Source organism: Pinus tabuliformis, chromosome 2_1 (genome assembly GCF_031772625.1).
Source record: "Pinus tabuliformis cultivar Carrire ecotype Pingquan chromosome 2_1, CPIR1, whole genome shotgun sequence".
NCBI lineage: Eukaryota > Viridiplantae > Streptophyta > Pinopsida > Pinales > Pinaceae > Pinus > Pinus tabuliformis.
In genome coordinates this window covers 566,599,862-566,671,950 of record NC_142299.1, presented here as the reverse complement: position 1 = coordinate 566,671,950, position 72,089 = coordinate 566,599,862, and the positions used below count along the sequence as shown (strand labels likewise).

The following is a 72,089-nucleotide window of genomic DNA, read 5'->3' as shown; positions in this document are numbered from 1 at the left end:
TGTATGTTTTCTTGGTAAAGAAAATAGGTAGTTCCTATTAGAAAGACTCCACGTGAGTCTTGTGTGTGAAATGCTTGTCTCTTGTCTACAAAATCCTTGCTAAATATAGCCAAAGTATCTTCTTGAGAAAGAGGATGAGGCATATAAATGTCCTGAGGACATAGCATGGAAGGTGGCCAAGTTTTCTTGAAGTAAAATATGTATCTTTATTTGATAAAAGCTTCTTGGAAAATATATATATATATATATATATATACTAATTGCATTATGATTCTAGTTAGTTTCTAAGTTCTAGTGAAATGATTATGCATTACATGCATGATAAAGATAGCTAAAGATGTGCTTCTAGGCACATAAATATTCACTTCTAACTTTTGAAGAAAGAGTATATTATATATATATACATAAATATAGTTTCATTCTAAGAGTGTGCATACTTCATGCCTGAAGATGAAGGATTTTGTGAGAGTTTTCTTGAAAATAAAATTAGAGGTTCTTTCCCTTAAAGACACATCAGAATAGTATTCATGCAAGAAACAAAATCCTTACTTGTTTCATGAAAAGAAAAAAATGTGCAATGAAGTAAAGTAATTGTGTCAGGAAAAGACATGTTGCATAATGGTAGCTATTGTGACTTTGGAATTATGACTCTGTGTGTACATAGAGGAAGTGATCATGTTAACTTTCTTGAAGACAGTAATCTTTGAAGAGATTGTCTTGCTAGATAAGTTGTGTTGATTTCTTGATTTTGGATGGATAAGTAAATCTTGTTCTGTATCTTGATTTTTATGCATAAAGATGAATATCTTTAATAATTCCCTGGAAGGGATGAGGTTAAAATGACTTCCTTTAAGGAAGAGGTATGTAGTTTGTTGTATGAAATGATGGTAGTGTTCTAGTGAAGGGAATATGTGTTGCATACATTAAAGAAGGGCTTATATGATAAGCAATGGTATGCACAAAGATTAGTCATTGTGACAAGTGGTATATTATATTAATGACGCATGGCCAATGTTGGCCATAGTAAACGTAAGATAATACTCCATTAATGACGATTTGAATTAAGACAACAGACTATGGAAAAATTGGAAATGTTTAGATTATTAACTCAACTGTTGTTGACATTCATACATTAATGAATATTTGCATATGCTTTTATACATGACAATATTATATGCATGAAAATGCTTGGAAATTGAATACGTGTTAACTGATGCATATTTATAACTAAAGTTGCTGATGGGATTAAGTAGTGGTAGCTTAATGGCAACAAGGAAACTCATCACGTAAATTTCTGCAATGTGAATTGCAATTATAGATGAGAAATTATGATGTTATATGATATGCATGAATTATGTCATTGGGAAATTTGCATGCATACAACATGTATGATAGATATGTTTCCGATCAATCTAGATGTTGTGGACCCATGATGAGGGATAAGTGTAAATGCATGGTGTACATGCATGTTTATTTTGTTAATGAATCTGATTATATGGTTCATTATGTAAATTACTTTGGGAAAGATTTGATAACAGAGAAATTTAACATGCCAGACAGTTGCAGATAGATGTGAAAGGATGGAATGCCTTGGGTTGATGGCAATTACCTGCCCGGAGGGGTTGATGGTACTTGTCTGCCCGAAGTTGGGATGATGGCAATTACCTGCCCGGAGGGGTTGATGGTACTTGTCTGCCCGTAGTTGGGTTGATGGCAGCTACCTGCCCGGAGGGGTTGATGGTACCTGTCTGCCCAGATTTACTCTCCCTGGAATTCTTGAGCTGGTTGGCCAGTGGAATTCCATGTTAGACCTGGTAAGGTCTCTATCAAAGAAACTGTCTGGATGTGAAAATGACTCGGTTTGTCTGTGGAAACCAGTTCCCATGGGTTGGGAATTCTTTAGTCTATTGTGATTTTCATGGCTAAAGAAATTAACGAATCAGTTGTATGTGATGTTAAAAATAAATTCTATATATAGTTGTGTGAAATGTGTTATGCACATTCAACAGGAAATGAGTTTAATGTTCAATAAGGAGTTATTGGGAATTTTAATTCCTTTATCATATTATTAATCTTGTAAACGTCTTAGTAGGGGCTAAGACCATTTTCAAATGATACAGTGATTGACTGTTTTGATGATGAGAGAGCTAGGTGCTCTTTTGGTACTTCTAGAAGTACATTGTGGATGTCTTTAGTGAAAATTCATTCAGTGTGCATGTAGAGCAGTGATTTATCATTTGATGATTAGTATTAGTGCTCTTTAGGTACTTGTAAGAGTACTGTGATTTAGAAATCATCTAACACTGCACAATTGATTGCTAGTCAAAAGTATTTCATTTGACTCAAAATATAGTGACTAATGTGATTGAATTTGTTAGTCATATATTACAGGAATTACTTACTGTGGAGGAATGAAGAGTTTTCCAACCACTATTAAAATGCCTACATGAAAGAATTCATGATTTTCAAGAATATATGGTAAGTAATGGTAAGTTGACACAGAGAATTGTTTATTATGAATGAATAAGGGCCAAGTGGTGGCGATTAGAAGTTGCATATTTTTGCAATTACAAACGTTTATGACTATTGATGTTTATAACTAATGATATTTCTTATGACTATATCATTACTATTTCGGTTTGTTGTCATTTCTTGGAATGACAACTTTGATTTTAAAGAGGTAGGATCACATTTTGTGTGGTTTAGATGGTAATACCATGAGTAAAGTCTAAAGTTCCAACGAAAGATGAACACCGAGGACGGTGTTCCTGTTAAGGGGGGGAGTATGTAACATCCCTATGGTAATAACTTGGCGTAAATTATTCAGTTATGAAATAGTAATTCTTTTAAAAAAAGATTACGAATTAGTTTCAAAAACTAATTCTTGTTATCCATAATGCTGTCAATTAAAGAATGGCAGAGGATGGCGCTAACGGCGGTTTGGATTTGGAACTGATTCTTGGTTTCAGAACTGCTTCTTGGATTCGAATTTTAACCTGGATCTCTGCAAAGGATCATGGGTGGTGTCTCGTTGCTCTTTCCTGGAGTTAGTTTATTCAGCTCCGTTTTGTCCGCTCCCTAAACTTGATCACTCGGCTCTAATGCCCTGTTTTGGATTTCGGATTTGGTTTTCATCCAGCTTGGGGGCCTTTCATATTTCTCAGATAGCAGCACTGTTTCTTTGATGTGGAGATATGTGGCTCTTCTTTTGTCAGCCCTTAGACCCGTTCTCCAATGGTAACCCGAACTCATTGATAGTTTCCTGTAAAAGTAAGGTCAAGCTGTAGCTCTCTGGACATCGAGAACTGATTCTTGGTATTCGGAGCAAGAGATGACGGAGGAATTCGATCCATTTGCCTCATAGCCATTTCCTCATTGTTCAAGGCAGATTTCAAAATAACAATCTCTCACAATTGTTTCAAGATGTGCCCAAATCGATTCACAATGTTGTCGCCTATGTATTGGAAGACTGGATCTATGAAGGTTACGTGTTTGATCCACGCTCCTCTGTTTCTTTTTCGGCAGAGCATCACGCTGAACATATGAAGGTCATGTGTTTGATATACAATGTTGTTGCTTCTGTATCCTGGAGCCTATTCGGTTCAACACATTCAATTTGTCGTTTCTGCAAAGGCGGCGTGTGGTTACTCCCGTAATCCCATGTCCGACAGATAAATTTGCAAGAGACCGCCTGTGTCTAAACATATATGCTGACGACGTAATCATGCGGATTGATTTTCTAATAAAAAGATTTCACAGGCTCTTGCATTTCTCTGAAGCAATTATTGAAGATTTGTATGAAGTTTGGGGAACATGAAGATCTCATGGAAGCTGTCAAATCGCTTCATGAATCCATATAGGACCTCAGCATGCGCTATGGCGACAAGAACGTGGAATAAACGTGTGGACATGAAAGCTAAGTATATGTAGTTTTTCTTTTAGAAAATTACATGTGAATCTTGTGTTAAATGCTTTAAGAATCTAGTTAACGTTCGATGTTTTGAATATGTATTACATGCATGAATAGCTTCATGTATATATGTTGTTATAGTTCTGTTTGCAAGACCATGGGAATACTCGTGTACGAGTATTAATTTCCGACTTGGTTTTAGAATGCAGTTTAATATACAAGAACGAGCATGTTTACTCACTCTTTTGCTGCTATTTACGAAGATTTATCTTGGAAAATAGGAATCTGGTTTTGATTCTTTTCTCGGTTTTACATGAGCTAATGAGTTAGAACTCGTAAAGAGAGTTATGCATTAGTAAACATTGTGGAGGTCAAGCAATATTTACTTGGGTGCATGTACTAGTTAAATAGTATGTCATGCGTGCTCATGCATATGAGTAGATGATAAAAGATCATTTTTAGAGGTTGTTTAATGAATTATTGATATTGTAACTAATCTTGTTGCCAAGATTGTTGTCAACAGCATTGACAGGAAACGATGGCGGATGGTGCCAAAGGAAAAGTGATGTTAACATTGTGGCAGAAAAATGATTAATGGTTCATGCAGATGAGTTCGAGTTGGAAGATCATACAATGCCAGAACAATCATGCCAAAAAGAATGTTGTATGTGGCGGTATGTAAATAAATGATTATATGAAAATTGTATCAGCTTTTAGCTAGTTATGTGACAGCTTAATGATAACTCATTGTAATGATTTTATGACAATGGTTAAGGGATGGAATCCCTTATAAGCCATTGAGTGAGGGGTGAAAACCCTCAAGAGCGTTTAATAATAAAATTAAACGTTTGCTGGTTTTCACCCTACGAGGTTTCCAGGGTATATCAGTGTTCAATGGTGTGATTGATGTGATTGCCTTTTTGTGTCAGTTGGATGATGTTGAATCCTTGATGTTGATGGTTCTTTATTTGATGGCATGATCATAATGTCCAAATTAATATGGTTATGGAAATCGTGAAATGGATGCAAGGAATTATGAAATAGTTTATGTTATTACACTACCATGGTTGGGGTTAATTGTTATGCAACTTACTGACTGTTATTGCAATCTACTTGATGCATTAATGAACACTATGTCTAATGGTTAACAATGAATGTGGAGTTGTGATTTGGATAATTACTTGTGGTAATTCGTATAAAAATCCTAACTCCCTACCTTTTACATGCGAGGTTACCGGGGTACATGACAAAGCGGCTGGAAATCAATTTTCGAGAGGTAATAGCATATTTTTGTAATTTTTTTTATTCTCCTATGAAATCTACTTTAACGCGGAAGTATGAGGTTGTTTGTTGAATTTAGAGTTAGTTATTTTTAGCCATTGTGTACATACAAGATTTTTCACCTTTTCTTCGTGATGGGTTGCTAAGTGAGATAGTGTAGTTGTAAATTTTTCTTAAAAGTTAATTAATTATTTTTAGCCATTGTGTATGTATAGGGTTAAATAGCTACATTCAACCATTGTGTATGTACATTGTCATTGATTTTAACTTGATTTGTATATATATATATATATATATATATATTTGAGAGTTGTTAAGTATTCAATGATTAAAGAAGGTTACAATCACTGAAAAGTGCCTCGTGGTTGCAAAGAAGCCAATCCACAAGTGCCTCGTGGTTAGAGAGGACCCAATCCACTCATCGATATGAATTCACTCTTTATCTACTGCATGATTTCATAAATACTGGAAATAAAGTTGGTACTCAAAACTTAGTCTCAAATTAATGAATTAAATTATAACCTGCCATATGACTATTCATGCTTATACATTGTCAGGGCAGTTGCAACAAATAAATTGACACTATTGAAATTTTCCTCTTTTAAGTTTCAATTCAAAGATACTTAATACAGAAATTGGAGGGAGTTTTATAAATTCAAAGTTCAACTTTAAAACTCTAACTAAGTTTATAGTGAAGGCAAAAAAATTATTTACTTAAAGATTTCTAGTGCCTCTAAATTTAAGTGTTAGAATTTTGAAGTTAATTTAGAATTTTGAAGTTTTTGAAATAATTAATAATGATTTTTTCAGGATAATGCACATTTGTTGTCAAATATAAATTTTATTTAATTTTCTTTTTTAAATATGTGTAAAGTAAAATTGAAATATTTAATATAGCAAAGTATTTTTTTTTACTAGGTTTAACTAAATGGGTGAAAACAAAAACAATTATGATTTAGTTTGAAATTAATTTGAATTAAATGAAAGAAATTTTAACAAAGATATATAGGGTATTTTATTTATTTATTTATTAAAATGAAAATGATTTATATTGATGAGATTTTTTTAGTTTGAAATTAATTTGAATTAAAAAAAGAATTATGATTTAGTTTGAAATTAATTTGAATTAAACGAAAGAAATTTTAACAAAGATATATAGGGTACTTTTATTTATTTATTTATTAAAATGAAAATTATTTATGTTGATGAGATTTTTTTAGTTTGAAATTAATTTGAATTAAATAAAGGAAATTTTAACAAAGATATATAGGGTACTTTTATTTATTTATTAAAATGAAAATTATTTATGTTTATGATTTAGTTTGAAATTAATTTCAATTAATAAAAGAAATTTTAACAAAGATATATAAGGTACTTTTATTTATTTATTTATTAAATGAAAATTATTTATGGTGATGAGACTTTTTTAGTTTGAAATTAATTTGAATTAAATAAAGGAAATTTTAACAAAGATATATAGGGTACTTTTATTTATTAAAATGAAAATTATTTATGTTGATGAGATTTTTTTTTGCAGATTTTCATAGCTTGTTTCAAGGTAGCTAAAAGTTAAAAAAAATATTTACTATTCATTATTTTAGTTATGTGTAAAATAAAATTGAAGTATTCAATATAAAACCAAAAAATATTAAAAATAGTGAATTTATTAACATTCTCTAATATAAAATATAATTTCTTGTTTGGGAAAGATACATTTATTTACTTTTTTCTTAATTTAGTCTTTTCAATACCCACATTATTGAGATACCCACATTATTGGGAGCAGAGATCAATTTATCTTCAATTTAGTCCCTTCAATACCCACATTATTGGGGGCAGAGTTTCCCTCAATTTAGTTCCTTCAATAGCCATATTGGGGGCAGAGATAAATGTATTTTCCCTCAATTTAGTTCCTTCAATAGCCATATTATTGGGGTTATAGATCAATTTACTTTCCATCAATTTAGTTGCTTCAATATCCACATTAGGGGGAGTATGTCATATACCTATGCTAATGTATTCATAGGGGCATTCACAATGACAAAAGATTTTTTTTACTACGTTTAACCAAATAGTTGAAAACAAAAGTAGTTATGATTTAGTTTGAAATTAATTTGAATTAAACAAAAGAAATATTAACTTACGGAGAAAGTTAGTTATGAAAACTAAAAACAAAAAACATGTAGTCCAAGAAGAACAACCCTTACCAAAGAAAGGGATTGTGGATTCACCTTACTTCACTGCAATCTTTTATTACCCTAATGCATAAAACAATAGGGTAGCAATGTAACGGGAGGTGTTTTTCCAAGCCCGAGGGAGCTGTGAGAATTGGGTTTCACTCCAAGCTCCATTCATGCAGAATTGACCAATGGACAAATGGTTGGAATCTTTGTTAGTTTCTTGTTGGTTTTAAGGAAAGTTGGTTGAATAAAAACCATGTAGTGGATGAATAGGCTCACTGTTTCTTCAATGGACGAACTCATGGATCAAAGACCTCTGGTTAGCGAAATTAGCGAGCAAGCGGTTGGAAATCAATCTTCGAGAGGTGATAGCGTATTTTTGTAACTTTTTTTTATTCTCCTATGAAATCTACTTTAACACCGCGGTATGAGGTTGTTTGTTGAATTTAGTTTAATGGTACATCAGAGTTAGTTAGCTACCTTTAGCCATTGTGTACATACAAGATTTTTCACCCTTTCTTCGTGATGGGTTGCTAGGTGAGTTAGTGTAGTTGTAAATCTCTCTTGAAATTTAATTAGCTATCTTTAGCCATTGTGTATGTATAGGGTTAAATAGCTACATTCAACCATTGTGTATGTACATTGTCATTGATTTTAACCTGGTTTGTATATATAATATATATACTCTTTTTGTGAGAGCTGTTAAGTATTCAATGATTAAAGAGGGTTACAATCACTGGAAGGTGCCTCGTGGTTATAGAGGACCCAATCCACTCATCGATATGAATTCACTCTTTATCTGCTGGATGATTTCATAAATATTGGAAATAAGGTTGGTACTCAAAACTTGGTCTCAATTTAATGAATTAAATTATAAGCTGCCATCTGACTATTCATGCTTATAAATTCGTCAGGGCAGTTGCAACAGATATATCCAGGGCTTGAAAGGCCTATAAAATATTAAACTAAATTAATATCTATAATGAAAATACATTGCAGGCGACAAAGGAAAAGTGTCTCGATGCAATGGAAGGCCACATATTGGGAGTTGTTGAGCTGGTATGACATTACATCAAGGAAAAATTTACAACAGGTCGTGACTCTTATATGCCCATGGGTTCACCTGATCACCCCTAGCTTTCCAGATGTTACCAAGTTTCCTAGGCGAGGAAACAAGACACACCCTATTTACAAGATGCAGTAACGATGATACAAATTTTATACAACTATTTTTCTAAATTGCATGTGTTAGGAAGAAGTCATCTCTAAAAATATGTAGAAATAAGAAAGAAAAAAGCCTTTATTGTACTTTGGAAGGACATTTAATATTATTAATCATATAATCACTGAATTTCTGTAATCACTATCCATGTCACTCTGTGGTAATATTACTTGACATGACCTTTAAATAGGTGTGAACTTATATTTATTCGTAAATAAATTTTCGTCTTTCATTGGTGTTATATCCTTCTAAAAAATATAAGCAGTTATAACCTTGTAAATCATATAAATAGAAAATAAAAGGGACTACTTAAAGGAAAGAAAATTATGTACAATAAGGATAAATGTAGCCCGTTATAACCTGCTTAAATAATATAGATAGAAAATAAAAGGAACTTCTTAAAAGGAAAGAAAATTATGTACAATGATTGTTTATTTGTGAGACATTACAATTTTACAATTCTTAATGTTTGCCTCTAATATTATTAATCATATAATCATTGAATTTTTGTAATCATTATTCATGTCACTCTAGGGTAACGATACTTGACATATCTTTAAATAGGTAAGTACTTACTTTTGTTTGTTGAACATTTACCTTCTTTCATTGGTATTATATCGGTCTAATTCATGTAGGCAGTTATAACCTTATAAACCTTATCAATCGTACAGATAGAAAAAAAAGGAGTACTCAAAAGGAAAGCAAATTATGTACAATGAATGTTTATTTGTGGGATGTTACAAGTTTTAATATTTTCCCATTATTTTCTCAATGAAATATTTACACTTTCTATTTTTCTTCTCTTGTGGCCATAAAAAATCATTGGAGTATTTATGATAAAAAAATTGTTGGCAACTCTCATTGGAGTATTTATGATGGAAAATTGTTGGCCCAATTTGCTTCTGCCATACATATACATTGTTATAAACATCTTTTAATTTTTTGAATTGAAATGATAACTGCAATGATGGTCAGGGCACGGGTATTATAACCATTTGAGATGCTCTATTCTCCAAAAGAAATATTGAAAGAACTGAATATTGAATCTTGGATTTATCCTAATGTTTAACCTCTTTAGTGACACAAAAAGAACTGAATATTGAATCTTGGATTTATCCTAATGGTTGAACAACCTCTTTATTAACGCACAAAGTTAAATACAGAATCTTGGATTTATCCTAGTGGTTGGCCAACCTCTTTAGTAACACAAGTTGAATAGAGAATCTTGGATTTATCCTAAATGTTGGCTAACCTCTTGAGTGACAAAAAAAGTTTTGAATATTGACTCTTGGATTTATCCTAATGGATAACCAACCTCTTTAGTGACACAAAATCTCTCTAATAACGCACTGTTGGCTAGCATGTTGATTTTGGTCCTCTTAGCATTTCGCTCTAATTGTCATAATGGGAATGTGTTTGCTTTAGTTCCATGGATATTGCTTCAACTATTTAATGAGCATTTCTTCTCAATCTCATACCCTATAGTTCTCCTTTCTATTCCCCATCCTTCTCTTTCCTATTCCATGTTACTCATCTTACCATGTGCCTTCGTTCTTCTGAGAATGTAAATTTCCATACCATGTGTTTCCTCCATTCCTATGATAATGTAAATTATTACTCTTTAGGATCATAGCATCTATATTGATGGTCAACCAACCTCGATGACACATTCTTTAGTGACAAGCTATCTGTCATGTCGATGATCGGCTTATTTTTTCCTTCGAACTCTAATCATCTCAAAAAACCTTTTTTAGTGACAGATAGTTTGCTACCCGTGTCACCCAAAATGTTGGTTTTCCTCCTGTTTTGAGCCTCTTTGATGACATATACATGGTTTATTGCCCACCATGTAGATTTTCCTCCTCTTCCTAGATTTATCTCTAGTCATCATAACAGTTAACCGTCTTGTGCTTACTACTTTATTCAAACAACTAATAAATGGGCCCATAAGATTTGAAGTCCATGGTATTACTTTGTCCAACATTTGTTCTCCATCTCATATTCTATTCTTCTCTATTCAATGTTTTTCCATTGTTCAACAGTGAGAGAAATGGATATACACACGTTTAAAACTCAAGGTATTACAACATTTTTTATTTTCTTCCAAGTCTCTATAGTAAAGATAATTTAAAACTATAAATTTAAATTATTATATTATACCATTTTATATTTAGAGGTATTATGGTATTTCAACATTTTTGTTTTCCTATTAGTGATATAAGGGGCTACAAAATAGAATAACATAAAAGTGAAATAATATGTGCCAATACTCAAATGTCTTGGTGAAACGACACTTTATTTCCATGGGTTCCTTTTTCTAGAAAATTATATTTTAGTAGATTCTTTTCCTTATTGTTATTTCCACATCTCTAACATGATCGTTAAGAAGCTACAAATATCATTATTGTTAACCTCTACATTCTTGGCCATCGTTATGCGGGTGCCATCCAGCTAGATGATTATCTTAGCTTCTGGTTTGTACTAAGTTCTTTTAAAGCCTCACTATTCATGGAATGAAGATAGAGGAATTGAAGAGGAAAATAGGCTTATCTATTGAGAAGATTCTCCCAAATTTCCACTCTCTGTAATATTTGTATTTTCACTTAGAATTGCATTTTCCCCTATTCGGGAAACACTACAACTAACATTATTCAACTTGGAATCCTGAATTGAATTCTTGGTGTATGTACGTGGGGTATATATTTCTTTAAATACACCAAGGACTTTCACCTAGCCCCATTCAGAATGATGGGCCATTGCTGAAGAGAGAACTGCAGAGGTGAGTGCTTACATTCAGGAAAATCGACCTTCAGAAGAGAGGAGGAATGTTGTAGTGTAATACATGCAGGGTCTTATTCACAACTGCTTCAATTACAAGGTGAGAGCTATTTGAGAGGATTATTGGGAAAATTGTTGCTTCTTAAAGTCATTCAATATCATATCATGGTTTCAATGGAAAATTTAATGATTGCAGTGACTCTATAATTTATTTGATGAATGAATTCGTTGAATCAAATTTGGAGTTCAATTTAAAAAATGAAAAAACTTCTCTATTGCAAGGGTATGATATGGATATTGTGGAAAAATTGCCCTATTTGGATCCTAGTCAAATATATTGTCACTTTCGTTTACCTACTCATTCTTTTTCTAAATCATCAATAAACACACCATTACTACTTTTGTTGAATATCATTGCATATTTGATGGTATCTTTTCCATTTTTCACAATGAAGAAGTTTTAATTCAAGCATGAAGAAATGTTTGTGGACTATGATTATTTTATTTTGTCTTTATTCTGGTTTATGAAAGGTGCATCCATGGAACTTTTGACCATATGTTTTTTCTATGTTTTTTTACCCTCAAAAATCATTGTTTGGTGATGGAATGTTCTGACTGGTCTTCTAATTCATAGAGAATAAGTGCAAAGGATCTACTTGATGCTAAATAATTTTGGATAGATCTTGTCCCTTCTACACCTAGCAGGTTGGTTTTATTTAAGTATATATGAATTAATTGTTGTTATGTTAGAATTAAATTTCCATTCAAGTTTAATTATTTTTTTTGAGGGCTAAGTATTTTGTCCCATAATATAGAAAGTAAATACTGATTTTTTGATGCCTTCTTTCTGATGTTGCAACTCACCGAGGTATGAACCATCACATGATTTTCAAACAAAGAGGAAACGAAAACAACTGAGGTGCCATGATGAAATTACCAAGAGACAGAAAATTCACAACATCCTCCACAATAAGATGTTAGACTACCTCCTATATAAACTGGTAGACAATGTCATCTTCCACTGAGGCCAGATCCAAATCGACCTCCTCAGTATCTAGTCATACCTAGTCATTATGTGGGAGGACATGGGGGAGCGAATAGAATCCTACTGACCTCATATTTTTGCCAAGATTTTAGGAAAGAGAAACATTGAATATGTCCTTATGAGTGTGGGCTTTGGTATGCCTATCTCTACATCAATTCCCGCTATAATTGAGTGCACAGTTTGATGCATGTATGGATGTACATTAAGTTGGTAGTTTATTTTAGTAAACATCAATTTTGATGGTTATGATGCAGGAGGTGGTGGTGCTTATACATTTGTTGTAGTTGCTCCTTCTAGTGGTGGTGGTACTCCTACCACTACCCCTGCTTCCCTTGCAGTTGAAGAGAAAGAGGTCAGTCTTTTGTTATAAAATACATAATTATAATTTTCCTTGAGACTTGGCCTTGGCACTGCTTTGACTACTTTGAACTTTCGATTTACTCTTGCTTAAAAAATTTGGGTAGTGTTGTTGGTAGTTTATTAGGTTAATGTGTTTTTGATACCATTTGTTTGTTCAATAGGAGGAACCCAAAGAGGAGAGTGAAGATGACATGGGATTCAGTTATAAATTATATGACATGGGATATAGCTTATTTTATTAAGCAGTAGTCTATATTGGAAAGATCAATTTTGTAGTTGTAGTCCAAATGAGTATATTTCCTCTCTTTTCAGTGTCACAATGTGAAGAGGTGAATTATATCAAGTGCAAACTGCTGTGTTGAGTAGGTTTTTGTTTTTTTTTTTTTTTTAGATGGAGGATTTATTTTATTACAAACTTCATATCTTAATGACCGACATTTTAATATGATCTGATTCTTGGAGGTTCAAACTCATCATTAAATTTAATGGAATTGTTTTACTTCATTCTTCATTGTGATTAACAATGTCTCTTGAGTTCTTATAATTTCTTTGTCATATCCGTCTTCTGCACATTGCAATAGTACTATATTGATAATGTTTATCAACAATTTAATTGTATTTATTTTTACATAGTGTTGCTTCTTAGTGATGCAGTTTTGAAAGCGATTAAATTTTGTGATATGGTTTACAATTATTTTCCAGTGGAGTGTATAACAGTGTGTATGGGAGACTTTCCCTTGTAAATCTAATGGAATTCTACGTTGACTATGTGCTTTGATCTATTTTCTGCTACAATAAGCTTTAGAAAACATCTGTTTCATAGCAATGTTACTAGTCACTAGACTTGGAATTAGCAAAAAATCGGCTAGGAAAAACAACAAAGTATTTGAATTGGATGAGGAATAAATCAGGAAAAACTTGGCAAGTACAAAAGGTAAACATATACGCATAGATTTCCAACAACATCTGTGGATGGTCTTGCTTCATTCTCCTGTATCTCTATTTGTTACTTCCAATCAATAGGTAGAGAAGAAAGGATAAACAAGACTAAATATGAGAAGAAAGAAAAAAAGGTTGAGACTATTGCAAAGGGACAAAAATCACAAACAAAGGATAACATACCAAAGGCTAACATTATGAAAGGTCCCAAACTTTGGGGTGTAGGTGGAAAACAATGAAGAGGGAGACCTGGTTTCTTGTTTTAGTATACCTACGGTGGGAGTTGTTATGGCCACAAGGGTTTGACATTTGTTATAGACTCGTGGTTTTAATGATGTTGACGAATTTCTTCGAGAACCCTTTTCTTCATATTTTTTCGAAGAATCCTTTTACTTTGTAAAATGATATTTTTGGCTAAGCTTTCTATTAAATTTGTCTCTTTGATGCAGTATTATACCAGTCTCATTGATTTTTATGTTTTTGTTCTCCATTGATTCATATAGTAAGTGAAAATTTAACTCTTCAAATATGCTTTTGTTTTTCTTTAAAACAAATATGCATTTAATGATTCACATCTAGAGCAATGATCACTTTTCAAATACCAATATTGAAATGATATTTCATATGTCCTATTATAATGTTGTTTCGAGATTCTCGTTATCTTACATGGAGATATGACATCTTCTTTCTTCTATGCTACTTTTTCTTATGATATCGCCTTACAGTGTTTCCTTTGCAACATGTGGTGCAATTGCTAATTTAGTTGTTAGGGAAGAGATAAATATGGAAGGAAGAGATTCCTCTGCAACATGTGGTGCAATTGCTAGTTTAGTTATTAGGGAAGAGATAAATATGGAAGGAAGAGATAGTGTGCAAATCAAAAAGTAACAAAGAGATATTTGCGAAATTGTGTGGAATATTAATTATTCTTAGAATGAATAAATGTTAAAGGAAGAGATGATGCAGGAAAAAAAAGCCTTTGTGATGAGATACTTGCAAATTGAAGTGACACACAACTATTTGCTGGAATAATTGATAGTATAAATTGTTTCTAGATTTAAGATTTTGTCGTTATGGCGTGGAATACTAATTAATTCTTTGAAATAGTGAATTGAAGATTTTGTCACCATTTTACAATAATAATTTTGACATGAATGCATTTACAAAGCCAAAAGTTGTAAATCGAAGACCAAAATGAAGAGACCGATGACCTAAGGGTTTGCAAAGCGGGTTAGTGAAAACAGCTATTAAGTCTTGGAGGGATGCAGTAAATACAGACTCGTTTTTCACAACTTGATTGTAATGACTGATATGAAAACCAGAATAATGTTGGGGCTCAGCTTCTCTCCCATTATATTTAGGATTCCATATATTCTACAATACTAGTGTGTTTTGCTTCTGTCTTTTCTGAATATTAAATGTTCAACCTATTGGCCGGTATGAAAGCAAAATTGAAAACAAAATTTTATTGGGTTAACTTGTTGAAGACGGAACTTGAATTACACTTTTTAATGCTTGAGACTCAAACTAAACCATAGGTACACCAAACGCTCAGAATCATTCCGTCCACCATAGAAGAAACCATCAGACACTAGATCCTTAAATAACCTTTTTATTGACTACTACAACAGGGCACATGGCGTTCCGAGTGCAGTAATCACTCACACTTCCCCTTATTGCTCTGCAAATTGTCAATCGCACCGCCATCATGTTAGTTAAGCGTCATTTCCAAATTCATCATCAAAATAGAATGAAGAGCACATATAGTAAATACAAGAATGCGAAAATACCTGATGAAAGTGCCATGTCCATGGCTACCCACAACCAGAAAATGTGCTCCCAACTCAGCTGCAGCTTCACAGATCCTCTCGTTAGCCTTGCCAATCACAACATGGGTCTCTGCCTTCACGTAATATCGATTGCATATATTGAGAGCCCGCTTCAATATCCTCTGGGTGGTCCTCTTTGTCTGCAATTCAAAGAGCTCGAACACTTTATCACTAGGAATATAGGCTGCACAATTAACACACATATACACAGAGGTCAGCGTAGACAGATAGTTCAATCTGTTGAACCCTTGGTTTAAAACATGATGGTGATCAGGAAAAGGTTACAGGTCATAAACTGAACCAAAGGAAGCGAGATAATTACCAGGACCCGTAGAAACACAAGAAGTTGGCTGGACATGGAGGAGTATGAAGTTATATGACTGCTGGATCTCTGTTTGAGTAGACAAGAGATGTTTGCACGCCCATTCACAGGCACGCATGCTCTCCTCGCTCTCCTCCACTGCAACCATTATATTCACCATTTTCTCTCCACTCCACCTATTTTCTCTCCTTGTAATCAGATTCTGAGTACTGCTAGCTATGGCTGTTCCAATGGATGATTACAGATTACAGAAAAGCGTATAAATAGAGGACTGTCATCAGCCCATTGGATTACGGAGCAAAACAATCTAGGGAAGGCGGCTGATTCTCTGTTAATTTTGAAAGTAACAACTGCTTTACGCGTTATTGCATACATCATGCATCGCCATGTCATTGTTTCAATCTGATATATCGGTGGCCCTTCTCGACGAAACACGGGGACATGTGGACACTGAGCTGGCTGACCTACATGGTTTATTATTTCAAATTCCATTGCAAAATACATGCCTATTTTCTTATTTCAAAATCCAGTAAGATAAGCTACCCCGGCCTGGATAACGTGACTCAAATATATGGTGATCTCATGCATGGCGTAGGCAAGTATTGTCCTATGGAAAAGGTCGGTGTACTGGCTAATCGCTGAATTCCTACGGACTTTTCACCACCATCATCATATGTTTGTGGCCCAGAAATAATTATGTCTTGTGTGGTTGTTACATGAGTTGTAATTGGGTTGCTATCTTAACCAATTTGGTTGAGTTGTAATTGGGTTGCTATCTTAACCATTTTGGATGAGTTGTATTTGAGTTCTCATCCCATTCAAGTGGATGAGTGGATGAGTTGTGATTGGATTGCAACATTATATAGGCTGGTTCAATATTGGTTTTTTTTAAGTGTGACAAACAATTCTTATTTGTTTTGTAATGGTTCATGAATTTCTATTGGGCTATGATATTATTTAAGTTTTATATATCTTTTATATTGATTTATTTGATTTGTGTGTGGTTGTTTAGAAAATTAATAAGAAAAAGTTTGAGAAGTGAAGGATGTAATTGTAATAATTATATTTTTATTATTTTTATTTATTAGTATAAAAATTATTTGAGAAGATAATCAATGTAATTTTATTTTAATTTTAAATTTATCATTATTTGAGAATCAAATAAAAATGAAATATTTAATTTACAAATGTTTTTATTTTGAGGGGTTTGATTTTTCTTGGTGCATTATAGATTAAGAGTTAAGACAAATCTATGATAGTTTTTCTCTTATTTTTCTCTCACATATGTCATGTGTCAACTTCACGGTGAACACCAAAAGAATTAAACATCTCCCATGTAGAGAACAACACATCATTGAATGGGTTAACCACATTTTGTGCCTACAACAACTCTCTCTTCATTTTTGAAAAAAAAAAAAAAACTTCCCATTTAAACTTTGAAACTACTACATATAATGTTTAGATATTTTTGGAGCTTGTATGGAGAGGGATTTTTCATAGGCTTACATTGCTTGCAATGAATAATCTATTTCATTGGCAAGTGGAATTCACATAGCATTGGATCCAATAAATAAAGCGATTGTAGCTATACACATATGGAAATTTTACTATATTGTGGAAGTTATTCACAATAAAAGTGCAAAAAATCCCTTCCCTAAGTCTAAAGATACAAAAATTGATTATTACAACAACTGTAATGATTTATTTCAAGAAAAATAATGGAAAAAAACTTGAGCATGCAAATCAACCTCTTCTACTATTGAAGCAAACCGTCTTCACAATCTCCTTAACAATCACTCAGAAGAATTAAAAGTACTAAGACAAGGTTCACACATTGATGAAGTTAACTAAGTGTAATTTCTTCCAAATTTTTGCTTGGATTTAGGGGTTCTCGTCTAGATATGAAAAGATATTTGAATTTAATTCCCTTTGTGATGCACCATTTAAACTCTTTAGTACTAGATGGTCAACTTCACAAAGTTATTAGATAAGAACATCCTAAACATTGTCTCATACTCGGTGTGGTGATGATGAAAGCACTCCTTACAATGAGATGCTTAGAGTGTTTCTCATATGAATGGTTGAAATTATTGAGGGATTCATTTTGTAATATGCCATTAGTGATAATCTATTCTTAAAATACAATAAAACACATGAAGATTAACTCTTATCACCTCGAGCTCGAGAGATTCCAGATTCAACACTTCATCATTTAGCAATGACACTTAATTTGTTGGAATATATTCATGAAGAACCATTTGACACACATCGATGGGGAATCTCCTATCATTTTTAGCAAAAGGGTCATTCCTTATTGTTGCAATCTTGAAAATCTTGATGACTATATAAAGCTCATGATAAGGTGGTTAAAATTTCGAAAGATTATTGTAAGGGGAGTTTTGTGGAACAACTCAACATTCACTTTCATGGCATACATGATGCTCATTTTGATTTCACTTTCATCTAGTGTTGACTTGGGATTTGTCTTCTTTTTTTTATCTAATTCCCAAGGTTTGTATTCATGTTGGGTTATTACCAAGATGAAATATGTAGCAAAAATATTGCCCAAATATTTGGGCCCAATGACCAAATTTCTAGACCTGCACCACCCATCTTATTGGGTGACGCTAATTGCACTTTTACTAGAATGGTGCATGGATTATAGGAACCATTACTAAGAAGTATGTGGCACTAAACACAGTGGGATGCATTCTTAGTTTGGGATTGAAAGATAGAACACACACATGCCAATGAAGGAAATGAAAAAAACCATGGGGCATAGCTTGCCCTTCTCATCATTAAGCAACTTTTACAATGCATAGAGAAATTTCTAGAATTATCTAGCACTGGGGGATTCTAGAGATAACCACAATTAATTAGTTCTAAAAATAATAGTTATCCAAAATTAGATGGGAATCAAAACTAAGTATTCCTCTATAATTCACATGTGAAATGCTCACTCTAGCTAAGGAGAGATTACTATTCATTAACACTCCCCCTTAATCTCAATTGTTACATTTACTAAAATGCCTAAGTGTTATCTCTAAAATTCGAAAACATTTATGTCTAGTGGCTTGGTGAAGATATCTACTACTTGGTATTTAGATCCTCAAAATTGAAGAGGCATATTGATCGGAATTTGGATTAGGGGCAAAAATTAGCTCAAAAATAAAAGTGCTCGGAATCATTCGAAACTCGAATAAATGCATTTGTCTCGGAAAAAAGATCCCAATGCAACTCATTTTGTTCAAAACAGAGTTTGTATGAGGAAGATAGAGCTTGTTGACCTCTTTGCCAAATAAAAGAAATTTTGAAAAAAAAATGTACAGTCACTGCCTAGTCAGCAGTCCATACTGCTAACGTGTTAGGTGAGTAGGTAGAGTCAACGAAGGTCAACAGTTCAATTTGATTACACCAAGTGTCAGGTTATGGTTGGTCTATAGGTGTGGTAACGGATTAGGCAGAGTCAACAGAGGTCAACGGTTCAATCAGATTACACCAAGTGTCAGGTTATGGTTGGTCCGTAGGTGTGGTAACGTGGTTTGTTTTGATTGGTTGGAGGTTGGACCAATGAGGAGGGGACAAGTGGCAAGCCAAGAGGCAACCACATGCCCCTCCCTAAAGGACCAGGTAATTGGCGCACAGTGTAAACAGTGTAAATTTTTTATGGAGGCACGAGGGTTCCACCCCACGACTTCCTTTGCATAGTCCAAGCACTTTATCGTTGCACCCACACCATGAGTCTTAATAATGTATGGACTTCGCTTGTATTTGGAATGTATTATGATAATGGTTAGGGGTTAGGAGGGCCAACCCCCTCCCATGTGAACGCATCGTCGAAGACTAGCAGTTATAGTTTGTTGTTACCCAAAAAAGTCGCCAGCACAAAACTGTTAACATTTAACACTCCCATGTGAACACAATGTTAATTGCTAGAAAACAGTCAGTACAATCACGCCAACCAAACCGCCAGCATAAACCGTGACATTATATGCTGACATGTGTTCGCTATTTATTAACCGCCAGGTAAACGGTTAATATAAATGCGGATTTGTGCTAATCACGTTTAGTGATTAGGGCTCGAATTGGTATGGATCCATGGATTGGAGGGTGTGGGAGGTGTTATCTCCCACACGAGCTCGTTCAAATACTTGAGCAGCAGAATACTAGAGTTATAGCCCACATAGCGGATCAGGAGAACACTTCAATATTTTCGCAGGCATGGAAAACAGCAACACAACTAAACTTGCCTCCGGAAGGGCATCAAATCTGGGAGGACTACACAAATGCACTAATTGAGTCCCATATTCGTATCAAAGAAGGACCAGACGAACTCATGTGGGATAAGGCAGAACACGGTTTTTACTCCCTAAAGGATGGATACCTGGTCTTTATTGGGAACAAAAAGCCGGAAATAGTGCAAAGTTGGTGGAAGATCATCTGGAAATTAAAATCCCCTCCGAGAACTAAACTCTTTTTTTGGTGCTTACTCCGGAACAAGATCCCCACTGGGGAAGTGCTCATGCACAGATCTGTACATGGCCCCACTTGGTGCATCCTATGTAAACAACAATCGGAATCGACTTCTCATCTCTTCCTTGCATGTGAAGTTACCAAACAGATATGGAAGACGGTAACAGAGGAGCTCGATATTGTGAGTAAGTGGGAAAATGAAACCATCTCTATAGCATGGGAGAATTGGTAACAGGCATACTCCTGAACAAATCATGCGTGTCTTCCCCTTATCATTAGCTGGGTAATCTGGCTGGCGAGAAACAAAATGATTTTGGAGAGCGGATCGGTTCGCTGGCAATCTGTCACCACCAAAATTATCACAACATACCATGAACTGTTGGCAATTACCACTCCTCGCACCCACAGACCAGCCGACCTGGACCCAATTGATCAATCTATACCATGGGCCTTTTTCGATGGAGCCGCTCAGTAGCATGGATGTGGTGAGGGGTTCATTCTTAATATAACAGTGAATCATCATTACAAAGTGAAGATGGGATTAGGCATGGGAACAAACAATTTTGCTGAACTCATAACCATCAAACACCTTATGCATTTTTCATTAAACCATGAGTGCAAAGAGTTATAGATATTTGGGGATTCAAACATTATCATTAATCAGATCAATCTGAAATCTAGATGCCACGCACACACACTCTTAAATATATTGGATGAAGTGATGCACCTCAAATCACATTTTAACTCCATTATTGTTCGTCATATTTACAGGGAACACAATCACTGTGCCGACGGATTATCCAAGGAAGCCACACACATTCCAGTAGGACAGTGGATAATCAGCGAACAGAGGGGCAACGCACAGTATCAATACTTCCACAGGCCCTACATAGATCAAGTCTACCCTCGGGTGGACGACCATTGATTTTTGTTAATGTATATATGTTGTTAAATAGAAATATAGGGACTTATGAGCAGCATCCTGCAAGATGCAAGTATACATTTTTGCCTACTATACATACATCCTGCGTGGTGTTTTTTGACATTTAGATACAGTATCATCCTGGGTGATGATTTTTTGATTATGACACAGACATGTACAAGAAAGACCATAGACTTTTAAAAGTCACGAAGAAATTCGCATATGCTGAATAGCATTTACTATATGTAATTTTTCACCATATAATGAAATATTACGATTTTTTCTTGGGGAAAAAAATATAAGTTAATTATATTTTAAATAAAATATCAGTTAAAGGGAGATTTAAATCCTGAAAATAAATTAATTATAAATCAACGAGGTTATATAAATATTAGTTGGTTGTATAAGTTAGAAATAGAATATTCTATAAATAGTTAATTCTATTTTAACATATAAGCTAAAAAGACATATAAATAAATAAATAAGCTTCATATTCATAGTAAAAAAATAAATAAATAATTTTTTTAGAGAATTACAATATTACTTAATAGTTTATTAAGGGTAAAAATTAGTATATTAATTTTAAATTAAAAATAATAATAATAATAATAATAATAATAATAAATAAATAAATAAAATAAATAAAAAATAAAAAATAAAAATTTTAATATTAATTTAAGAATCAAAGAGAGTGAATATAAAAATAAATAAATAAATAAATAAAATAAAATAAAATAAAATAAATAAATAATAAAATATAAATATAAATATAAATAAATAAATAAATAAAAATATTAATTTTAATTTAAGAATGAAAGAGCTGGAAAAAAAAGAAAAAGAAGTAATTTTAATTAAAGAATCAAAGAGCTTGAATAAATAAATATTCCAAAATAAATAAACAAATAAAAATATTAATTTTATTTTAAGAATCAAAGAGCTTGAATATAAAATTAAAACAACAACAACAAGAAGAAGAAGAAGAAGGAAGAAAATGATTAGGAGGAGAGGGCTGGGACCCAACAACTACCGATCTTCCAACCATCCTCTCTATTGAAATTGTCCGGCCTTCTCTCAATCTCAAGGGCTTCCCTAAATTTTCGGTGATGGAATTGCGACACTCTAGCAATCACACTAGCTTCTTCGATGCAGACATGGTGATTGGTTTTCTCCACATGCTCTGCTAAAGTGGAAGACTTGGCTCTCATATGCTTGAGGTCCGCTGCATGCTCTCTAATCCTTTGGTTAATGGAGCGACCAATCTCACCGATATAGGGGGTCCCACATGAACAAGGCACAACCTTTTGAGTGCTTAACACCATTCGTAAGTCCCTCAGATTTGTGAAGGATCCTATCGACCCCAAGGACATGAAAGGTGTTTATATTATTCCTTGTTCATGTGGGACCCCCTATATCGGTGAGACTGGTCGCTCCATTAACCAAAGGATTAGTGAGCACGCAACGGACCTCAAGCATATGAGAACCAAGTCTTCTGCTTTAGCAGAGCATGTGGAGAAAACCAATCACCATGTCTGCATCAAAGAAGCTAGTGTGATTGCTAGAGTGTCGCAATTCCATCACCGGAAATTTAGGGAAGCCCTTGAGATTGAGAAAATGCTGAACAATCTCAATAGAGAGGATGGCTGGAAGATCAGTAGTTGCTGGGTCCCAGCCCTCTCCTCCTAATCATTTTCTTTCTTGAGTTGTTGGTTTTTTTTTTTGGAATATTTATTTATTCAAGCTCTTTGATTCTTAAATTAAAATTACTTCTTTTTTCTTCTTTTTTTCAAGCTCTTTGATTCTTAAATTTAAATTACTTTTTTTCCAAGCTCTTTGATTCTTAAATTAAAATTAATATTTTTATCTATTTATTTATTTATTTTATTTATTATTTTTTTTAAATTAATATTTTTGTCTATTTATTTATTATTTTATTTTATTTATTTATTTATTATTATTTTTTATATTCAAGCTCTTTGATTCTTAAATTAAATTTATTTATTTATGTATATTATTATTATTATTATTATTATTAAATTTAAAATTAATATACTAATTTGTACCCTTAATAAACTATTAAGTAATATTGTAATTCTCTAAAAATATTTATTTACTTACTTACTATGAATATGAAGCTTATTTATTTATTTATTTATATGTTCTTTAGCTTATATGTTAAAATAGAATTAACTATTTATAGAATATTCTATTTCTAACTTATACAACCAACTAATATTTATATATTCTCATTGATTTATAATTAATTTATTTTCAGGATTTAAATCTCCCTTTAACTGATATTTTATTTAATATATATATATATAGAGAGAGAGAGTTAACTATTATCTATTTTTAATTACTGGATTATTTTATGATTATAGTATATTAACTCACTTATTTTAATATATATTTATAAAATTGTTAATTATGTTTATTTTAATAAGAGAATTAATAACCGAATTAATTGATTTGAATAAAAATTTTGGTTTAATTAGCCGTTTTCCGGTCAAATCGAGCTGTCATTATTCTAGCTCTCCCTGATCTATTTATAATGCATAGCAACATCTGCTCATTCAACTTGTCCTGACCATGAACCACACTGGTTGGTTCAAAATGGGAGGACAAAATTATCTCTATGTGATTTTTGCCATATGGATCACAGACGCCTAAATTCAATAATTAATTTAGTTGTTAGGGAAGAGATGAATAGGCAAATAAAAGTCTTTGTTACGAAATATTTGCAAATTGAAGTGACACGCGACCATTTAATGGAATAATTGGTAGTATAAATTGTTTCGTAGATTTAAGATTTTGTCGTTATGGCGTGGAATACTAATTAATTCTTTGAAATAGTGAATTGAAGATTTTGTCACCATTTTACAATAATAATTTTGACATGAATGCATTTACAAAGCCAAAAGTCGTAAACCGAAGACCAAAATGAAGAGACCGATGATCTAAGGGTTTGCAAAGCGGGTTAGTGAAAAAAGCTAGAAGTGAGTAAATACAGATTCGTTTTTCACAACTTGATTGTAATGACTGATATGCAAGCCAGAATAATGTTGGGGCTCAGCTTTTCTCCCATTATATTTAGGATTCCATATATTCTACAATACTAGTGTGTTTTGCTTCCGTCTTTTCTGAATATGAAATGTTCAACCTATTGGCGAGTATGAAAGCAAAATTGAAAACAAAATTTTATTAGGTTAACTTGTTGAACACGGAACTTGAATTACACTTTTTCATTCTTGAGACTCACACTAAACCATATGTACGCCAAACGGTCAGAATCATTCCGTCCACCATAGAAGAAACGGCAACGCCTAACCAGCCATACAATATATAGGGTATTTAATGTTCGGGAATATGCAGGTAGTTTAGCCCGATAACACTTAAAAGTTCAAAAATTATTTAATGTCGAAACTTCCAGCTCCGGTGTTATAGCGTTAACCAGGTTGCATATCCCTGAACATTAAATACCCTATGTATGGCTGGTTAGGCTTTGCCTAGAAGAAACCATCAGACACTAGATCCTTAAAAAACCTTTTTATTGACTACTACAACAGGGCACATGGCGTTCCGAGCGCAGTAATCACTCACACTTCCCCTTATTGCTCTGCAAATTGTCAATCGCACCACCATCATGTTAGTTAAGCATCGTTTCCAAATTCATCAACAAAATAGAATGAAGAGCACAGATAGTAAATACAAGAATGAGAAAATACCTGATGAAAGTGCCATGTCCATGGCTACCCACAACCAGAAAATGTGCTCCCAACTCAGCTGCAGCTTCACAGATCCTCTCGTTAGCCTTGCCAATCACAACATGGGTCTCTGCCTTCACGTAATATCGATCGCATATATTGAGAGCCCGCTTCAATATCCTCTGGGTGGTCCTCTTTGTCTGCAATTCAAAGAGCTCGAACACTTTATCGCTAGGAATATAGGCTGCACAATTAACACACATATAGGTTACAGAGGTCAGCGTAACCAGATAGTTCAATCTGTTGAACCCTTGGTTTAAAACAAGATGGTGAGGAAAAGGTTACAGGTCATAAACTGAAGCAAAGGAAGCGAAATAATTACCAGGACCCGTAGAAACACAAGAAGTTGGCTGGACATGGAGGAGTATGAAGTTATATGACTGCTGGATCTCTGTTTGAGACAATATATGTTTGCAGGCCCATTCGCAGGCGCGCATACTCTCCTCGCTCTCATCCAGTGCAACCACTATATTCACCATTTTCTTTCCACTTATTTTTTCTCGTTGTAATCAGATTCTGAGTACTGCTACCTATGGCTGTTGCAATGGATGATTACAGATTACAGATTACAGAAAAGCGTATAAATAGAGGACCATCGTCAGCCCATTGGATTACGGGGCAAAACAATCAAAGGAAGCGGCTGACTCCTTTTAATTTTGAAAGTAACAACTGCTTAACGCGTTATTGCATACATCATGCATCGCCACGTCATTGTATCTGTCATTTTCAATATATCGGTGACCTTTATCGAGAGAACACGTGGACATGTGGACACTGAGCTGGCTGACCTAGATGGATGTATTCCAATTCGATAATGCATCCGAAAATATATATTGGTTTATTATTTCAAATTCCATTGCAAAAGACATACCTATTTTCTTATTTCTTATTTCAGATTCCATTAAGATAAGCTACCTCGCCTGTACAACGTGAGTCGAATATATGATGATCTCATGCATGGCATAGGCAAGTATTGTCCTACGTGAGAGGTCGGTGTACTGGCTTATCGTTGAATTGTGAATGTAAGCTACGGACATTTCACCACCACCACCATATGTTTGTGGCCCAGAAATAATTATTTCTTGTGTGGTTGTTACATAAGTTGCAATTGGGTTGCTATCTTACGCAATTTGGATGAGTTGTAATTGAGTTGTCATCTCATGCAAGTTGATGAGTTGTGATTGGATTGCAATATTATATAAGCTTGTTCAATATTGGATTCTTTTTAGTGTGACAAATAATTCTTATTTGTTTGGTAATGGTTAATGAATTGCTCTGGGTTATTGAGAAGTGAAGGATGTAATTTAAGAAATAATTTTTTTTAGTGCAATAATTATATTTTTAATTATTTTTGTTTATTATTATAAAAAGTATTTGAGAAGATAATCAAGGTAATTTTATTTTAATTTTAAATTTATTATTATTTGAGAATCAAATAAAAATAAAATATTTAATTTACAAATATTTTTATTTTCAGCGATTTGATTTTTCTTGATGTATTATAGATTAAGAGTTAAGAGTTAAGACAAATCTATGATAGTTTTTTTTCTCTCACACACACATGGCATGTGTCAACTTCATGTTGAGCACCAAAAGAATTACACATCTCCCATGTAGAGAACAACACATCATTGAATAGGTTAACCACATGTGCCTACAACAACTCTCCCTTCATTTTTGAGAAAAATAAAAGAAACTTCCCATTTAAACTTTGAAACTACTACATATAATGTTTAGATATTTTTGGAGCTTGTATGGAGAAGGATTTTTCATAGGCTTACATTGCTTGCAATGAATAAACTATTACATTGGCAAGTGGAATTCACAAAGCTTTGGATCCAATAAATAAAGCGACTATAGTTATACACACATGGAAAGTTTACTCTATTGTGGAAGTTATTCACAATAAAACTGCAAAAAATCCCTTCCCTAAGTCTAAAGATAAAAAAGTTGATTATTACATCAACTATAATGATTATTTCAAGAACAATAATGGAAAGAAACTCAACCATGCAAATCAACCTCTTCTACTATTGAAACAAACCATCTTCACAATCTCCTTAACAATCACTCAGAAGAATTAAAAGTACTAAGACAAGGTTCACACATTGATGAAGCTAATTATGTGTAATTTCTTCCAAATTTTTGCTTTGATTTAGGGGTTCTGGTCTCTATGAATAGATCTTTATATTTAATTCCCTTTGTGATGCACAATTTAAAATCTTTAGTGCTAGTTGGTCAACTTTGCAAAGTTATTAGGGAATATCATCCTAAACATTATCTCATACCCAGTGTAGTGATGATGGAAGCACTCCTTACAATGAGATTATTAGAGTGTTTCTCATATGAATGGTTGGAATTATTGAGGGATTCGTTTTTTAATATGCCATTAATGATCATCTATTCTTAAAATACAATCAAAACCATGAATATTAACTCTTAACACTTCGATCTCGAGAGATTGCAAATTCAACACTTCATCATTTAGCAATAACACTAAATTTGTAAGAATATATTCATGAAGAACCATTTGACACACATCGATGGGGAATCCCCTATAATTTCTAGCAAAACGATCATTCCTTATTATGCAATCTTGAAAATATTGATGACTATGTAAAGCTTATGATAAGGAGGTTAGAATTGGGAAAGCTTATGGTAAGGAGAGTTTTGTGGAATATCTCAACATTGACTTTCATGGCATACATGATGCTCATATTGACTTCACTTTCATATAGTGTCGACTTGGGATTTGTCTTCTTATTTTTATCTAATTCTCAAGATCTGTATTCGTGTTGGGTTATTACCAAGTTGAATTATGTAGCACAAATATTGCCCAAATCTTTGGGCCCAATGACCAAATTTCTAGACTTGCACCACCCTTCTTACTAGGTAACCCTAATTACATGTTTTTAGATTATTCCATGGATTATAAAATTTATAGGGACCATTATTTAGAATTATGCATCACTTAGTGCACTGGGATTCATTGTTAATTTGGTATGGATAGTTTAAGTGCTAAGAAATATAGTGAATGCTATGCTCTTGAGGTTCATGGCATTATTATAGTTAGGGAGGTTTCACTTAGATGTCTATATATCATTGCAAAGAACTACAACCAACCTCTTTGGGAAGCATCGATATGGGTTCATTCTTGATTCCCATCTTCAAATCTATGTGAGTATTAGCATGGGCATTGAATTTAGCAAGACATGATAAATTAATGTTCTCCTATGTTCACCTTTGTCTCGGACTAATGGAAGATCTTTTACCATTTGGGAATAATTACGATGTTGTTCAAGCTGCAACATATCACAAAGGATTTGTGAAAGCATGCTAAGACACCTAGGATTTATCCCAAAAAAATGAACTAGAATTTAGTATGAACTAGGACTTCACAAGCCACATTTTCTTTCTTATAGGGGTTGCAAGTGGATCATTATGTTTTATATTATGTGGATTGTGGACATTTGTGACCCAAAAAAGCTTGACTGGTACAATATCCTTACTATCCTCTCTAATTGGCTATTTCAAGGTACTTATTGTATGTTTATTAAATTTACTGAACTTTGAAACTAAGTTAGTTGATGTGGCATTTCAATATTCTTTTATTCATCCTTATATTACCTAAGCATAACTTGATTTAAGATTCCATAATAGTCTACAATTATGATGGAAAAAAGTGAAGTCAAATAGTTGACTTTGTTGCTCTTATGGAATCTATAATCACGATAACGATGGCCCTTTCTATTTTAATAGACACAATTTTAGGTGGCCTAGAATCATTGTTGGGATGTAATTTCAAGTAGAAGGTTCTTTTAGAGGAAGTTATCACATATGCATCATAAAAATACCCTGAAGGAAGCTATTGTTATTAACACTTAAAATATCTCAAGGACTCTGGGTTGGATTTTCTTATCACACAACATCTCTATTCAATATAAGACTCTCTCTTGAATATTTAATAGATTTTGTCTTAGCAACTGTAAAAATGAGATTTTTTTCCATGGTTCATGTGCTCTCTTGGACCAAATATCAAACTTTGTGGAGGTTGTTGGGAAAACTACTTGGGTGGAATTTCTTTATAAGAATTAATTTTAGAAGTGACAATAAGTGAAATATATATTGATTCCCTTGATTGTAGGACCACAATATTTCCTTTGTTAATGTCTTTAGACACATTTTTCCATATTTTTATTAGTATATTTGATGATCCTTTCATTTTTGTACCTAGTATAAAAGGTTTCTTTAGTGGGTCTTTTTTATAGGCCATTTTGTCATATTTGATAAGTGAACCTCCTAACGGGATCAATAAACATCTTATTCCCCCTTGTGACCATCTTTCACAAAGACCTAATCTTGTTTCCTTCATCCCCTAGAGTTTCAACCGTAAACTACTTCATCTGAGGCAATTTGAGGACCAACACTTCCTGTAAACCTACTGGGGTGCGTTCACCAGTAGGTTGCTCCACTATGTCCTGTGTTGGTCACCAACAGGTTTCTCCCCTTTGCACCTGTGTTCTATAAATCCGAGAGAATCATCAAGATTCTGAAAGCTTCCCCTTCTAGGAGTTTCCAGAAGTTGTTTCAACTACTTAGCTTGGATAAAACATTCAGATCCTATCCTTCCCTACATTGGAGTTTTCACCACTTATCCTTTGATCCTATCCCTCCATCAAATGTGGATATCTTACCCTATATTGGTAATTGGATACGAACTCCTAACTTACCATACTTGTCTATATATTCCCAGCCTTCTACGTTGTTGGGGGTTGGATTTTGGAGAGTGATTCTACCCTTATGCTACTATAGTGAGTGGTCATCATCTAATGCATTTAGGTTGATTGGAGGTGCATATTGTGAAAAGGAAAGGACAAGTCAACAACTTGGAGGAGCTCCTCTACAATATCAACTGCTACTTATGGTTGTAATCTCCTTTCATTTATATTAATGCAAAGAATCCATTGTTTTCCTATATGTGATGTTGTTATTTCACTTATTTCAATACCATGCTTATCTATTGAATGAAGTATAGATATTGCATAGATCTCGTAGTTTCTTGGTTTGTGTTATTTAACTGGGAAAGTTCTAATTTTTGCAATCAAATATGGAATTGGAGCTTCCAAGCTAAAGGAGGAGTGAAGTGTGCGAATGATTCCAGGTAGGACACACTCTGTCATTTATTTATTTTAAGGAAAAACATTGTGTTCCTTGCCTCTTTGTTGTTCTAGGTTAGCCACCGATCTAGGGGAGATACTTTTATCCGCAATTGTAAATCTCGTATAATAAATTGGTGACCATACTGGGGAATGGAGTATTCCCTTGGTGGTTTCCTTATCCATTGTGTTTGATTACCTCCTTGACAGACCTTTGTTGTATCATCCAACCAAGAACAAACCTAGGAAGTGATTTCATTGAGCCTTTTTTGAAATTTTGGTGTTGGAATCCTCTTTCCTAGACCCAACGCACCCTTTGTTCCTTTGACAGAGCAATGCACCTCACCCTGGCCCACTCTAGACTAGAGTTTCAAGGCACTGGTGCCTCTTCTACACCAACGTTGGCCCCTATTTTTGCATAACTTTTGCCCCGGTTCTTAAGCCTCTCTTTAGTCAGCCTGCTTCCAGTTGAACTTCCCTGAGTCTTGAGTGTCTTGTGGTCTCTCTAAAGCCTCCATTTGGTTTTCATTTGTGTTTTTTTTCCTTTGGTAAGAATTGGTTTTGATTTTACTTTGTCCTTATCATTTGGGTCACTTTCAAATTGATTTTGTTTGGTCATTGCTCACTTGGATGAATTGTTGTTTTAGTCCTCATTCTGAAAAGGGAATTTGAATCAATGATTAAAAATTTGTATCTTAGTTTTCCTCATTTCGAAAATTAAGTGTGTTGAAAAGAAAAATATTTGCATTTGCATCTAGGGTTTTGTGTGTGAAATTGGAATTCCCTAGTGTGAAATTGCATATTTTTTCTTTCATTTTTGCAAAAAATTCCCCCCCCCCCAATCATCCAGGGGGGGGGGGGGGGGGGGGGGGGGCGGCGCCGAGGGGCATTGAATTGTGTATGAGTATTAATCGCCTTTAAGTGACATCTCTTTTGATTTTTGGAAATTTTCACCAAATTTCAGTTTGAATCCTCTGTTCATGAAATTTCAGATTATGGTTGATTTCATTGGAATCCTCTTGTGTTTGTTTTGAATAATTATCTTGCATAGATCACATCTGCATAGTTAGAATTTTCATTTTCATAGATGGAAAGGAAATTGTGCATAGTTACATTTGCATAGTTTTCAAGGGAATCATACATAGATTACATTGCATGGTTTGACATCTTTTAATCCTTTGAATTGAATTGGAATAGTGAAATTGAAAGATCTAGTTAGGAAGCTCTTGTTGGCTGCATATTTGATTGTTGCATCATTGTTTTCACCTCTTCCCTACACTAGATAGATTTCATTACAATTGAAAAGAGTTACTTTTTTCATATTAGTTGCGTCATAGGTGTGTTCAGGTGACATCAATTTTTGAGCCTTAAAACTGAAACATAATTCAAGATAAACTTTAAAATTCATCTCAATTAACCTAAGGAGCATTTGAAACTTAACAACACACATAGAGGTCTAGGCTTTCGCCTTAACTACTTAAATTCTCCAGTCTTTAGAGATCGGAGCGATCAACTATCGGTTGCTTGTCACAGAGAAGAAACAAAGATCGACCTAGCAGTCCTTCATTTTCTGACTGTGTGGAGCTCCACACTGAGAAATTAATTCCCAGGTGACCTGCACACTACTCTCTGAGTCCCATACCTCCATTTATCTCATTGAAGACGTGTGTTAGAGCACAAAGATGGCTTTTATCACTTCAAGGGAGACCCAAAACTCTTTCGTTTAGATCGTGGTCCTTGTTGCCTTAAACAAATGATCCTTGATAGTCGCCACTACTCCTGAGACCAACCTGCCTATTCCTACATTCAATCTCAGAGTTTCTGACCCATATGCCTTTAAAGCTCTATACTTCCTTATCAGAGAGATTCCATATCGAAATCTTCTCAAGTATTCTAATTTGTCGATTGTTGACCTCTGATATGATGAACCCCTTCTGCTTAGCCCTTCCGGCATTTCCCATCATAGGACTGAGGGTCATGACTTTCTGCTTAGCCTTGAGGTGCTAGAGTGTTTAGACTCCTGCCAGGGGGGTATTCTCCCTTTCTTAACAACTCTCTACCCCTAGTTCTTTAAGTTCTTCTAGACCATGCACTAGCCAAATATCGGAGCCCCTCTCATTAGAGGTTTCAAATAAGAGAAATAACATTGGAGTTGTGATATTCTAATTCTCTGATATGTCAATAGCTCTTGGTGCTCAGCCTCAGCTTCACACCTTTGGTTGGCTTCCTCTGCCGTCAACATGTCTGTTGTCACCCGCTTGAGTTTCCCGGAGTTGGCAGGTGCGTCTGGTCTCTATCGGTTTGTTGTCCTGGTCTTTGTCCAGGATAGGGGGCCCTTGTGAGTTGTTTGGTGCGGGCTGACTGAATGCGTGAATATTGAATCAATCTCATCAGTGACTTGCGAAGCGGCCCACCTATAGTACGCGTTGTCTGTCGTGTCCCTAGTAGTGCCCCCCCGAATATGGCTGGTGCGTATTGACCGGTAATGCGGTAATGCGGACTCGTATTGAAAGCGGAGATAAAGAAAGCGGACTGATGCGGACCGGGGGTAATGCGTATTGAACGGAAAGCGTGGATGCGTGGATGTGGTAATGTGGGATGCGTACTGGGGAATGCGAACTGAATACATCCTGGGCCTTTGGTGCCGTGGCCAGGGCAGGCAGGTGGCGGTGGGCTGTGAATTGTCTGTCTGTAGTCCTAGTGACCATGGTGTTAGCCCAATATTAGAGCCCCCTTATCATAACTTTTTCAAGTATCAACTGTTGAAAGGTGCCGACATCATCAAACTCTGGTATGTGACCTCTGATATGACATCATCATTCCACGTGGCACCTTATGAATGGTGACATGTGTCACCCAAATTTATCCCCTTAGACCCCCTTAAAATGTGAAAACTGACTGCCGCATGTCCTTCCATACCACCACGTCATGCTGATGTCAAATGCCACTGTAGATTATGGGAACCAATCATATGCCACCACACATCATTATTAGAGCCATTCCTATGCTGCCACATGTCTTGCTAGATGAGAGAGAAAAGATCCTGCCCACCTTCGGTTTTGCGATGAAATCCTTTTTTAATCCTGTATCGGCGTTCCCAGCGGGTTTTAACACTATTGGCGCTTCACCCATATTGCAACTCTTAAAAGGTTTACACTTTTAGAAGTTATGATTCTCCGATTGTCGATTTTTCGATGTTGTGATATTATGATGCGTCAATCTCCTCCGAGCTTCGAGGTGTGATCGTCGATATGCTTAATGCTCTGATGTGCGATCACCAATATGCCTGATGCTCTTATGTGCGATCGTCGATCTTCAATGTCGCTGGACCTCCGAGATGCAATCTCTGATATAGTGAACCTCTGATATTCCTTCCTAACGCTTCAATTCTTGAACTTCAGTAAACCATATCTTTTGATCCAGAAGTCCAGTTTTTGACTTCCACATATAATTGGAAAGCTTGTTTAGAGCACTTTCTAATGGAGAGGGTCCAATGTAGGCTTGATTCCTTTTGCAGCTTGGAAAATTACTGTAAACTTCTCTTCTCATTTACTCTTTGGACAACTGAAAACACATTTTGCAGTAAGTGACAACAAGCCCTTTGGAAGGAACATAATCATAGATTATTTCATAATCACTACTTAAAAACTAATGACCTATGCTCCATCATTCAAGAAAATATCAAATAATCAATTTATTATCAACAATGGTCTAATCATGATTGGTAGGCCAATGCCTTGGAAGCAAATATTATAAAATCCTAGGGACTAACTCATCCTCAAACCCCTCCATCCAATTCCACATCTCAGTAGCCTCTTCATGTTCCCTCTTACTGGATCCATCTTCCCTCATCCTTCATCAAACTTAATTTTGATGGAACCTCTAAATGTAATCTAGGAATTACAAGATATGGTATATTTGTTCGAGATCTGATCCGTAAATTGTCATGGATATTCCACTCGATAATTTGTCACAACATATCTGATAATATTATATTATAAATATGATATTAGATCTACATTATTATATTTTTATTAAAACTTTAAGATATGTAGATTTAATTGTAATTAGTGCATGCATATGAATGGAAATTATGCAGAAAAGTAGAGAACAAAATAAATAAGCTCTCACACACACATAAGAAACAATATATGCTCTCTGGGAAACCCTTTCGGGAGAAAATCCAATTAGAAGATAAGTTCGTTTGGCTCTTTTTCTCTGTTTGGAAATATGGCTATAGGTAAAAAGAAGTAATTCCTCTGGCCCGTGAGTTGCTAATTGCATAAATCCTCTCTGTGTTCTCTACCTCCTATCTCTCCTGGCTATATTTTCTCAACTATGGAACAAAATGTTCTCGAAAGAATGGAATGCCTCTTCCTCCTAGTGGTCTGGTTATAACATAGCGCGATAGCTTACTAATGGTTAATTTTGACTACATCAACTCTTAATTAGAGTTACAATATATAATATTCTAGAGTGTTTTACATCATAAGCATATGGCTAGCCCCTTTTACATGAATAATGGGGGCTAATGTGGCATCTTCCTGAATGATAGGTGTTAAAACAGGAAGGTTAAATTTTGAGTGGCATAACTTTTGCATACAAACTATGACTGGCGTGCTTCTTGTGCCGTTATAAATATCTCTATGTGTATAATAGCATGAAATGTTGTTGCACCAAATCAGCAAAGTTTTACCTCCAAAAAAAGGTGTTTGATGCCTCAAAATGCTCTTGGAAGGTTTCAGACCTTGTTTTGCCAAACTAGGTCCCACTGATAAAAATGGTCCCGTGATCTAATTCCTTCACTTTTTCCACTCCAAATGCATTGAGATGGATGACAAACAATATAATGATCCAATCCGGATCAAGATCAATCTTGCAACATAGTTTTCATCTGTTGGGTATCTTTAGCAACAATGTAACAGGAACTAAAAGTCTTGGAAATGGGATTAAATTATGCTTAGTATCAATGATACCCAAATATCATCATTGAAGGATATTCACATCTTATAATCAAAATAACACCAAAATAATGAACAACTTGGTCCCAAGTAGAGTTTCAAAAAGATAGAGATTAGAGAATTGTTTAGAGAAAGTTGCAACCATAATTCAGAATATATTTGTCATCATCCCATCCAAATCAAAAGGATAAGAAATTAAAAATTTGACCTCTTAACTAGTGAAGGATGTAAAAACCAAGAAAAGAAAACATACAGTGTCAGGGAAGATCTCCCTTAATATGAACTAGAAAAACCCTATTCAACCTTTGCTATTAAATATTCCTCTTACCTATATTGGGTGTCAAGGAAGGGATAGGTGGTGGGGTGGGGCATGGCCACTGAGGTGGTGGAAGATTTCAATCTATGTGCACCCTAGGATAATGCACCATTGAGGATTAATGTTGTAGGTCTGGGTATTCATGTCAATGTTTGGATTTGAAAGTGGAGGGCCTAACACAAGTCCCTAGTTATCATTGTAGGCTTGGTGCACCATGCAAATTCAATATTGAAGGAAGTGGAGAGTCTACAACTTAGACACCAACTAGATTCAACACAAGTTTGAACTTTTTATTTGATTTCTTTTATGACAATCCATCACTTATATTCATGAATGAAAGGTATAGTGTTGGAAATTTATTGTAAGCCAACTCGAAATTTTGGTATAAATCACCAACACAACGAGTCTTCTCTCTAGTATTTTACTGCTTTTATTTGGAGAGAAAATCCACCTTTGATTTGTTGTCATTCTCTCAATTGTTTCCTTTAGGACCTAGAGCTTGGCTGCTTCTTGGGTTTCTTCCATCATTGAACTTCTTCTCCCCCCCTTGACTAACATCTTTCCTTAGTGGGTAATCTCTAGTCTCTCCCTCTTGGCCCATGTCTTAATTTCAAGCTTGACTTAGAAGGGGTCATGAAAATTTAGTGTAATTTCCAATTTTTAATCTAGCTACTAGGCCCACCTCTCACTCTATCCACCTTACTTGCCTCCCCAACCATGCATAATTTGCAATCCTTTTCTTTTAAGCACCTTTTTCTTGGATTCCCCAACTCTTTTTTTCAATCTAGCTTTAGGCCCCCTCAACTAGGTTTGGCCATGGCATTCTTAGATTTCCAAGCTTGCCTTAACAATGAGATAGAACACACCAAGGTGTCGCCTATTATTGCAATATGAACTCCTGAGTTCAACAAGTGAGTAGACGCCTCAACAAGGAGATACAAAGAACACACCTCACTTGAATTCGGGAAGAAATTGATAAGGTACAATGAGGCATAACAATGGAACATAAATGTTTATCTAATGTGGAGATTGCAGGTGACTTTGTTAAATGGATTTTGGATGTCGAGCATACCAGGAGAAGACTCAATGAGTACATGTACATCATTGATATCTACTTGCACATGAAAATGTTTCTTAGAAGAGTACTTCTGAATATCAATGAACCTTTGAAGGAAATCTTGATGATGCTAGATGAGTTGTGGCTTATGGATGAAGGACTGGATCAACATTTGCAAAGGATTTAAGGTCACTATGCCTACCTCCAAATCCAAACTACTCACTAGGGAACAACAAAGAGCCCATTGCTATTGAAGAGTCAAATTCTCCTAATACGGGTTGATGTACTCTCTTTACTCTAGTGCTAGTTATGTTTTATTTTAACTTTTTTAGTATTTCAAGTATGCTAATCTTAGTAGGCCTTAAGCCTCTTGGTTTTTATGTTGTAATTTTGATTTCCCAAAACAATATCAAATTTTGGATGCTCAAAAAGCTTTGGTTTTTCCATTAGTATAGTTTCCCTAATAACAAAGTAAACCAAATTATATGTTTTATTATGCTTTTAATAAAATGGACCTCTTTTACCTCCAGAAACAAAAATCAAAATGAAAAGTTTTAAAATTAAATTTAAAAAAAATTGAAAAAATAAAATAAGAAATAAGAGCCAATAATAATGGTAAGTTATTAAAAACAAAACAATATACATTAAAAATAATAAAAATTGATAATTTGAATAAATTATAATTAAAAGAAAAAGGAGAAGAAAGTAATCTTTGAATAATGAAGTTTATGGTATGCAATATTAATTTATTTGTGAAATTATGGAAGATTAATTATTCTAAGGAATAAATAAATGTGAAAGGAAGAGATGGTGCATGCAAATAAAAGCCTTGACAAGAGATATTTCCAAATTGAAGTGACACACTACCATGTGATGGAATAATTGGTACTATAAATTATTTCGTACATTTGAGTTTTCGTCGTAATGGTGTGGAATACTAATTAATTTTTTGAAATAGTGAATTGAAGATTTTGTCCCCATTTTGTAATAATAATTTTGACATCAACACATTAATAAAGCCTACACATTGTAAATTGAGGAAGAGGACGATGACCTAAGGGTTTGGATCACAAACAAGATTCGTTTTTCACAGCTTGATTGTAATGATTGACATGGAACCCAGAATAATGTTGGGGCTAAGCTTCTTTCTTCTCTCCCATTATATTTAGAATTCCAATTATTCTACAATACTAGTGTATTTTAATTCTGAGTGGCTTTTCTGAATGTGAGATGTGCAACCTATTAGCGGGTATGAAAGCAAAACTGAAAACGAAATTTTATTAGGTTAACTTATTCAAATTAATCACGGAACTTGAATTCCTTTTAAGGCTTCATCTTTTTTATGCTAGAGCCTCACACTAAACCAAATGCACGCCAAAAGCTCAGAATCATTCCGTCCACCATGAAAGAAATCCACAGACACAAGATCCTTAAAAAACTTTTTTATTGACTACTACAACAGGGCACATGGCGTTCCGAGCGCAGTAATCACTCACACTTCCCCTTATTGCTCTGCAAATTGTCAATCACGCCGCCATCAAGTTAACTAAACATCATTTCTCAACTCATCATCGAATTAGAATGAAGAGCGAAGATGGCAAAGACAAGAATGAGAAAATACCTGATGAAAGTTTCATGTCCATGGCTACCCACAACCAGAAAATGTGCTCCCAACTCGGCTGCAGCATCACAGATCCTCTCGTTGGCGTTGCCAATCACAATATGGGTCTCTGGCTTCACCCCATATTGATCACAGATAGTGAGAGCTCGCTTCAATATCCTATGGGTCGTCTTCTTTGTCTGCAATTCAAAGAGCTCGAACACTTGATTGCTAGGAATATAGGCTGCACAATTAATACAGAGGTCAGCGTAACCAGATAGTTCAATCTGTTGAACCCTTGGTTTAAAACATTATGGTGAGGAAAAGGTTACAAGTCATAAATTGCACTGAAGGAAGCGAAATAATTACCAGGGCCCGTAGAAACACAAGAAGTTGGCTGGACATGGAGGAGTATGAAGTTATATGACTGCTGGATCTCTGTTTGAGTAGATAACAGATGTTTGCAAGCCCATTCACAGGCACGCATACTCTCCTCGCTCTCGTCCACTGCAACCACTATATTCACCATTTTCAATCCACTCCACCTATTTTTTCTCGTTGTAATCAGATTCTGAGTACTGCTAGCTGTGGCTGTTCCAATGGATGATTACAGATCACAGAAAGCGTATAAATAGAGGACGGTCGTCAGCCCATTGGATTACGGGGCAAAACCATCTGAGGAAGGCGGCTGATTCTCTTTTAATTTTGAAAGTAACAACTGCTTTAAGCGTTATTGCATACATCATGCATCGCCACGTCATTGTTTCAATCTGTCATTTTCAACATATCGGTGACCTTTTTCGAGAGAACACGTGGACACTGAGCTGGCTGACCTACATGGAAAGATTCCAATTCGATAATTCATCTGAAAATTTATGTTGGTTTATTATTTCAAATTCCATTGCAAAATACATACCTGTTTTCTTATTTCAAATTCCATTCGGATAAGCTACCCCACGTGGACAACGTGACTCGAATATATGATGATCTCATGCATGGCGTACTTAAGTATTGTCCTACCAGAAATATATGTGTACTGGCTTATCGTTGAATTGTGAATGTAAGCTACGGACATTTCACCACCATCATATGTTTGTGGTGAGAAATAATTCTTATTTCTTGTGTGGTTGTTACGTGAGTTGCGGTTGGGTTGCCAACTTATGCAAGTTGGATGGGTTGTAATTGGATTGCCATCTCGTGCAAGTTGGAAGAGTTGTGATTGGGTTGCCATCTTATACAAGTTGGTTCAATATTGAATTCTCATCGATATTACTTATTTGTTTTGTAATTGTGTCATGAATTGTAGTTGGATTATCATTCTATTCAAGTTTAATATATCTTTTATACTGGTTTATTCTAATTGTATTGCGTTGTTGTTTAAAGAATTAAAAAAAAACCAATGGAGAAGACTAAGAATGCAATTTAAAAAAAAAAATAGTGGAGTTATTTTAATTACACCTTAAGGTGTTTCTCTTTTAAGAAGAATTCCTCTAGTTGTTATTCTGCGCTCTTTTGTATCATCAGACTCATTGTTAAAATTCTTCCATCATTAGATCCTTTGTTTTATCCGTCAACAAAATTTTGATTTGTGCAATTATTCAAATACTTTGTCATTTATCTTATTCTTAGATGTTTTATTATTTTGATTATATTTTAATAAATCAAAGTGTAGAGTGTAGATGTCAAAACTTTAGTAATCATTCCAATTTGGAAAGAAATCGAATATTTCAAGGTATATCAAGCTGAGGTGGCCACGTTGGTGCAAAGTATAGTTACCAAATTCGAATACGAATTCGAATTCGATTTGATACGAAAAAAATTGACAATATAAAATTTAATACAGGAAAAATTCGAAAGTATACCTCTTATAAATACAAACAAATTCTTAATTTTTTTCAAAAAAAAAAATGATTGGTGGAAAGTATAGTTACCAAATTCGAATACGAATTCGAATTGGATTTGATACGAAAAAAAAATTGACAATATAAAATTTAATACAGGAAAAATTTCGAAAGTATACCTCTTATAAATACAAACAAATTCTTAATTTTTTTCAAAAAAAAAAATGAAACGAATCTTTCCTGACTTGAATACCTTAGATACAATGTTACTTATTTCCAACATTAATCTTTTATGTTTATTTAAGATCATAAGAAAATAACAAAGAAAAAAAGCAGCAAACAAAATGCATCAAATTTATCAATATTGCAAATATAATAATATAAATAACGAAAATTTAAACCTAAAGTTTAATATTGAATATTAAAAGTAAGCTTTAAGTGATCAACGCATATCAAGAAACTTCTATTTCAATCTCTTTCTCTTCCAAACCCAAATTTATTCAACTATATATATATATTAAATTTGGGAGGAGTGGGGAGGGGGGTGAGTCCCCTGAAGAAGCTTGTATTAGCCCAGTGTACAATATTTACATTATATACAACTGTTGGATCAATCACATTACACTGATATACATTCTCAATGAAACATATAAGCTGCCGCGCAGCACCACACAATGGGAATCGCGTGAAAGTCGACAGCCCCAACTGCGTGAATTGTGCACTCTTTTATATATATATATATATATATATATATCACAGAAAATAAACACCTTAAATTAAATTCCATATAAACATCATCCAATTTACTAAAAATAAAAAGAAACTATTTTAAAATTTTGAAACTTTTTAATATATAAATTACCCGCTCTTTAGCTTTCAAATACTAAACTTTTTTCGGATAAAATTTCTATAACATTGTTTTTACAATTTTTAACCTATAACCTAACCTTTTCTCTAACTTTTTAATATTACACTTTTTTAAATATAAAATTTCTATAACATTATTTCATATAAAAATTATTATTTCCCATACTTTTTAATAAAAAATAATTTTAAATTATATTTTTCATACGTTCTAATATAAAAATTTTAGTTTACTAATAAAATTTATTAATTATTATTTTTCACACTTTATAATACAATTTTTTTTAGTTTATTGATAAAATAAAAATTATAAAGTCAGTCCGTGAATGCTTTGGTGGTAGGGATATTTCTATGGATCTATTTTACCTTGCGTGTTTGCTAATGGATGGAAAGCGATTAAAAACGGAAAAAGCTAACCAGCCATATATTGGGTATTTAATGCTCTCAGAGCAGCACGCGACTTAACCCGATAACACGGGAGCGGGCAAATTCGGCATTAAATAATATTTGCCCGCTCCCGTGTTATCGGGCTAAGTTGCGTGCTGCTCTGAAAGCATTAAATACTCAATATATGGCTGGTTAGCTCCAGCCATTAAAAACTATTCCCAAGCGACTTGCTTTCTACTCAGCCTCTTTGCTTGTAGCAGCAACGACAGTTTTGAAAATAAAAAGAGCCGAAAACCTTGGTCACTGTTAACATAAATTGAATCCATAAACTTAAAAAATCCGTACCGTATTAAATTTATCGTATTATGACGCGAACCGAATCGTATTAACGAATTTCCAAATTTTTTAGGCCAATACGGCCGAACTTGGTAACTTGGTGGAAAGTACAGTGGCGTTTATCATCATTTACACCAACCAATTTGTACATCGCACTTTACAATTTCCCAATACATAGATTTTCCATCGCACACATTGTCAGCATATATTGATGTTTTAATGAATTCACTCAAATCTCTGTCATTGCAAAAAGTCGCAAGCAAAAGATCAATATATTTTTATTGGAATTAATGTTGCAGGTGTTGTGTGGTTTGTATATTTTTATTGATTTTTATTGAAATGTAATTGTTTATTAAAATTACTCTCTTTCAGATCAAGTATGAAAATGAGGACGAGAAACAGAAGAATGAGGGTAGTGGTTTGTATATTTTTATTGATTTTTATTGAAATGTAATTGTTTATTAAAATTACTCTCTTTCAGATCAAGTATGAAAATGAGGACGAGAAACAGAAGAATGAGGGTAGTGAATCGTCTAGGTACGTCATTGCTTTACATATTGGAAGCTAGAAGATTGCAAAATAAACTGGCAAAAGATTGTAGAATGAACGAGTAAGCGGTGGACAATTTTCGTGTGATTGGGTGTTGCTTTCATGTATGAAAAGGAGGATGAAAATAAAAAGAATGATGATAGTGACTCAACCAGTTGCACCACTCCTTGGTCATGTAGCCAGCGAAAAGAGAATGCAGAATGAGCAGTAAGAGGAAAAGATTTAAGAAGGATTAAGTAGCGACACCATTTTCTCATCTTTTACAGTCTTAGAATGCAGTTAGATATTGTTATGGTAGTTATATCAAGAAAATATATTGGTTTGTCGCTGTTTGGTGATGCCCACAGTATCATTTAAGTAGCGAGGTATTCATTAATAATATTGGAACTGGTAAACAAGTTTCTTGTGATCTGTTTGATGTGGCTACGTTGAAAATATCAAAATACAATACAATATAATTTCTTGTGTTTGATGTGCTTACGCTGAATATATCAAAATACAGTGGCTAAAATGAGTATTTACTTTTCCAATTTGTAAACTGAATGCCTCGAAATAAATTATATACAAAGAATTCCATCAGATTTGTCATGCAACTGTATTAAATATATTTATCATTCTTAAGATGCCATGATGATTTGTTGAACATTAAACATTCAAAGTGGATAATGGAGGAGCCTATCTATTTCCCTTTTGAACTGGATTGTGAAGGTGCTTATCTATCTCCCCTCTGATTGCTTCTGCTAGAACACTTCTCCTCGTTCCACTTAATTGTTTAGTAAACTCAGTGACATGTTAAATCTCACATGTTGATTGTTGTATGCTGCAGTTATGGACAACTTGTCACATGTTTGCTCCAAATCTTTGTTGTGTTATTAATGTTTGATAATAAAATTTCATACGAGGGTTCTCCAAGAGTTTACTGTATCTGAGCTCAGACATTTAGGCTTTTACAGAATTGTGTTCTAGGGGTTTATGTTAGCAGTGTGGGAACCCTAGACAGTCCTTATATATTTTGTTGTTCTCGGGCTTTAATGATGTAAATTTCTTTATTTCCCTTCAAGCAAGGGTTTACACTATGTTGGTTATAGTTACAAGAAGGAATTTGTGTTTGCATGTTTAGGATTTTTTAATTCTCTTTATGGTTCAGAGCTTGGATTTACGCACATGGTTAATCAGATTTTCTTTCCTCTCTTATTTTTATACCATAATTATTTGTGGAACGATACATAGTATTCTTTACAGTTTCCTAGTCTAACGACAATCCAGACTTACGTTTCTACATTATGTAGTTTAGCATTCCATTTAATTTCTATGTGGCTGATTAGCACTGTTACAATTATCCCTTACACATGCACGGTTCTACAACTCGCAATTCTATTGGTTTCCGCAGTTTTAGATACAGTTTATTTTTATCATAATTATAGATGTTATCATTGAAGGGTTTCCTGGTATTTTACCTGGATTAATATTAACAGTACCTGGTAGAGTGGCGAGACCTCCCTACTTCCCATTCTTGAAAGAATTTTGGGAAAATAATAGCATACTCATACTGTAAACTAATGTAAATGTTATTGTATTCTCCTTTACTGACCATATAATACATTTTTTAATGCTATGTGCAGTAGAAGACTCATTCCATAAACTTAAATTTGCTTCTAATTGCATTAATTTTAATTGGAACATTCCCGAAAGAATTTTGGGAAAATAATAGCATACTCATACTGTAAACTAATGTAAATGTTATTGTATACTCCTTTACTTACCATATAATACATTTTTTAATGCTATGTGCAGTAGAAGACTCATTCCATAAACTTAAATTTGCTTCTAATTGCATTAATTTTAATTGGAACATGCAGTTAATCATAGAATTAAAGATCATAGGATTATAAAAGTTTTATAATTAAGTTTAGGCCCAGATCTTGGATCCGCACCCATGATTCCTTCCAACTATTTATTTTTCCTACTTTCCACCAAGAAATGAGAAAACAATTACCCCTATGCTTCTTGACGATAAAAGAAGCAAGGAAAAAGATAGATTTCATTTAAAGATGTGTACTCTAATCTTTTCTAATTTCATGTTTTATGACATAATTTATTGTAAGATAATCTTCGGCAAAATCACATAACGAATCTTTTGTCGACGCGTTTCGAACCAACCAGTGTGGTTCATCGTCAGGACAAGTTGAAGAACCAATCTAGCTTAGCGTGATTAAATAGAGTGTGCAGAGATCCCAACAGCTACATTCCTAACGGCTAATTTGACCAAGAGACCCTGGTCAAACTACTAAAAAGTCAATTAATATTTCTCTAAAAAGCTAAATTTAGGTAAATATTTGGTAAATTTAAAATAATTAGGTGTATTCTTCTTATTACGTATATATTTTAATTAAGATTTAATTTATGTTTTCTATATTTAAGACATAATTTTGAGGCTAACAATAATTACGCCATAAGGAATTCCCTAGAACAACTCCCCTCTTTATGTCGTAAGTTGTTCCCTTTGAGAATAATTTCCCTCTATCGTGGATCTTCTCTTCACCGTCAGATTGCTTGGTAGACGATTGAAATTTCATCAAGCGTTCAATCTCACCATTGTTCGCCGACTCCTATTTATTTGGTTCTTATATTATTTAGTTTCTGTAAATTGTCTGTTAATTCCTATCTATTTGGTTTCTATATTATTTAGTTTCTATAACTCGGTCGTGGGTCACCTGAAGAATTCTTCATTTGTTGAAGGCGTGCAGGCATCAAAGGGTTTTTAGGCATGAATATGTTGCAGGAAATCCTCCATTGGGCACCTCATCTAGAATTATAATAGAGGCCAAATTTGTTGACCAACTGAAGGCCAAGACAAATAAATTGTGTTTGAATTTCAACATTGAATGTGTTTACTTAACAAACAACCACCAATAGATAGGATGCATTTTATCTTGGAAGTGGACTTTGCAAAATGAGGAGGTGGTAATGAGAACACCTTGCGATCTTGCAAACCTCTTAAATGAAGTTGCAATTCTTGCTAGAAGATTTATTAAGTCTTATTGTTGTTTCTATCCCTCATCTCTTTCTAAAAATTCTAGGTTACCACAAAAAAAAAAAAAAAAATCAAGGAAGTCATTACTTTGAGGCTTCTGTGATATATAAACGTGACCACGATATCCATTAGTATTGTGTGTTACTTCTTTTTCATTAAAGGATCTCCATTTGTGGTAATCTGTGACTGTCCAAAAAAATCCCTTGGTTAAGATGATCTTAAGCTTTTTCCTTGTAGCTTATGATCATACCAATTTTGCAATTTCAACTTTAAACTAATAATGGATGGAAGCTAAAGTTTCCTTTCTTCCATGTGTCTTGCTTATTTATAGTTTCAAATTCTGCTTGGCTTCATAATTTAAGAGTGATAGTTGATTGTTTTATGAAATTCATGTTCAAAGGGTACATAACTATGTTGACATGATGGATGCTTTAAAGATCTGTTAATTAAGTTAGGCTAATAATGTAAATTGAAATAAATATAGATAGATGTTGAGATGCTATTAAATTAGTTTAATTCCCCTAATTAAATTAAACTATACCTTTTGAAACCAGTATCTATTAAAGAGGGAAATGAGAAGAATTCCAATAGTTATCTTGGAATTGCACAGTTAAATTTAGTCAGTGATTCTCTAATAATGTAATGTGAACTAAATATAGGTAGATAGTGAGGTGGTATTATAATAATTTGATTTCCATTATTAAATTAAACTATACTTTTTCCAACAAGTATCTATTAAAGAGGAAGAAGAGAAGATTTCCAGCAGTTATCCAGGTAGTGCACAGTTAAATTTAGTTAGTAATATAATACTTTTGGTTGATGGAATAGAACCATAAAGCCACAATGATGCAATTCCATTCTTGTTTTGCAGGATAAGAGATCATAAAACATACCACCTTCACATTCATGGTGGCCACGATGCTTTCTATGTGCAGTACTAATAATTGTTGTTTTCTTGTCAAGGTGGTTTCACTGATTGTGAATTTCTCACCACGGGACTCAAACTGGAACCCTCGTTTCTTCCTCCTCGAGACCTCAGAGCCTCATTCTTTATTTCCAAGATAGATATATTTTCACTTCCCATCTGATCAAAAATAACTTGAACCTTATGGGCCAGTTTTAAAATCTATGGGGAGCTCATATGGAGCCCACCTTCCAGGTCCTAGATCCCTGATCCAAAAGCACCAGAGCGGGACAACAACTTCACAGATTTGCAACGGCTGAGGCTAGACTTTGGCTCCAACACGTTCAGAGCCTTACTGGAGCTTAAAATGGGACTAGAAGAGTTTCAAAGCAACATTTTTGCAGAGCATAAAAACAAAAGACCAAATGAAAAATGTTAATCACCTATGAAACTTAGTTCAAAATGATTTTCTTTCAGCTCAAAATCAAGGAACATAGTAGTCTCAGATGAAATATTGCTACCAATTGGATATGTTTAAGTTATATAAATTCGCATGACTACATGATTATCTATAGAAAACTCTCTTATATTTTTATAATTGATTGACAAGACTTACTTCATCTATGCTCTTAAGCTACTTATGCAGGGGAACCCTTTTGAACCTATTTCTTCTTGCTATTTGAATTGCTCTATGAAGTTTCCCTTGGTAAGAAGGTCATTTGTTTTTAATGAGAATTTTCTTTGGAATGAGTTTTTCCACATTTCATGCAAACTTGCTCAATAAAATATACTTTAGAGAATTTCCTTGTTGTTTTCTAACTTTTGAGCTACTATTATTGTTCTCGATAAAATTTATACTTCTGCAAGAGAAATACATTTTTTCTTGTATAAATCAAATACCTACAAATTATGACTGATTGTAGACATTTTATATTTGATAGCCAAGCCCTCTTTTCTAAGAGCTTTAGTTGTGTGATAAAAATTATTATGATCTTGGAAAGGAACATGTTACTATGAGAATTGGGCTTATAAACTCTTTGGTTGGGATAATTTTGTTGTTTTTCTAAAGATTTTTTGTTGGTCAATGCAAATTCTAAATTTGACACTTGGTTGAATGCCCTTTTATGTTGCAGGCCTTTGCCCCTAACTATTGGGTATTTGGCACAATATTTGTTGAAATCCATCTTGGGCCTATTGATAGCAAGTTATTTTGGTACACCCCCAATATTTGTTGTTGGTGTTTTTCTTATAACATGTGTTGTTGGTGCTTAGTTGTCAACTTACACAAGTTATCTGAGCAAGGGATATGTGGCACTAAAAATTGTCTTAAATTGCTTGACAGATATATCATCTGTAATCATTACGCCTATGTTGATTGGTCTTCTGATAGGTTTTGTGGTACCATTGGATGCAATAGCAATTTCTAAGTCAATACTACAGGTATATTTTAAAGCCATGATAATTAGTTTCCCCTTATCTACAAACTTTCATAGATACATGTTGAAAATAGCAACAAGAAATTATAAAAATATAAATGCTAAAAATAGCATTGCTATAAATAGCATTTTAGGATATATTCCAATTTTGATTTGTACTTGAATTGAAATTCGAATTTGATCTCACCAGCTATTTGAATAATAATTAATTAATTCATCTTGAGTTAATTAGTTGGGGAAATTCAAACATGAGTCTTTGTGAAGACATGCAATAGTTATCCCTTTGATTGAGGAATTTATCCCTTGGTTAAGGAGATGAGGATGAGTTGTATTTGAGTTGCAATTAGTTAGCTCAATTAATTGAATTAAATCCTGTTAAATTAGTTCCAAAAAGTTGGAGGAACTAATTGTGAGTTCAGTTAGTTAATGCTTGCATGCATGTAACTAGTGTTCCCCGGATAACTGAATATTCTCTCATGAATAACTCATGCATGTTAGTTCAGACAGAGACCCAATTGAGATCAGATGTAGGGACAATGTACAAGCGTTTGGAGGAATTTTCCTATAAAGGAAACTCATCCATGTACAAGGAATTCATTCCTTCAGGATTGCGCAGTTTTACTATGTGTTGGAGCCGTGTGTGAGAGTAGTGTGTGAGAGAAGTGTCACACTAGGTTACAGCTAGAGCACCTAGGGAAAACTGTGCAAGGAAATAGGAGGCTTGGAGGGCTGAGGAAAGGCATATGTTGTGTCTATTCAATTTGTGAGTTGTATTGAGGGATTGTATTGAGAGCTAGATAGCTTGTGAGCTAAAGCTTTGTGTAATCCGGAGATATTTCCACTTGTATGATAATACAGAGATCAGGGTTTTTAGCCGAGGATTTCCTGAGAGTATTCTTCTGTGTTCATGTGTGTTTTGATTTCTCTTCATCTGTTATACGTGTTCTATTTGATCTTGCTCATAATCGATTACGCTTCCGCAAGTTTGTTTGTAGAAGGAGATCAAGTATTTTTCTTTAGTATATTACATTATCAGGTGATCTACAGTAAGAATTTCTACATGGCATCGGAGTTAAGGTGATCAGAGCAGTGAATGGTATACAAAGAAAAGAAATCAAAGTAAAAAAAATTGGGTTGCGAGTTTGCAGAGTAGATCTGAAAATTTTTGTGCAAAATTTTTAGAAACAAATAGCATATCTGGATTCCTTGTGAAAAAATACCCAAATTCAAAAAAACAATCGGCTGAATCAGAGTTCAGATGAGGGAGATATCGCTGATCTAAAATCAACTCTTTTTTCCAGAAAATTTTGTGACGGCAGGAAAGATGGTGTGCTAGCCAAGAACCTATATGCTCTTGAGGTTCAAGATGCATGAAAATCCTTGAGGAGCAAGGCAACTATTAGAGACTTGGTGGTTGAGAGGGAGAGTAGATTACCTCTCAACATGCAACCATAGAAGAAGTCTCAGACAATTGTGGAGGAGCCACAATTGGTGAAGCAACTTCAGGAAGTTGTGGAGCAGCCACAACTAGAGAAGCCGAGAGGAGACTAAGTGGAGGCATCCACTCATGCGGAGACCTATAATAGGGGGAAATTTTGAGCCAAGTGGGCAAAGGGATCACATGTAGCTATACCTCCAGTTGTGAGGTGGGGCGATGTGAAGAGATAGTCTGATGAAGGCTGAAATAGGGGCAGGATCCTTGAGGTACCCAGCCTCTTGGATTAGACCTTGCTATGGGAGCCCTGACGAGGAGTAGCAGGACTAGCTGAGTGGGTAGAGACGGATGCGGATGGAGCGACAGAGAGAGCTACAGTGCAGGAGTCCCAAGACAGCACAGAGCTAGCAGGCTGCAGCAATGCGAGAGGCACAGGAGTGTTGCACCAGTGCAAGATGGCACAGAGAGGTGTGCAATAGTGCGAGATGTAGAGAGTTGTTGCAGCAGTGCAGAGGTCAGAGAGGTAGCACTTGTCAGTGGCAGAGGGAGCTTTAGCATCAAAGGGTGTTTCTAGCCCAATAGGGAGGTCAGTTGGGAGATCAGTTACTTACTTCTCAGTAACTGAGTTGTAGTGCAGCAGTGGGTAGAATGATACAACATGATGAGAGGAGGAATCAGTGGGATTGTTGCAGTCAGAGATCAAAGTGACATAGGTTAGAGTAGTCAGATACTGAAGAGCGCAGAAGTGCAGAGTTTTCAATCGACAGAGGCAATAACAGTCAGAGACTTTGATGGCAGAGGCATCATTCTGATTTAGGTTGGATATTTTTTTTGTTTCTGGAGTTGCTGGAGCAACAACACTAGAGAGAAGTGTTGCATGCAAAACAATCCAAAGGTCAGGATCGTGATTGAGTTGAATTCCTTTCTTGTTGAGAGGAAGTGTTGAAAACAGCAAGAAGAAATGATAAAAATAGAAATGCTAAAAATAGCATTGCTATAAATAGCATTTTAGGATATATTCCAATTTTGATTTGTCGTTGAATTAAAATTGAGAATTAAAATTCGAATTTGATCTCACCAGCTGTTTGAATAATAATTAATGAATTCATCTTGAGTTAATTAGTTGGGGAAATTCAAACATGAAGTCTTTGTGAAGACATGCAACAATTATCCTTTTGATTGAGGAATTGAGGATGAGTTGTATTTGAGTTGTAATTAGTTAGCTCAGTTAACTAAGTTAAGTCCAGTTAAATTAGTTCCAAACAGTTGGAGGAACTAATTGTGATTTAGTTAGTTAATGCTTGCATGCATGTAACTTGTTTTCTCCAAATAACTAAATATTCTCTCATGAATAACTCATGCATGTTAGTTCAGACAGAGACCCAGTTGAGATCAGATGCATGGACAATGTACTATCATTTGGAGGAATTTTCCTATAAAGGAAACTCATCCATGCAGAAGGAATTCTTTCCTTTAGGATTACACAGTTTTATAGTATGTTGGAGTGGTGTGTGAGAGCAGTGTCACACTAGGTTACAGCTGGAGCACCCAGGGAAAGCTGCGCAAGGAAATAGGAGGCTTGGAGGCTGAGGAAAGGCATATGTTTTGTCTATTTAGTCTGTGAACTGTATTGAGGGATTGTACTGAGAGTTGGATAGCTTGTGAGCTAAAGCTTTGTGTAATCCGGAGATATTTTCACTTGTATGATAATACAGAGATCGGGGTTTTTAGTTGAGGCTTTCCCCAAAGTATTCTTCTGTGTTCATGTGTGTTTGATTTCTCTTCATCTGTTATATGTGTTCTATTTGATCTTGCTCATAATCGATTGAGCTTCCACAAGTTTTTTTGTAGAAGTAGATCAAGTATTTTGCTTTAGTATATTGCATTATCAGGTGATCGACAATGAGAATTTCTATAATACATAGACTCTCTTACCAACATTCATGTGTTCCAAGTTGTTTTGATTCCTGTAGCCATGGGTCTGGCCCTGAATACCTATATCAAACCTTTTGTAAGTGTTATACATTCATTCATGCCATTAATGGCCATGGTCTGCACGTCACTCTTCATTGGAAGCCCACTTGCACTAAATCAGAGTCAGATTATATCCATGGAAGGCCTCCAACTAGTGCTTCCACTACTATCATTCCATACTTTCTCATTCGTGATTGGCTACTGGGTGGTCAAATTTCCTATGCTAAGGTGATTTCCAATTCGTTTGAAATTAATTAATTTTATTTCATTCATATTTTTTCTTTTCGAGATGTAGTCTTCTTTGAATTGATTGATGCAATATTCTTTCATTTTCTTCTTTTATGCATTTTCATATGTAGTGTGCATGATCTACTAGAGAAACCATGGATAATAGTGGTTTGTATGACATACACCATCTCTTTATTGTTTAATACTCATACCATTGAAGCATATATTTCTTGGTGGAACACAAATAACTGATTGCTTCTTATTTTCCACACGAAAGAAGAGAATGTTTGCAAAACTATTTCACTTTGTATTTGAATGCAGAGTTCTACCCTTACTTGAACTATTAGCCACACAGTTCCTTGGTTATACTAATGTAGTTCTAGAAGCTTATCATGTTGTGGGTATGACTATCATGGGTTTAAGTCTTGCATCATTTTTGGGCAAAGGAAGAAAATTAGATACATGCATATCAATGTTTTGTCACAACTAGGCACTTCTTTCAATGTAGAAAGTAGTAATGCATACTCCTAAAGAAGAACTAGTGAAAAATATTGTACCTTCCACCACACAACATATACCTACCAACACAACTTATTCATACTGTAAAAGTGATTCAATCAATCTCCATGTATTCATACAGTAAAATAATTAAATCAATCTCTGTGAATTAAGTATGTTGTATTAGTAATTTTATCTTGTATATCCATTTGTGCCATTCCAAGCCAGACATGAAAACATAATAGAATAATGGGTTTAATCTTCACTATATAATATTAAAGGAGTAACTAGAAATTTTTTTGTTGGTTCAGCTTAAGAGTAAATGTAGTTTGTCAGGACTAGCTTGGCTCACTAAAAATTTCCTTTTAAGAATAGTAAGACATGCAGGGGAATCTTTTTCCATTTAAACATTACCATGGTGATTTTGGGTGATACAAAGCTCTAACAATAACAGGGAGAAATTCCTTCAACATGTGTATGCAATTTGAATACCATGGCTTAGCAATAAAATTGAGTAATGGAGATGATTAGCATACCTAAGAAATTTATAATGGAATATGAACTAAGGGGAATATATGGTTTCTCTGCTATATTGGACTCTGCTAGGGTAACATAAATTTATAGCTCGATAACTTGCTGATTGGTTTAATTTGTACTTGAAGGGGGTTTTGGATATGTTCATAGAGGTATACTTCCTGATGGCCAAGATGTAGTTGTTAAACAACATAAACTTGCAAGCTCTCAAGGTGATTTGGAGTTATGTTCGGAGGTGGAAGTTTTGAGTTGTGATCAACATCATATTGTTGTGATGTTGATTAGGTATTGTGATAATTTTCGGTATCTCTACTTGTTGAAACTGAACATTGATTTTGACAAGAATCATATCTACTCCAAGAAAACCTTAAATGACATTTTCATCTGCTTTAGCTACATTTTTGTCTATTAATGGCTTTTTTGGAATCACATTCATGAGTATTGTTTGATCATTTCAAGTGGATATGCAAGTAACCAAGGTAGGCTTTTTTTTGTGTTTTCTCCATATTTCAATGTTGCATCAAATTAATGTTGAAAATATCATTAGGGAAAAAGTCTTGTAAGAGGAAAGAATGCAAGAATGTGATTTGCACTAGGAAAAATATCAACAAAAACTTGGTCACAGAAGAATTTCAAATTGAGGGTTTTCCTTTTATTTTTGACACATAATTTTTCATCCACCTATAAGTTGAACTTGTGATATCTTAAAGGTCAAACACTAACAAGTGAGTACCTCACAAGTCTTACTCTGCTACTTGTGAGTTTGAATCAACAATAGACTGATTATAGACCAATTTAATTTAGCATGATATCATACCTGAAGAGAGTTCTATTACAAATAAAAATTAGACCTAAACCAAATTTAGCAAGATATAGACTAGAAATGCATGTATTCTGAAGATAATGTCAGATTTTATCCAAGGAAACACCAAATAAATTGCCACTAATGGTATGAAGTTGAAGAAATTTGTCATTTCAGATATCAAACTTTAATCTGATGTGAAAGACATTCCCCCTTAAAAAAAATCAAAAAATCAAAATTTAGTTGCAAAAAGTTATGCTTCATATTGTTCCAAAACATATAAATCTAATGTGTGACTCTTGAGTTTGATAAAACAATTAACATTTTTCTTATTTATTCATCACAATTTCTCATGTAGTCATTGTTGGGAGGTGGCTACTATTTCCTATGCTACTGCCTTACGACGTTTCCTTTGCAACATGTGACACAAGGACTAGTAATAATAATTATGGAAATTTATTTATGCATTGCCACTTGGTGTCATCTATTGATATACACTTTACAGAGAGATTAACATCTTAAAGGATCATTGGATAGAGAAGGTATGCACCAAATATTTAATATATATTAAATAAAGATATAAAGCAGGTTAAATGGAAATTATAGATAGGGAATTATTCATGGAGTATTGATAGAAAATGTAGTATATAAGAAGTTCTAACAAAATAATTTATTTATTTATTTATTTTTTAATTTTAAAAGTAATAAAATAAAATTATAGATACAAGTAATTTATTTTAATTTAAAATATTATCTATATATATATATATATATATATATATATATATATATATATATATATATATATATATATATATATATACACACTTGGAATCTAATAATAAACATTGTAGGCATAGTAATTAATCCTACTTCAACAAAAAAAAAAAAATAAAAAAATAAATAATTATATAAATATATTTTAATATGGTAAATAAATTTCCAAGGCTATATATATTTACCTATTATTATGGAAATTTATTTATGTATTCACTTTTGGCGCCCCATATACATATACATACCCCATGAAGAGATTAACATTGGATGGATAAGACATGCACCAAAGACACCCTCCAATCAACGAATAAAAGAACTTCAAAGGATAGTTGGCAAAGGAAAATCAATTCAATGACAAGGTAAAATGAAAGAAAGTGAGCATGACATGATAGAGAAAACATTGGCTAGTCTCTAAGTGCATAATAATTGGCATGAGGGGTGGGAGGAGACATAACTTTTGCAGATTCAAGAGTGAGACTCATATGTTGGAAGCCAACATCCATCTTAGATCACTTCAACACTTGGACTTAGGATATTCATATAAAAATAGGAAAATGGGATGCATTTGAATTGATCTTGGTGATCTTGTTGGTGCCCTATATTGTTAGTTTTCTCAACGAACCCCATGCACAGGAGGTAATTGAATCCCCTCCTATTTATGCTTTAGTCTAGAACCCTCCTCAGAAGAAGAAAGGAGTGTGAACACTCAATGCTCTCCTAATTCTAAATTGATAACTACTATGGAAGGAACACGCATTAGAGATCATTAAGAAATAGACCCTCGGAAAAGTTTATCAAGTAAATTTATCTAACATCAAGTTCCCTTTCTAGATGAATTTTGCAAGTCCTTTTCCAACATAGATTGCCTCTCAATCTTCAAAGATGGTATTTCAAGTTCCAATAGCAAATATTTGATAGATTTTGAAAAGATACAATTAGTCGATGAGATAAACTAAATAAAATAATATTAATTCATGAACAATATGACGGCTATCTTTCCAAATCTAAATTCGCATCACAATCTCACAAGTTTCAGACATCATTACGTATTAGATGAAAATGAGTCAGACATCAGCTCCCAATTATTCATAACTTTTGGTGTAAAATATGCAACTTTGATGGGAAACTCTAGTGCAATGCAGTTGATGATGTTCAATATCTCCAATGTTTCCTTTAAGAAATTGTAACGAAACATTTTAAATTTCACTCACACTAGCAATAGACTATTTTAGTATTTTGCATTGCCCCCTCAATAGTACAGGGTTTACATCTCTTGGTGGCCAAAATTATAATCTGTATTATAACTTCTTGTATATATCATTGATTTATATTGACAATTGCAACAAAATTATCACTTTACATGGTGAAGAAACCTCTATTAAATGCCAAATGCAATTCCCACAAAAAAGTAGTTCCCAATTGAAATATTTAGCAAACCAGGGAAAACATAACCATTAAACCACTTCAAAATGCTTCTTAAATTGCAACATTTGGTATAGTAGTAAGTAGTAGTGTATTGTGTAGGTGTCCTAGCTATTATTTTCTTCCCTTGTATCTTTGCCCAACGATAACATCAATAACAACAAAGAACTTGTGAACTACTTTTTCTTTTGTTTTGTCATGTATGGTGCAGTTGGAAAGGTTCTCAACAAACAAGAAACTTGAAACCTTTATTGCATGATGTATCCTTATCCATTTAGCAAGAACAATAATATTTTTTTTTTGCTAAAGCAAGAGACTGTCCTTCTATTCCATTATACCAAAAGTAATGTTACAATATATACAAAAAACTTGATTTTGTCATGGACTTCGGAAAAAACAAGGGCATTCTGCCATAGAAAAGGCCCTTCACACTGACTAAAGGATAAGCTAGCCACTCAAAAGATACCCTCCGTTAACTGTTAACCCATGGTTGAACTCCACGATCCCAGCCATCATTACCGTGCATAGCGCGAAAGTACAAGCAGCCCCACAAAAATACACTGCTAAATCTAACCGTCGAACCCCTCTACAGAAATGGACGGCACGAAGAAAAATCGGCAATCCAAGCTGCTCTAGCTTTAAGGCGCGATGGAGGGTGGTATTACATACCCCACCCTCGCCACGTGTTGAGATCCTAGTGGTATCGCTCTCAAAAATCCCAAACCACTTACCGTTCAAAAGCTTAGCGATCAACTGGAAACCGCTTAAAGCCTGGGTTTTCATTTTGTATGAGGAATACAGGAGACTATCCATCGCTGGAGAGATCCAGCCAGCCTTCCCGCAAAGTCTAAATTTGAGACTCGTAACAGAAACTGCTGCCGACTGTAAATTAAACACTGTGTTACGAATCGAAGGAGAAAGAAGCCTGGTTAACTCACACCAAAGGGTAGTGTAACCACTCAAAGTTTTCCCTTCTTCAAGATTCCAACCGAAGTACTAAATTTGAACTTGCATAAGAAGCTTCATTCCGTATCTTTCCCTCTGGCCCAAAGTCTAAAAATTTCTCTATCCTTTGCCGCTTGTTCATTGCACAGAGCTTTTAATCTGCTCTAAGGCGACTCCTGCCACTTCATCTCAATCCTGCATTCTAAATTAATCACTCCTTGATTGGCTAGTAAGTCCGCTAGTTTATTGGCTTTCCGACGAACATGATTGAAGCTAACAGTTCGAAGACTCCGAAGATGATTTTGAATTCTTTGGTACACTTGAATTAGTTTCCAGTGTTTTTAGACCCTTTCTGGCATTGTTCCACAACAGATTCTCTTTACCACATTTATAAATATCTCTGAGTCTGCTTCGATAATGACATTTGAGTTGTGATTTAGTTTGAGAAGCTCTAAACAATGTTCCAATGCCATTAGTTCAGCCATGTTGTTGGTGGCTATGTCTAAATGGTAGTGGAAAGTAAAGATTATAGTTCCTTCTTCATCTCTTAACACCCCACCGTAACCTACTGTTCTAGGGTTGCTTTTTGAAGCACCATCAATATTGCATTTCAGATAACCTTTCGATGGAGGATGCCAGAACTCCTTTTCCATTTCCAAATCTATTTCCTTTCTACTAAGTTCATGGTGAATGATCTCTTGCATGCCTAGATGCCTGAGAGTTCTCAATTCATTCGTTGTGGGAGGATTCTTGGGATAACTGTGCACAGTGGTGGAAACTGTCTCCTTAATCTATTTCAAGATCAGATCCATCAGGCGAAGAGGAGTAGTTTTTTCATCCTTGAAAATTCTTTTATTCCTTTCTTTCCAAACATTCCAGATAATGAAGCTTGGCGTAAAGGTCTAGGCCAAATTAAGGATCTCATACTCCGAAATTTTTTTTCTCCACCTGTTCAGGGTATTAATGATGCTGCCTTTATCTCTGTCTGTCTGTTGAAACATGGTGTCAAAAGAATCCCACAGCCAGGTGGTGTAGGTGCAGCTGTTAAGAATATGCTCCATTGTCTCCTCTTGAGCTTCACATAACTGACATCTAGAAGGCCCAATAACCCCCCTTTTCCGAATATTGTCCCAAGTTAATATTTTCTTGTGATGAACTAACCACATGAAAAGCTTGATCTTCATCCACCCTTGGTGGCTCCAAAGTTGTTGCCAGGATTTCACCAAAACACAAGGATCTAGGTTCAGGATAATTCTTTTTGCTTCCTTGATATTAAAGGTACCTTCTTTATTGAGGCCCCATCTTAGCTGATCCTGTCCCTCTGTTACCAAGATCTTCCTTTGTTTTAACATGCTCATGAGTTCCTCTGCTTTTGTTTTTATGGGGCTGTCCTCTCTGCATTATATTTTCCTCTAGTTTCTCCACTTCCCGGAGTCATGAGGAAGATTCCGGAAATCTTTAACTTTTATTAATCCTTGGGAATCTGTTTCCTACTTTAGGCTTACAAAGTCCTCTCTTATCAGCGTTGGTTCTTGTTGCCATTTGCCTTCTCAAAAGAGAGCTAGATCTCTTGCTCTAATTTCCCAGAAACTATTGTTTTGTACTAGGCTTCTGTTTTCCCAGGGTTTATTCCAGATGTAAGAGAAATTTATGTGTCCAGACATTCTTATAAGATCACTTGTTTGCCAGGCATTTGCATATTTTTATTTCTAGAGTTTGGCCCATTGAGCCCTTGGTTCTTTAACCCACCTCCACCAGAGCTTGGCTCCTAAAACATTACTCAGAATCTCCTGATCATCTAAGCCTAGACCTCTGTGACATTTGGGTTTACAAATTTTATCCCAGGAAACAAGGGCCCATTTCTTCCTTATTTCCTCCTTGCCCCAAAGGAAGTCTCTCTGGATGTTCCTAAATTGCTGTAAGACCCCTTTGGGAGCTGGAAGGGCTGATAAAAAGAAAACAGGGATAGATTGAAGAACGACCTTTGTCAGAATCAACCTTCCAGCTAGGTTCAACAATCTGAAAGTCCAATTTTTGACTTTGTCATGCATCTTGTTGAGCATCGGTTCCCAAATACTTTTATGCAATGGTTTAGCTGTCAGGGGAATTCCCAAATACTTTGAAGGGAGGGAATCCCTTTGAAAGCCCAGAATTCTGGAGATATTCCTCTGAATTGCAATGTTAATATTTAAGAAAAAAAAAGTGATTTGGAGAGATTAACTTCCATACCTGAAGCCAAGGCAAAGTCATTTAGGATTTGTTAGTACGCTGAAGCTTCTTTTACTGTGCGGATACCCTGTAGCATGGTGTCATCCACAAATTGTTGGTGAGTCATTGCTTGACCATTCTCCGTTAATTGGAGGCCCTTGATCTTTCCTAAGACTTTGGCTTGATTAATGGATCTACCCAGACCTTCCATCATGAGGATAAAGAGAAAGGGAGAGAGTGGGTCTCCCTGCCTGAGGCCTCTGGAAGGAGTGAAGATCTCTGAGGGCGAGCCATTCACCAGAATTGAAAAGCTGGAAGAAGTAACCAGAGCCATAACCCATCTGACCCAGTTGTGATCAAACCCAAAAGCAGTAAGGACCTTCTTGATGTAAATCTAGTTCACCTTGTCATACACTTTTGCAATATCTAATTGCATGATCATACTAGCCTGCCTTTTGCTGGTAAGCGTATGAACTACCTCGTGGGCTTGAATAATGTTGTTTAGGATTTGTCTTCCTTCCACATAACCAGATTGTTCCCTTGAAATTAAAGACGGAAGAAGAGGTTTGAGTCTGCTAGCCAAAATCTTGGAAATAATTTTGTAAACAACATTGCATAAAGCAATGGGTCTGAACTTATCAGGAGTCAGGGCTGAGTCCTGTTTTGGGATCAGGGAGATGAAGGAGGTGTTGAGGGCTTTCAGAATGGTCCTGTTTCTTCTGGAGTCCTCTACAACATTCAGAATATCCTGTTTGACAACATTCCAGTAGGCCTTGAAAAAGTCCACATTAAAACCATCTAGACCTGGAGCTTTGCCATTCTGCATATCTTTGATAACCTCACTAACTTCTTCTTCGGTTACTGGTTTATTCAGGTTAAAATTATCCTCTCTAGACACCATTTTAGGGATATTTTTTGTAATTTCCTTAATGCATTGTTCTCTGTCTAGATTGTTTTCCTTTATGATGCATTTGAAATGTTGTACCAACACAGCTTTGATATTCTTATGAGAGGTCTGAAGCTCCCCATTCTCATTCAATATCGAAGAGATTCTATTGTGCGCTCTGTTGGCCATGGTAGAACTGTGGAAAAATTTGGTGTTTCGTTCACCTTCTTTGAGCCATTGAACTCTATACTTTTGTCTCCAAAAGATTTCCTCTTGTTTGCGTAAATTCTCCCATTCTTGATTGTGTTTATCAGCTTGTTTACTTTTCACTTTATCAAAACCATCTATGATCAATGCTTGGTTTAGTTCCTGTAGTTTAATTTCCACTGATTTTTTTTCTACAAAAATATTACCAAACTCCTTCTTGTTCCATTCAAGAAAAATAATATTAGACAAGTAGGTTCATATCCTTTTTGGTTTTAGAGCACTTAGATAATCCCCTTGTTGGGTTTTGGAAATCACCTTAATGTTTTTACTTGATCTCATCCAAAACCATTGCCATTACCAACTCCATTTCATATTTGCTCAGGCCATTTCAATGTATATCTAGAAAGCACATTCTCTAATTCTTTGTTTAAGTGTGGCCACTTTCTTGCTTCAATACAAGTTCATTTTGCATAATGTAAGTGATTTCTCTTTATCTTCTAGCTTTGAATGAAATTTTGTTTACTAATTTTTATCTTCAATGATTTTTTATATGTCACGATTATTCTTGAACTTATGCCTTATGGTGTTTCCTTTGCAACATCTGGTGCAATTTCTAGTTTATGGCTAACACAACCACATTAGTTAATGTGGTTGACATACGTCGTAGGAATCATTTTCTATCATTTATATGTTAATGAGATTTTGTAAATGAGGTCAATCAACATAATTTAATATTATCTATTTGATATTTCTATATTTATTATGTATAACTTCAGCATGAAAAGCAAATTTCTTTGAACTTATGAACAATAAATAGACAAGTTAACTATAGTGGCGAGAATTTATTAACATTAGACATGGTTTTATTCTAAATAGGTTAGTGAATGGGAAATAAAATATGATAAAGGGGAAAAAATCAAAATGAAAGGAAGACTGCGTGAAAATATATAAATTGATTTTATCTATTTTCTCTCTTTGTCATGACAAAATCAGAGAAACTAAATTGTTGATTTGTTGGGAATTCTTTGGCTTCCATAGAGGAAACTAAATAAAACAAAATATAATCATCTTCCCTCCTAAAACCAAAGAAACTAAATTGTAGGCCAAACAATAAAGGAAAATGATTCTTTTTTTTGGGGGGAAATAGAGAAACTCACTTATAAGAAGGAAAATGTAGACATATTTTTTTTGTTGTTGTCTTTTTCCTTCTCAGAATCAAATAAAATATGTCCATGAGGTAAATGTAAATTGATTTAATGTCTTTTTGATAATTGGCAGAACCTTATAAAAATAATAAGACATGAATTAAAAGAAATGGTGTTTCACATAGCAAGTAGGAAATTAAGAATCATAAATTTTCAATCAAAAAATGAATGGAACATAGGACTCAAAAATATTTCTTGTAATATAGTTTAAAGAAATATATAAAAATTCAAATACAAATCTATCTCTATCCCTCAATAAAAATCATATTTATCCCAGCGAACCTCTGGTAGAGACTAAGCCCAAGGTTAGAATTATGTGCCATGCCTTTTCCTCAAAAAACCTTTGGGAAAAAGTTATCTCTTCTCAGTTTCAATGATTTGGCACAGATCTATTGTAAAAAATACACATAAAATAACGTAAAATACACATCCAAATAAATTCATGGCAACATCGACACAAATAAAATAAACATCCATGGGAAAATCTAGGTAGATCAACCCAAAGAGATCTACTTGCTGGCCAAACTAGCAAGGCCTAATGCAAGGAGTGTCGAGGAGATTTGACCCTGTGACCCCTTGATAGGAAAGGTACTTAGCAACAAAAACTTGACCAACTTACATATCAATTCAAAAAATATAGAACATTATGAACAAAGAGGAAGAGTGGTTTAATGAGTAAGATGTCCATGAATGCTATAATTATTAAGAAGAAATTTGTTTTCCACTATGTCATGTGTGATACGGAGAATCTGTTGTGAATACCAATCGAATAATTCTCCATTGGCCTCTCTACAATTTGTTTGTACATGAAACACAAATGAAATGCATTACATGATGAACAAACTGAGGAAAGATGAAAACAAACGAAGCATTGAGGAGAGTATTTTTTTTTCAATTATTTTCCAACATTATGGATGATAGATGGAGGAATAAGGAACTGTATTTCTTATAGAAATACCTAGTCCCCTACATCAAAACTTCTTTCGTTGTTATGTTGATATGCCTGTTGTTTCATTATATTTTGCGCCAAAGTGAGGTTATCCTTTAAGAGTTGGAGAACTTGTTGTTGATGCTCGATGTGATCTTCCATTGCTAGAACATTAAAATTTTCTCTTAAATGTGATGTGATGGACAGTGGATGATATCCATAAAGTGTTATAAATGGGGTCATTTTTGCTGCAGTATGGAAGGAAATGTTATACCATCATTCAGCTAGAGGAAACCATTTGACCCATTGTGTTTGTTTATCATATACAAAGCAATGAAGATATCCTTCCAAACATTTGTTCACTATCTCATTTTTCCCATCAAATTGAGGATGATAAGATGAGCTATGAGCTAACTGAGTACCCAGACAAGAAAATAATTATGTCCAAAAATTTCCAGCGAAAATGGGATCTCTATCTCTTACAATAATCTTTGGGTTTCCATGTAGATTTTGAATTGTTTCCACAAATGCAGTAGCAATTGTACTGGCTTTAAAGGGATGAGATAATTCTCAAAAGTGTGCATACTTTTTAAGTCTATCAACTACCACCATCATGACACTCTTTCCTTTAGACTTGGGTAAACCTGTGATAAAATCTTTTGAAACCTCCTCCCAACATTGACTAGGAACGGATAAAGGTTGTAATAGACCTAGGGTCTTAATTGTTTCAAATTTATTTTGTTGGCAAACCAAACATTCTGCCACAAACTTTTGAATATTAGATTTAAGGCCATCCCAAAAAAATTCCTTCTTATCCCTATGGTAAGCTTTTAAAAATCTTGAGTTCCCTCCTAAGGGAGAGGTGTGAAATTCCATAAGAATCCTTTGTTTGAGTTGGGAATTCTTACAAAGGTATAAGTGATATTTGTACCATAACGAATCATTTTTCCAGCTAAATGTATTAGATATACTAGGGTCTGGTTGTAACTTTTGAATGAGTACCCAAACTTCTTCATCATTCTTCCATTCATCTGTTGCTTTGTTTATCCCATTTGGTTGGATAATAGAAATGGTGTAAAGAAATGCTTCCACATCCTCATCCTTTCTTAAGAGTGCATCTGAAACAATATTTTGCTTCCCTTTTTTGTTGATGATTTCAAAGTCATAACCCAACGTCTTTGTGACCCATTTTTGTTTCTCTTCTGAAGATAATATTTGTTCTAAAAAGTATCTAAGACTATCATGATCTTTTTTTACCTTGAAGTGTCTTCCCATTAGGTAAGGTCGCTATTTCCTAAGTGCGTGTAGTATTGCCAACATTTCCTTCTCATAAATAGCTTTGTGTAAATACTTTCCTTTGATTGGAGGACTTTCGAAAGCAATGGTTCTTTCCTCTTGCATTAAAACAACACCAATTCCATTTCTTGAGGCATCACATTCCACAATAAAGTTTTTTTTGAAGTTTGGCGTAGCTAAGACCGGTGCTTGGCACATTGCCTCTTTAAGATGTTCAAAGGCTTTTGTTGCTTCTGGAGTCCAAGAAAATGCATCTTTCTTTAGTAATGTTGTTATAGTTTATGATATTCTCCCATAATTCTTAACAAACTTTCTATAATACCCTGTCAACCCGAGAAACCCTCGCAGATGCTTTATGGATGTGGGGATTTTCCATTACTTAATGGCCTTAATGTTGCTAGGGTCTACCTTAACACCTTCATGAGATACAATATGGCCCAAATAATCCACCTCTTGTACTCCAAAGAAACATTTGGAGGTTTTTGCATATAATTGTTTCTCCTCCAATAGTTTGAGCACTCTATCAACATGTTGAACATGATCCTTCCAAGACTTGTTGTAGATTAGTATATCCTCAAAAAATACTAACACAAATTTTCTAAGGAAGGGGTTTAAAATGGAATTTATCAAACCTTGAAATGTAGAAGGTGCATTGGTAAGGCCAAAAGGCATGACCAAAAATTCATAATGACCCTCATGAGTTCTAAATGTTGTTTTTGAAATGTCTTCAGTCTTCATTCTAATTTGATGATATCCTAAACGAAGGTCCAACTTGGTTAATTAAATTGCTCCATGCAATTCATCCAATAATTCATCAATGACAGGAATGGGAAATTTATCTTTAATAGTGAACTTGTTGATCTCCCTATAATCCGAATACATGTGCCATGATCCATCCTTCTTGTGCACCAATACTACTGGAGCAGAGAAATAACTTTGACTAGGTTAAATTATACTAGCCTCTAGCATTTCTGCAACCATACATTCAATTTCACTCTTTTGGGCATAGAGATATCTGTAAGGCTTGATGTTTGGAGGAACACTTCCTGGAATCAAATGAATAGCATGATCATGATCACAAATAGGTGGGAGGCCTTTGGGAGTCTCAAATACCTTGGAATGATTGTCCAAGACTTTTTGGAGATCTGGAGAAATATGTGATTTCGACATGGGAATCTCTAGCGAACATAATTGTGCAATTACGCCATGTTGTTATTTATTTATAAGCTTTGTCATGTCGTTAGAGTTGATTATATTTCTTGGTTTCCCTATGATATCCCTTAATTCAACTTCCTTTCCTTCTTAAAAAAAATTCAAGAAAAGTTATTGAAAATTAAAGGCTATTGTACCCAAAGATTGTAGCCATTGGACTCCTAGTACAACATCAACTCCACCCATTGGAATGGAATTTCTTGGTTTCCCTATGATATCCCTTAATTCAACTTCCTTTCCTTCTTAAAAAAAATTCAAGAAAAGTTATTGAAAATTAAAGGCTATTGTACCCAAAGATTGTAGCCATTGGACTCCTAGTACAACATCAACTCCACCCATTGGAATGGAAAGAATTGGACTATTCAAAACATATTCTCCCATGGATAGCTTGATATTATGGCACTTTCTAGAGAAATTTATGGTTCTTCCATTTGAAACCATCACTTGACACTCTGGTGCTGGATATAGGATGCCATTCAATTCCTTCGCTATCTTACAATGAATAAAATTATGGGTACAACCTTAATCAATCAACATTATTGCCTTTTTCTTCTTGATATGTCCTTATATCTTCATAGTTTGAGGAGTGGTTATTTTGGCCAATGCATTACAAGATATGGTTGGATTCATTTCTTCTTTCTCTAGGCTTTGTTCCTGGTGTGTATCCTCTTCTTTTGATGTTTCTTGTTCCTTTTCTTCTTCCTCTTCACAATCTATGTAAAATAATTTCTTCTCAGCACACTTATGACCTTTAGTGTATTTTCTATCACAACTGTAACAAATCCCTTTTTCTCTTTTTTCTTCCAATTTTTGTGGTGTCAACCTTGTAGGTTGTGGAAGGCTAGGAGCAACAACACTTCCATCTTTGTAGTTTTGACTGGTAGGCTTCCTTGTTTCCATAATTTCGCTTTCAATTTTTCTTGCCAACCTGGATGCCTTCTCCAATGAATCAGGTTCCCAAAGGTGAACCTCATGTTGGATGTTATATTTTAATGTCCCTATGAACACATCAATCCTATGCTCCTTTGGAATATCTTTTACCTTTATATTCAATTTTTGGAAGTCCTTAATGTGCTCCACCATTGAACCATTTTGTTTGAGATTTATCAATTGGCTAAAAAAGGTGTTGCTTTTTGTATCCTCATAATGTGTTATCATTTCTTCTTCTATACAAATTGCCCAAGTGACAATTTGTTTACGAGAGCAAAGCTATCGATATAATACAAACTGATTGGGTTCCAAATATAAAGTCAAAATGTGTGCCTTTTGTGTGTTTTGCACATTATGGAGATCGAAATATTGCTCCATCTGTAGTATCCATGTTACGGGATCCTTGCCATCAAACTTCCTCATAACAATATTTGGAACATGGTGGGTTTTCAATCCAATTTTAGAGTCTATGAAATCATGACTAACATTTCTTTTGTTCTTGTCATGAGTTTCCTCTACTACATTTTCTCCATTAGGAAGCATTTCCTGTAGCAACTTTGTCAAAACTCCTTTCAGACCTTCCATGTATTTCTTCAAATATTCAATGTTTACTTCTAAACCATCCATCTTAACTTCCACGCCATTCTTTAAACCATCCATCTTAGCTTCCATGTCTTTCTTTAAACCATCCATCTTAGCTTCTGCTGCTTTTTGTGAGAGTGAAATTTGTTGCACTTCGTCTCGTAATTTTGATATATCATGTTGCATTTCTTCATCTTCTTCATGAGTCATGCTAGAAATTTCAGGTTTCTTACTAGGTGTTTCCATTTTATTTCTTCAAGGCATCAATTAATGATAATTATGCTTCACTATGTCCTTTGAATTCCTTCAAACTAATGTTTCAAACCAAACTTATGCAAAATTTTAAAAATACCATGCCATTTTTGGCTTTGTAGGAGCTTGATATTGAATCTATTGTATCTATGTAATTTTGGATCTCTAAGGTCTGAAATTTCTTCCTATGGTAGCCCTCTAAGTCCTCGTTCCAACCCCACAATTCTGATCAACATTGGATTCTCCAAGAAGTATTTATTCCAAATCTCCCACGATGACCTGATTATAGGCTCATTTAGTAGAGTGAACTTGTACGAAGTTCCACCTGTCATTGTTTCAACCTTCGAACCTAAACCCAATACAAAGAAAACTATAGTCCATCCTCTTTCTGTACCTTTTTACGAAATTTCAATCTGATGCTCAGAGAGAACTTTATGACGCTTTTTCTCAAGTCTCTTGTTTGAGATATAATTCGAGAGCCTGCAAAAACTCTAACTTTTGGATCATATATCCGACAATATAGCAAGACAAGATCTGAAATTTGTACCTGACGTTTAGCAAGATTTCGTCTCAAATGGGTTTTAATTTTAGCTTCTGAAGCATCGTAGAAAAAAATTATAGTGAAAATTCCAAGATGACTTGTTTGAAGCAGAGAAACCCTGGAATCCAAAGCTCTGATACAAATTGTTATGCAACCAGCTCACAAAATAGAAGAAAAGATAGATCAACGACTTCAAAATCAGCCTCTTCGATGGGAAACCTCCTTTACATTACACAAATGAAAAATTCTTGGATGATACAAATGACAATACCTCCTTTCTATATATATGACTCTAAGGGGTCACAATATAGTCAAAGTTGCCATAACAATAATAATGAAAGGGCACAACAATAAAAATAGTGGGCTTCTATGGGGCACAATAATAACAATATGGGGAAAACATAGGCACAACAATAACAATAATGGGATACAATGACAATAATAATAAGGGAATACACTAGTATTATAGGGACCTAACAGACCATCATTCTCTTCCCCTTTTTGTGCTATAGACCATATCACTATCTAGAAATGTTGCTCTCTTTCAGGATCTGAATGTAACCCCTACCATGACCTATTATAATATATATGGCAAAACATAGGGTATTTGGATTTGCAGTTGAATAGGACCATTCCTTATGGGATTTTTTATGGGGTCGTGAACCAGGATGCTATAGAAAGTGGTGTAGAAGGCATTTTACATATCTTTGATCAACATGTGATCGCTTTTGATTGTGGCTTGGGCCCGAGTAAAAATAATTCAATATAAGTATGAGCAAGCCACCTTTTGGGTACCACTGCATTGCAAAAAGGTATTCAACAGAAAGGTATTGGAAAAAGATATTCAAAAAAAATATGCTCTCTTTCAAGATCTGATTTCAACCCCTGCCATGACCTATTATAATATGAAAGGAGCTTACAAATCATTTGAGAAGAGACAAAGAAGGAAAAACAAAGGGTATTAGGTGACTTGCAGTTGAATATGACCATTCCTTATGGGATTTTTGATGGGGCCAAAAATCGGGATGCCATAGAAAGTGGGGCATAAGGCATTTTACATATCTCTGATCAACATGTGATCACTTTTGATTGTGGCTTGGGGCCAAGTACAAATAATTCAGCAGAAGTATGGGTATGCCACCTTCTAGGGACCATTGCATTGGAAAAATGTATTCAAGAGAAAGATATTGGAAAAATATATTTCAAAGAAAGGTATTAAGGCCCTTGGCTTCCATGTATCCAGTCCAGACTTTCCAAAAGAACATTATTTTCTAGATATTAGATTACATCTACTTTTGGTTTGTACAAGAATGGCCTTGCCACTCCTATAGTGTATTCACACTAATGTACTTAGCATCCCGATTGACATATTTGTTGTCACTTGTTGTACATTGATAAAATTATCTTACTTATAATAGGAACTAGAGAGAATAGGTGTATAAGGCTTAGATCTGAAGGCCAAGTTTTAGTCCATCCATTTTCATCATATTTTCAAGAAACATGAACAGGAAGAAGACAAGCTATCAAAGTAGGATTAAAGTTGTACTACAAATTCTTTGCTAGTGACATCATCTCAGGACGAGGTTGAGGTCCTTCCTTCGAGTATGATTGTTAAATGAAATTTTGGTCATGGGTTAAATAAGTGGAAACAATGTTTGTTTTTTGTGGGGTTTCTAAAATTTCATGACATTTTATATATGATTTAGTATTCATGGGGTTCTTCAGGATTCTCTTGATGCCTTGGATTGGACTGATCTATTGTATCTCTTTTATTTTAAGTAATGGAAAGAGATACGTTTCTTTTCTATGGATAAAAATATATATACTAATATGTTGTAGGTTAGTTATTGGGTGTTTCGTTTTGTTGTAAAATGTAATTAGGTTCGATCTTCATAATGACTTGTAATTATGAATTCATGTGATGAAGAAGACAAAAATAATAAAATGTATTTTGTAATACTTGCATCATGGGTTTCATGAGCAAGGAGTTTTTATTATATGCCAAATACTTCTTCTTGATGTATTTAGGGATTTGTAATTCAGAGTCATGTATATGAAGTGTTGTTATACTTATAAAAGTCCTCTAGAATAGACAATCACAACCATCCTTAATTCAAATTCCTCGTCGGCTCCTATATATATATATATATATATATATAGATATGCGCAAATGTGACATGACGACTTTCATATATAGACACGTCGGTTCAATAGTTCAGGTTAGCTCAAATGTATGACCCAACAACTATATAAGGGATTTTATACCCTCGTTGTTCGAATATCTAAAGCTCATAGTTTCTCTTAGTTTTTCGGAGGTTATTACTGGAAGGTTTACCATGGGAGATCGGATAACATAGCAAGAAGTTCAGACCTCTTTCTATGATTCTCGAATGGGCAGATCAGGTTCGGATCACATAGAAATGATAGTGTTGCAACTTCAGCTAGATCATAGTGCTGTAATTTGAGATGGAAGTCTCAGTGCTGCGACTTTGCATGGGTGATACAATTCGGATGGGTAACACAGTGATACATATCAAATACAATTGACATGGCATACTTAAGTTCGGATAAGAACTCATTCTATTTCATAAGGGCTCGGTGATGATCAATTTGGTGCTCAGTGCTACATGATGATCAGTGATGACGATGCTTCACCATGATGATTAATGATGAGACATGGTGCAACATGATGATGACAGAAGAACCAAGGAGAATGATTGTGTCTTGAGGCATCATTTGTATTAGGTTGGTCATGGTCTTTACTCATCTAGTGAAGAATCTATGAGAAGAGGTTTGTGGGTTTTCCCCTCAAGAGGAGGGGTTTTAGCCCTAGCTTGTAGCCTAATCACTGCGTCACTGTTCTTATTGTTTTGATTGCTATTTGATGTAATGCACATAAATAATAATAATAATAATAATGGACAAAGATAATCTAAGAAGATTAACACAAGTATTAATTAAGTAAAGAGAATTGAATTAAATGTTTCCTTACCCTAATTCTTAGCATGGTATCAGAAGTATGGTTAAAGTCAAACTAAGGGAATCTAGGTTGTGTTTATAGTAACTCTCAAGGATTGGTTCACATTCTAGAATGAAGAATTGTCTCAAATGGATTTACCACAAAGATAAATGAGACAATTTAGAATAAGCCATACAGCGGAACAACTCGAATAGATACCTGAAGTTCTCGGTTGGTGATATGACTACAATCTCAGGTTCGAATCAGGTGACATACTACCCACAGTCCTGGTACCTTCCACAAATCATTCATGGCTCAGATAGTTTACCTCAGGCTCAGATTCAGACTCCCTTTTGAAATATTTGGATGGTGATTACAGACCTACAATTCGGGTATGATCACATTCTCCCATAGTTTGATAACTTATACTTGTCAATCTCAATCAAAGTGAAGTCTCAATGATAATGCTCAAAACTCGAATCACAATCAAAAGAAGAGAAGGAAAATTTTGGTATCTCTCACAGTCTTGGTGCTAATTCAATCTTGAAATCACCACGGTGCTAGCCACAAATTTAGTGTCATTACAATCTCTGTCATACCACATTGATCTCAATAACTTATAGTCTAGAGTATTTTCGGTGCTTGGAGTTGGACAGTGCAAGAAGGCCTCAAAGGAGATATTTGAAAAGGGATTTTAGTTGTTCATGCTAGGAAACTCAAACAAGGATCTACAATTCAAAGTATCTAGGATTCTACACTAGCAAGGAGCATTATAACAAGACCACAAGGATCTAAAATAAAATCACATCAACTTGAAGATCAGCTAGAGCAAGCATCAGTGCATCTTCAACATGATCAAGGTGAAGATTCTATATTCTCTTTCCAAGTAAGTATCTTTCATTCTATAATCAAGTTTGGTTAAATGAATTTGTGTTTGCAAGGAGATCTATAAACTAGTTGGGTCATCGAAATTCCTTGCATGAGAGAGGAGGATAGATATATTCCCTGAAAGAGAAGTCATTGATATCTATGGAAAAGTCTTTGAAGGTCAAGCATTGTTTGAATGCATGGAAAAGGATCAAGGGACTCATAGGATTCTTATGACATCAGTCAAAGTTCCTCTCATCCCTATGTAGCAGGAGAGGAGACATCAAGAGATATATGAAATTCTAGAAGATATATTCTCTGAAAATGCATTAAAGAAGGTCATATCTCTTAGACCTGATCTACACAAAATTGAAGGTATCAAAGAATGAAGGGATATCTTCATAAGATCTCAATTGGGAGATCTGAGAAAGATGATAAGAAGATAATCATCTTTGTTCTTAAATGCACTAACTGATGAGCAAGGTGACAAGTATCCTTGGGACAAGAAAGTTACCTCATTTAACAACTTGTGGTATCTATGCAAGATGGAAAAAGGACAAGTTGTGGGAAAAAGTGTTAAAGGCTAAAGGACTCAAACATTTGCAGAAAGGAAAGGGAAGTTTGTTCCTCAAGCAAGACAATCTCATATAATCGGAAAGATGGAGGAAACTGGAGAAAAAGACCAAGGGAAGAAGGAGTAACAGATCTCTACTATGTCTGAGATGGTCTCCTTCACAAAATGGTCTTATCATAAGCTCCTAATTTTTTTATTTATGGAAATTACCATGATAAATAATAAGATGCATTACAACATCATGGAAGCATTGGAAGCAAATTACCATGGAAATTCATAAGCTCCTAATTTTTTTTTATGGAAATTACCATGGGAATCATTAAGGACAAAAGGAACAAGATCCATGGTAGTCAAACATGAAAGATATAGCTCATGGGAACCTCATTGGACATTGAAGGAAAGGAAGAAGTCATCTAGGAAAAGGCTCAACATACATCAAGTCAAAAAGGAAACATATGTTTCTATAGGGATATGCAATATCCTTAAGATTCTCTGATGAAATCCTCACTAGAGGGTTCACTATTGTATAGAGGAAGCAAGTGTTTCATCAGAGACTCCAAATTGTGGAATTCATGGATGATGGTATGATGACATAAGAGACGAAGAAAATCAAGGGTTGAGGACACTTCAATCATTGGAGTACTTAATATACCAGGTCAGTGCGCGATCCTACAGGGCGCTAACCAGCATCGCTTTCTTTATATGGTCATCTGTAACACCTTGTGCTTCCCATATATCTCTTACAATGAACCAGAATTGGTCTGGATCCTCATTTCCCAGACCTTTGAGCACAAGCAACTTCATTGTGTTTGCCATACTGAATCGCATTGGTGGTGGAGTTGGTACGGGTGAAGATGGAGGTGATGGCAGTGAAGCCGGTGGTGGTGTGGGTAGAGGTTGGATTCACGGAATTATTTGTCTTCTTAGATGAATAGCACTTCATGGAGATACCTTTGCGAGCTCTTCCTCATCCCCTCGCAGAGGTGAAATCAAGGGGCTATTTTCTAGACCCTTATTTCGTTCGTTCCTGTAAACTTTTCCGCTTCGCAAAGCCCCGAACATCAAGGTAACTAGATAACCCGCTTTTCTCACAACAGCATTTTAATCCAAGTATTCAAAGATTTTACATACTTACCTTGCAGTCCTTTGAGAAAGCGTCATTCAGCCTTGTTGTAGCTAACTGATGTGTGAACCACAAACTCAATAACAAATCCTCCTATAATGCGATTGAGCCAATGATCAATAGCGCGTGATCTTATCCTCCGATGCTTCCAACCTTCGCACTAGTTCTAAGGTCCACACAATAAGACCATCAAGCTTACACCTTCCTTGGCTATCTGCTAGCTTCACGATCCACTCGTATA

At 34.6% G+C, this 72,089-nt stretch overlaps 3 protein-coding genes across 3 annotated transcripts; all 3 read right to left on the bottom strand.

Annotated features, from left to right (window-relative positions):
* Nucleotides 1–15,155: 15,155 nt before the first annotated feature.
* On the bottom strand, nt 15,156–16,116 carry LOC149201676 (universal stress protein A-like protein). Its single transcript, XM_089399784.1, has 3 exons — nt 15,867–16,116; nt 15,506–15,728; nt 15,156–15,396 (listed from the first exon to the last, which is right to left on the bottom strand). The coding sequence occupies exons 1-3, from the start codon at nt 16,024–16,026 to the stop codon at nt 15,315–15,317; spliced, it is 465 nt and encodes a 154-aa protein (XP_089255910.1). The 5' UTR covers nt 16,027–16,116; the 3' UTR covers nt 15,156–15,314.
* Nucleotides 16,117–24,433: 8,317 nt separating this feature from the next.
* LOC149201675 (uncharacterized) lies at nt 24,434–25,580 on the bottom strand. Its single transcript, XM_089402976.1, has 3 exons — nt 25,345–25,580; nt 24,984–25,206; nt 24,434–24,874 (listed from the first exon to the last, which is right to left on the bottom strand). Exons 1-3 carry the CDS (start codon nt 25,499–25,501, stop codon nt 24,793–24,795), a joined length of 462 nt encoding a protein of 153 aa, XP_089259102.1. The 5' UTR covers nt 25,502–25,580; the 3' UTR covers nt 24,434–24,792.
* A 12,184-nt stretch (nt 25,581–37,764) lies between these two features.
* On the bottom strand, nt 37,765–38,707 carry LOC149201674 (uncharacterized). Its single transcript, XM_089402975.1, has 3 exons — nt 38,482–38,707; nt 38,134–38,356; nt 37,765–38,024 (listed from the first exon to the last, which is right to left on the bottom strand). The coding sequence occupies exons 1-3, from the start codon at nt 38,639–38,641 to the stop codon at nt 37,943–37,945; spliced, it is 465 nt and encodes a 154-aa protein (XP_089259101.1). The 5' UTR covers nt 38,642–38,707; the 3' UTR covers nt 37,765–37,942.
* Nucleotides 38,708–72,089: the final 33,382 nt, after the last annotated feature.

What these genes read in the sequence shown, in the direction of transcription:
- LOC149201674 (XM_089402975.1), bottom strand. Translation starts at nt 38,641, where the DNA reads ATGGTGAATATAGTGGTTGCAGTGGACGAGAGCGAGGAGAGTATGCGT. An exon ending in TTGTGTTTCTACGGGCCCTG is followed by an intron (nt 38,357 to 38,481) that starts GTAATTATTTCG and finishes TTAATTGTGCAG; the next exon opens with CCTATATTCCTAGCAATCAA. An exon ending in GGACATGAAACTTTCATCAG is followed by an intron (nt 38,025 to 38,133) that starts GTATTTTCTCAT and finishes GACAATTTGCAG; the next exon opens with AGCAATAAGGGGAAGTGTGA.
- LOC149201675 (XM_089402976.1), bottom strand. Translation starts at nt 25,501, where the DNA reads ATGGTGAATATAGTGGTTGCACTGGATGAGAGCGAGGAGAGTATGCGC. An exon ending in TTGTGTTTCTACGGGTCCTG is followed by an intron (nt 25,207 to 25,344) that starts GTAATTATTTCG and finishes TTAATTGTGCAG; the next exon opens with CCTATATTCCTAGCGATAAA. An exon ending in GGACATGGCACTTTCATCAG is followed by an intron (nt 24,875 to 24,983) that starts GTATTTTCTCAT and finishes GACAATTTGCAG; the next exon opens with AGCAATAAGGGGAAGTGTGA.
- LOC149201676 (XM_089399784.1), bottom strand. Translation starts at nt 16,026, where the DNA reads ATGGTGAATATAATGGTTGCAGTGGAGGAGAGCGAGGAGAGCATGCGT. An exon ending in TTGTGTTTCTACGGGTCCTG is followed by an intron (nt 15,729 to 15,866) that starts GTAATTATCTCG and finishes TTAATTGTGCAG; the next exon opens with CCTATATTCCTAGTGATAAA. An exon ending in GGACATGGCACTTTCATCAG is followed by an intron (nt 15,397 to 15,505) that starts GTATTTTCGCAT and finishes GACAATTTGCAG; the next exon opens with AGCAATAAGGGGAAGTGTGA.